Source organism: Pyxicephalus adspersus, chromosome 12, assembly GCF_032062135.1.
Source record: "Pyxicephalus adspersus chromosome 12, UCB_Pads_2.0, whole genome shotgun sequence".
Classification (NCBI taxonomy): Eukaryota; Metazoa; Chordata; class Amphibia; order Anura; family Pyxicephalidae; genus Pyxicephalus; species Pyxicephalus adspersus.
Window position 1 is genome coordinate 28,495,634 of NC_092869.1, and position 58,630 is coordinate 28,554,263.

Below are 58,630 nucleotides of genomic sequence, written 5' to 3' on the forward strand. Positions count from 1 at the left end.
AGAAAGCTTTTCACAACTTTTAGAATCACAAAGTTAAACCTGGATTTTGCATTTACCTGCCTTCAACTTCTATTGCCTGAGTATGGACACATTACACTATCAGCATTTCCCATCTGCTATGGTATCATCAAAGGTGTTGCTCATTTTAGATTTAAACTTTATGCAACAATACAGTGTCAGTATGTTCGCATCTAATTCATATGGCCCTCAGTAAATATCCCTACATTATAAAAATATATAAAAATACTATTTTGTCAAAAATATAAAAAATCTTGTGATTGAGGCCTATTTTCAGTGTGGAGCTTCTTACATTTACGGACAAACATTTAAAGCTGCCATGTGTCTGTCCTGCAAACCTTTTTGAAACTTCTCTTCCTGCACAGACTAATCTTGGAGTCAGCTCTTCACTGGCATGGGGCATTGACAATTTTTGGATCCAGCCCAGCCATTTAATTTTTAGATATCCCCTTCCTACATCACAAATCATTCTTTGATACTTCAGCCAGACACGTGTTCTGTCTGATCTCGTTCCCATTCTTGGAAATGTGCAGCGCTATCAATCAATTCTAGATAATATATCCACAAACAGAACGTACAAAGGGGAGCTAAAAACCAGAACTATTTAGGTACCAAAAAAAGGAGAAAAAAAAAGGAAAAAAAGCATATTTTTACATAGAATTGTCATTTCTGTTATTACAAAAAGGAATCAAAAAATATATCTCACATAAATGAGTGAATGAGTCTGATGTTCATGCAGCAAATGCATGTGACAATGAGCTTGGGGTGCTGTGCAACCCCCTTATATAAGGGCAGTTGGGCTCAGCATTGCCATGACATCAAAGAGCAGGTAAGAATTTGATCAGCTGTTTAACAATGGGATATTTGTTGGATCCCTCCACCAAAACTGTTATTTGTAAATGTATAGGTGTATAATGCTGTCTGGAATTGTCTATTGATTTCTCTTAGGGATCAGGAACACTTTCCATCAGAGTTTCCAGTTGTTTTCTGTTTCGTGAAGTCTTATTGCATCTGCTGCAGAAGAATTAGTACTCGTGCTATATTCCACTTAATGTTGCATTAAAAGAAAAATCAGCAAAGGGAGTGAGAGCCCCTCATAATAAATGCAACAAGTGGGCAGAGCTGGGTACAGCGATCTTACTATAGGCAAAAATAAAAGCCACTGTCCTACGGCAAACGTTAACTTTTCTTTGTTCACATATTTATATTTGTTTCTTCCCTTTAGTGATAAACGAGATATGCATAGCTAAATCTCAAATTTGTTTCACAGATTTAAAACCACATATTATTCTTATGGATGGGGCCTGCCACATCAAAATAGCGGATCACGGCTTGGCAGCAACAAATGTCGGTGTCTGAACACCAACGGATTGTGGGTTGTGTGGGAACCCCATCATACATGGCACCAGAGGTAAGAAACGTGCTCTCTGCATAAAATAAGGGACAATGAGGATGTATAAGGACAGATGACTCTGCTATGCCTTATTGAGACAGACAAATTAGTTTAAAGCTTCAGGGACTACTCAACTGTGTAATCCTCCTTCACTTTAATGTAGTGAGTGCTTGTGAACATTGAACAATTTAGGTCAGATATACGTTCTCTGACTCCTTTAACCCCCCTGGGGTTCTAATTCTGTTTGTATTTTTATGCAAAAATTTTTACATTGTTTTGCATAGAAATTTATTTTACAGTGTAGGCCTATGGTTCTTAGGCATAAATCACCGAAATACATGTATGCCCAATAAATTTATTAATAAACTTTAAATAATAAATACAAAATTCTATTAAAATAAGATTGCATAAAAATACAGAAACCTGTAATATAACTGTACAGTAGCAAATATATAATGAAGTTATATATATTTTATATAAAGATTTCTTTTGTATTGGACTCAATACAGCTATTTTGTATTGAATCCAATACAAAATTATTTGAATTTCCCGCCACGCCTCCCGCACAAACCGCCGCATGCACTGACGTCAGCGGGAAACCCCTAAGAACGTCTCTCTGCAGTCGCCGGGTGAAGATCAGAAGAATAGAACGCCCGCCCAGGACCTGCAAGGACGAGCAGGACGCCAGGGGATATCGATGGGACAAGGTGAGTTTTTTTTAATGTTTTTAGCTACCCCGAGTGTGGCTCGGGTTACCGCTTTTTGCATGTTTTTTTTACCCCAAGCTACACTTGCCAACACCGCTCAGGGGGTTAAGGGGAGATATCTTTATTTGTACCGGTAACTACTGTTAAAGAAATCAAAGTTTTAGAACAGTAGATGAGAGTAAAAAACTTCCAATAGGGACACGCTTGAGCTGTCATCAGGGTTTACCTTTCCTCACCCAATCACAGAGCACTAGAGGTGTTGAATAGGGAGACTTGTCCTCTTTTAACCTCTAGTGCCCGAGAAACCCACACTGACAGGAGGATTTACATGGCTGTGCTCATGAATGAATGCAGCCAAGAGAATCATCCTGTCACAGGGGAGCCCCCACCCCCCGTCAAAACAACTCCAGGCCTTTCATCTGCCTAATTGATAATGACATAATGAAGGAATTGCCCACACCAGCCCATGAAATAGCCTTTAAGTCAATTGTCCAATTACATTTGAGCCCCTGAAATGAAGTGATTGTGTTAAAAAAGGCTTTTGTTCCTCACATGTTTATGCAATCTTTTTGTTCAACCCACTGAATTAAACCCGCTGAAAGTCTGCAGTTCAACTGCATCTGAGTTGTTTCATTTAAAATTAATTGTGGTAATGTACAGAACCAAAATTAAAAAAATGTCTCTGTCCAAATATTTATGGACCTACCTATATATTAGGCAAAAAGGGAGTCCTCAATCACTAATAAATCAAGACTACCTTGTCTTAATGTGAGACCAATTACAGCAGACAGTCACCAGTTTAGATTCTCACCTTGCAGAGGTGATGGCAACAAACCTGAAGAGGGAGAATAGAAAGACGAATGTCTTTTTTGTTTTGGAGCATTTTTTTTAGGAGAAAGAGAGATTCAGATAACTTGGAGTCACAGAGCAGATGCATATGTCATGTCTTGAGAGTATGGGATGTTAAAATTCGGTCCAAGCCTCAGTTGATCCACATTGGGGTACCGTTGTACACGTGTCAGATTTTCTCCCAAGATCAACATGACCAAACTTCTTGGGTAACCATTAATGTAATTAATTTGTCAGTGCATACAGATTTTATTGTATCAACACTGACATATGCATCAAGCAAAGTTACCATTATAAAATACAATGCTTAATAATATACATAAACATTATTTTTAGTAAATGTCCATTAAAATTACTGTCAGTGGTGTTTTTGAGGGGACATAGCAAATCTCAAACAGCAATATTTTAAATTAAACCGAATAATTTCTTCAAGCAACTGCTTCAGTTTTGCACCAAACGTTACAAGTGCTTTGTATTACTACTGTGCGATAAGGCAGCCCAATTATTGAATGGACATAAGACTTCAATATGAAGTGGGCATAATATCCTTTCCATCAATCACTGAAACATGTTCTGCAATAGATTTAGTACAGTGCTTAATAAGATCTGAAATCATATGAAAGTGTTTCATGTTTATCCAGGTTTTACCAACAAAATATATAATACACAAACATCAACTTTTTGACAATGAGCTTGTCATTGTTTAATTTAGCACCAAACAGATTTGCATCTAGAAAAAAATGACCATTTTTGAATGGCAGTTGATTATTTTATATTCTTTATCAATGTATAACACAGTAACAATGTATTTGCAATTTGTGTCAGATCTACATTGAGAACAAACAATACATGGTCTGGGTCCAGTTCTATGATCACAAAACAGAGTGTATAATTATTGCTTTGCAGGAGGAGGTATTATTGGGTTATTCGGTCTTGTTCTGCAACATTATTTCTATTAGTTGGCAGCTCTTTTTTACGTCCGCGTGACATCTTACATGATTACTTTGTTCCCACAAAATAAAAAACCCTGGGATAATGACAATGCTGTAAGTTTTTCACACAGATCTACAAGTGAAGCCATAACTAACACATTTTAGAAGTTGCATGTTCTTAAGGTGGGATCTTCAACCTCCAGCTTCACAACCTTTCAGCTCACTAACCCAGCATAAAAAAAATCATCAAGTTAGGTAAAAAAAAAGCTATCTAGGTACTACAAGGATATGAAACTGGGACATGAAATCCAAAGGACTTATATCTAGGCAAATGAAATCCAAGATTGCCCTACCTTGATATAAGAAGAGGATAGAAGGTCTTTCCACCAACTCTCTATATGCATTCCAGGTTAATCAAAACAAAAAGGTTTTTTTTTTAAAGAAGCCACCAACTGAGTAAGAAAAGTCTGTCTTAAGCAACTATGGTGCAGAATAGGACTCTTGCTTTAAGTGGAGCTCTCTGCAGAGGTATAACACTTCCTATTGAGTCACAGCTAGCACTCTCCAATTGGTAGGGAACATGAGTAATGCTGCCTGCAGAACTACAGCTCCTACTTAGCAGGGAGAGATCCTGACTAATGCAAAGAGATCTCTGTTTCCATACAAAGATTAGTACTAACACTCTGCAGAAAAATGGTAGGGAAAAGGCTGTACTTTCTTCCTAAAGAAAACAAATTAAAAGTCTTTGCACACTTCTTGATTTGAAGTACCAATAATGTATTTAGATTAGATTCATTTAAATTTAAACTATATGTTCAGGTAGGAGTTAAACTAATTTTAACAATGATATGCTCTACAGGTCTGAGCTATGCGTTCACATTTATATTCCCCATACGTCAGTGCTAAGATATAACCAGTGAAGACCTGAGGTTTTTGCTGCTGATCCCCGACACAAACAAGCTGATAGGCCATTCCACCAGATTTAAAACAAATCTAAACATTAGTTTGGGGAAGTACTGCCTTCTTTACCCCAAATATACCTCAAATAAAAAAAAAAGTTTACCTGTAACACTTCCACAGGAATTACAAGGATATAAGCAGTAGCCATTTGACGCTAATCAAATTCAATTCATTTATTATCATTAGCAAATGTTTGACAGTATTCTGGTCTGGACCATTCAGGTGTATGTTAACAAAATGCCAGGGAGGACATTTATCAGCAATGATCTTATAAAAGCAATTTTGCTGTTCCAAACAATTCCATCATTCTACCTTGAGAAATATTATTCAGTGGAAATTATTCAAGATGGTTGCCAATCCCAGGAATCCTAGCAAAATTTCACCCCAGGGTCAAATCATATATTGCTCAGATAGATTAAAAAAACTCAGGAGCTACATCTCAGACTCTAAAGCCCTCAGCATGTTAAATGTTTAGGCTCATGACAGTAAAATTAGAAAATGACCAAACAAGTATAGTCTGGGTTTCCAGGTGAAGGTAGAATCTGATGTGTGCTGTTTTATACCTGATAGTAGATAGTTAATTAGTTTTAGAACCTGCTATGGACCAGAGAGATTTTTTCTTTGTTTTGATACATTACGTTTACACATATGGCGTACTTCGTTTTCTTATGACTGTACAACATGAATCTTCTGTCATGAATCTGGTATTGAAACAAAGATATGAACCAATGAATGGAGTAGAGACCAGGCTAAGAAGCAGTTAAGACAACCTAGAAATAAAAGTAAATCAATGATGGATATGCAAAGCACAAACAGGCCCCATACCTGGCTTGGTAGGAGATGGTGCTGCTGCAGAGATGGTATGAGGAACAGCAGACAAAGTGATGGGAACACTGCTATTACCGATTATACCCTTCAGGTGTATTGTGCCTGGAAGCTGAATCACCACAGAAGCCATTCCTACACAAACACATCCAAACAGATATGTAAATAGTAAACTATATCAAACAAAAAAATAATTATAAGAAGTTAATGTAAAAGGAGTCCAATATTATAAAATAAAATGTATCAAAGCACCTTTGTAAAATGTTACTGTCAAGCACGTATTCAATCATCCCAACATCTGCCATACACTTTGCAATCTTTTAAAACCATAGGCTGAGAAGTAATTTTGTAATAAAAAAAAACAAAAAAAAAAAACACATCAACTCCTACGAAGGTCCCTTAAAACAGGGACTTCACCAAAATTCATAATGTAAAGATTGCTCAATGAAACATGAGCACACCATACGATACACACTTAGTATCTACAGTAATACAGTAAATCAGTTAACAAATGTATCACATTCTACATGTGTGTACAAAAAAATTTGGTGTACAAAATTTTTTTTTCCAAAAAAAAAAAAAAATTATATAAATATATATACAATTTTACATGTTTAGTTTGAGAACAGAAATGATTGCTTGGCAGGCAAGCAGCAATGAACTTACTGTCCAGTAATTGGGGTAGGAGAGTGTTCAAGTGACAGTTAACACTGTTTCTAACAAAAGGTAAACTGTAGTAATTTGTCTTGTAAAGTGCAGATAAAAAGGTGACTGAGCTGTAGAGAATAGGGATGGAGGCACCTATGGTTTACTTGGTGTAAATTGTTCCAGAAGACAAATCTCATTTGGAATGTTTTACATTGTCCGTCTACTGGAGAATAACATCCCAAGTCGCTGCTTAGCTAAAGCATATATACAAATCAACAAAAATAATTAAAGTGCACCTGTCTTTTTGTAGCAGGAAACATGCTGAAAATATGCAGGCAACGAGGAATTTGAATGCTGATCCTTTTTACCACCAGATAGGGTTTTGTGTGTAATGAAAATGCGATCCCTATGCTCTTCATTTCAAAAATTATTCAGTCAAAACAAAATGAACAAAGGTTTAGCTGTATGCTTCAAGTAGCCAGAACATCTAACCATAAATGATCAAATCATATCTAATCCATAGGTTTTGGGGGACTTAATCGAACTGTAGCTGAAGCCAAGGATGGCATAGATTTGTTCCCCAAAGGCTTTTGATCGCTCTGTATACCAGAGCTTTTTAGTCCAAGAGGAGCCAATTTAGGCATAGGTCTCCAAAACACATTAGAGTCAGAGAGTACTCCTGGTTTATCAGCGGCCTGAAAAATTGCCATATTAGCAGAAGGCTGCAGATCATTCTCCACTTTAGTCAATGCTTCTTTTTTAGCTACATCTTCATATATAACAATACCTGGCTCTTCACTATGCTTAACACTTTCCTGAATCTCTCCTTCATCTAACTGTAGAAAGAGAGGACTAAGTGAAATGTCCTTTTCCTTTGGTTCTGACAATTCTTTAAACCCTCCAAAATAGAAAGGAGAGCCATCACCATCTGCAGATTTGCCAACACTTCCTCGAGATGGAGTGTCTGACTCTGAGAAGTCACAGCCCAAGTCACTATGGTCATTGTTTAATTGTTGATTTAAAAAAGCAATCTCATTCAAGAGAGATGTGAGAGTTTCATCTGAGTCCTCATGAACACCCATAACATCTGATAACTCGCTTGGCTCCAACTCTGCTTCATCTATTGCAGATGAAAGTTTCTTTAGTTCCAGCTCGAGTTCAGAGTCTCGGACATCCCCTGAGATGTTAGTCAAAGATGATGCATCCACAGGAGCCTTTTCACTGTTTGAAGATGCCTCAGCATTATCATTACTGATGTTAGTTAGGGGGAGAATCTCCGGAAGACTGGAGATAGACCCTTGGGTTATATTCATACCGGAGAAATGTATTTCCTGTACAGTTTCCACTGAATGGGATGTAGATGGTACATATTCTGGGGAAGGTGGTTCCCTCCTCACTGGCAAAGGATCAATAATAGCAGTGTTTATTGTTGTGTCTGCTTTAATCACTGGAGTATGGACTCCTAATTCCTGACTCAGGTCTGAAGAAGTTTCCTCTGCTAAGGACGTAACGTTGACAATCCTGGGCATCATGGACAGGTCATCATTTTCTAAAAAACAAAAAAACAACTAATCAATAAAAAAAAAAAAAACTATATTCTCTCCTATATCAAGTTTAACATACAACTGTGAAAATGTGCACAGTTTGATTAGTATTTTCTTTTTGTAAAAGGTCATGGACTGTTAAAATAAAAGCAAATGTAGAAGCTTGGCCCAAACTAAGGATCAGCAGTCAGTTGCTATGTTTGGAGTTTTTGCCTACATAATAAATGACTTAAAATTACATAAATGAGTAACTGAGGATTAAGAAGACTTGGGTGAAAACTGATGACAATTTCACCAAGGCACACCTTTCATCTGTAGCAGATTTCTTTGGCATTTATGACTACTGTCATGGTGACTGTTCCAAGATCTTAAATGCACATGTCCAGTTGTGCTAACTTATTATGTAACAAAGAACAACTCCAAAACATACATCCTAAAAATTGGTTAGCAATAAATAGGCAGCTTCTGTATATTTCTGTCATAAAGGTAAAAACAGAATATAGCACCGGAGCTCCCATGAAGAAAAGGAAACTAATACTGTGAAAGTCAGCCAGATTTAGGAGATGCTGAACAATTGCTTCATTAGAAAAGGTTCTATCAAAGACTTTTCAGACTGAGGTATTAGTTCAGCCACAGATGCCCTTTTCAGTATACAGTCATACAGTCATACATTTAAGTATTGTTTAGGACCATATTTATTAGGGGAACTTGTACCAAGAAAAATCAGGACACCGTTTTCTGCTTCTGAAAACCGGCGGTTGCCTGACTACTTCAGCTAAGACACTGCTTCAGAAGCAAGTCATCTTTGTCAAAATGAAGTGAAACTGCTTAAAATGTATGGCTTTTCCGAGTCAGAAAGCTACAGAGTCAAAGTTGTGGAGTGGGATGCTATTACTGGGTTCCTGAAATCTGCAAAAATAGAATCTGACATTTATACAAAATTTTATTTTATTCCTAGACTTAAGTACATTACAAGAAGTGTTTTTTGTTTTCTTTTTTATATTCAATTTAAAAATGTCATTGATTAAGCATGGAAAAACAACCAATAAATGTCCAATAAAATTTCCAACAATTGTTTGCTAAAGATTAAATGAAAAAGTAGAAAAAGGTGGACTAAAGAAGCAGCCACCCCCGATTATTGAATTCCAGGGTTTTGCGTATCAGGACATAAAAAAATCATCTGGTGTTTAGCAGGAGTTAAAATTAGGCAAGTACAACCTAAAATTAAAACTACACTTGACATATTTACAGCTGTGTGATTGTGGAAAAAAAAAAGTTTACCTGTAACACTTCCACAGGAATTACAAGGATATAAGCAGTAGCCATTTGACGCTAATCAAATTCAATTCATTTATTATCATTAGCAAATGTTTGACAGTATTCTGGTCTGGACCATTCAGGTGTATGTTAACAAAATGCCAGGGAGGACATTTATCAGCAATGATCTTATAAAAGCAATTTTGCTGTTCCAAACAATTCCATCATTCTACCTTGAGAAATATTATTCAGTGGAAATTATTCAAGATGGTTGCCAATCCCAGGAATCCTAGCAAAATTTCACCCCAGGGTCAAATCATATATTGCTCAGATAGATTAAAAAAACTCAGGAGCTACATCTCAGACTCTAAAGCCCTCAGCATGTTAAATGTTTAGGCTCATGACAGTAAAATTAGAAAATGACCAAACAAGTATAGTCTGGGTTTCCAGGTGAAGGTAGAATCTGATGTGTGCTGTTTTATACCTGATAGTAGATAGTTAATTAGTTTTAGAACCTGCTATGGACCAGAGAGATTTTTTCTTTGTTTTGATACATTACGTTTACACATATGGCGTACTTCGTTTTCTTATGACTGTACAACATGAATCTTCTGTCATGAATCTGGTATTGAAACAAAGATATGAACCAATGAATGGAGTAGAGACCAGGCTAAGAAGCAGTTAAGACAACCTAGAAATAAAAGTAAATCAATGATGGATATGCAAAGCACAAACAGGCCCCATACCTGGCTTGGTAGGAGATGGTGCTGCTGCAGAGATGGTATGAGGAACAGCAGACAAAGTGATGGGAACACTGCTATTACCGATTATACCCTTCAGGTGTATTGTGCCTGGAAGCTGAATCACCACAGAAGCCATTCCTACACAAACACATCCAAACAGATATGTAAATAGTAAACTATATCAAACAAAAAAATAATTATAAGAAGTTAATGTAAAAGGAGTCCAATATTATAAAATAAAATGTATCAAAGCACCTTTGTAAAATGTTACTGTCAAGCACGTATTCAATCATCCCAACATCTGCCATACACTTTGCAATCTTTTAAAACCATAGGCTGAGAAGTAATTTTGTAATAAAAAAAAAAAAAAAAAACCTACCTGCAAAAATTGTGACAAAGCTTATTTCATTTTAAAGTTTTGTAAAACTATTTAGGATATCTAGGTCCACCACATTTTCCCATCCTGACTTTGTAGGTAACATTTATTTAAAAATATTTAAAACTGTGAAGCACTGCTACATATTTGTTACCTGCTGGCATCTGTGCGGGCCTCATGTCAGCCTGCATAAGTGTTGGTGGAATGCCAGTGACCTGTCTGACCTTGGGTTTCGTCACTGCTGCCACTTGTCCTGTAGATGTCATCAGTAAATTGGGTGTAGTTATGACAGCTGCTTGTTGTGCTGTAAAACAAAACCACAAATGATTAGGTCTTGCTTAATACAATATACAGTGGTTATAAATAGGAAAACAACTGCTTCAAGTATTCATGCTTTGTTGCTTTGCGGCCTGAAATGTAAAGACATGCACACAAATATTTCTCTTGTTGTATTTATTCAATGGAACTTTTAAGATCCAAGTGAATGATATAATAGCAAAAGTTCAGAAAAATATTGAAAAAAAATAAATAAATAAAAACCTGCTGACCTGACCTGACCTCCCCTTCTGCATCAGTACATTGTAGAACCACCTTCTGTGTTAAATACAGCCTTGTGTTTTGGGATAGTACTCTACCAACTTTGCACATCTAAACTGTGCAGTATTTTCCCCAAGCTGTTCAAGCTCAGTCAAATTAGATGCTGGCCATTGGTGGACTGAAAGTTTTACCATAGATTTTCAATAGGGTTTAAGTCTGACTAGGTCTTAGTCTCTGACTAGGCCCTGCAAAGACATGCACTTTTCAATTTGCTGTATGCTTCACATCATTGTCATGTTAAAAGGTGAACCTACGTCCCACTGGCAATTCTCTGGTGGAGGACGGAAGTTTTCCTCAAGAATTTGATGGTACTTATCCCCATTCACGTTGATCCTGACAGGTGTCCCAGAATGTACTGGGTGTCTCTAAGATGTATTTTTAGGTGTTGATGCCAAATAGATTTTTCCCCTTGACTGCAAAATCAAGCAGTGTTTTGGAAGAGATCAAAAAAGATGCGCACACATGTCTGATAATTCTTGCTGAAGGTCCTCCACAGCTGATAAACTAACAACTCCTAGAAAACAACTACTGCTATGAATGTCAATGAAGGAAAGCAGGGCGCTGCTCGCTCAAAACTCCCCTCTCCAAAGGACAGAACAGGAGCTGTGTGTACAGCACTCATTCATTCATCCAGACGTTTCAAACAACAAAAATCCTACATGGGTACATAGACTTAATGTGGCCTTTCCTATTTCCTGCATCTATCTCGCACAAGCCACATTAATGAAGTACTTGTGATATTAATATCATAGCCACAAAATGTTCATTTCTTTCCATAAATGCTTGTAACTGCTTTAAAGTTGTCATAAACCTCTTTATAGCCTCTCTGCCATGTTTTCTTTTAGCTTTTCAAATTTGAAAGGACGACCTGATCTGGCCCTAGAAGTACCAAACACATTCCACTTCCTAATTTACAAAACCCTCACAGTGCTCCTACTATTGTGGGATCAATAAAGCTATTTTTAGTATTCCATCCTTGACATGTGCCTGTACACAACTACAGTGCTCAACCCAGAAATTTTTTTAAGCTGGGTGGCAAGAAATTGTAGGCGGGTGGTGGCCCCTGCATTGTGATGCAACTCTTCAGTAACCACCCAAAAACAGCCGGGTGGGTACTGGAAATTGCCGGGTGGTGCACCCAGCTAAAAGGGGCTGGGGAGAACACTGAACTATATCCTTGAGATTTTCTGACACTGCCTTGTCACCCATTGTTTGCCTTCAGTTGCACTACCAGCCACTAAAATGTTCCAGAAATACCTTTTTTATGCCAAACTAATGAAAATTGTTACAACTGATCACAGAAACCAATTATGAATCTTAGTGTGCAATGAAGAAGGGGATTGTGTTACATCCTAATAGGTATTTTGTATAGGAGGGGGGGTTCCTTATCCATCTCCATAGTTCTAGGTTTTTATTTTTACATTTTTTCTGAACTGTTGCTATTGTATCTTTCACTTCCATTTCGTTTATTGAATCGAGTGAACAAAGTTAGAAAACTATTTTTTGTGTGTGTGCGTGAGTGCACCTGTATTCGCTAGGCTGCAAAGCAACAAAGAATAAATATTTTGAAGAGCGTGATTCTCCATATCTCATATTTGATTTTGTTTCACTTTCAGCTGAGTTTTGTACTTTTGGTATCATTTCTGAAACCTCCATAAAATGTCCCTTTCTAAGGTACCCTTACAATGTAGTCTATCTACTTGAATTTAACATTATCTTGCAAGTACCTTGCTAAACATAAACAAGTCAGACCCTCCACTATTATCCAACGGATAAATGCACAGATGTTGTTATGTTTTCTATCTGTGTTTAGCCAGTGTTGGGATTCTGATATTTTGGAACATATAGCCAAGAATATCACTCTAAAAGTTCCAGGATCTACTACTTTCCAACGGTATAGATGTGGTGATCCACTGCCCATTAAAACTATTAAAGGTGGAGAGGTTAAACAGAAAACAATATTGCTTAACCAGGAAAAATGTTTGAAACTTGATTGCATCTACAGTGTAGGATAACTGTGTAATTAACTAGACTAGCCTAGATACAGAGATACAGAATGACAAATTCTTAGGCAGGTAAATCACAAACAAATGAACTTCCTTTGTACATGTAATAGTTTTCTTGACATTCTGTTTCTAGCCTTTGAGATGTAACCCCCCTAGCATTAATCCCGAGTGTGATTCGGGGTGGATTTTACTTGCAAAAAGTGGTAATCCCGAGTCACACTTGGGTTAAGAGAAGAAGCCCCCCTTACCTTTGCCCAGCGATCAAGCGGTGATCTAATAGTGATGCTGAGACATTTCTGAATTAGGGGGTGTGGCCGGGCGGAAAATTTAAAAGCAAGTTACTGAGTAATCTGCTTTTAAATACCACCCGGGGGCCCAGCCACGCCGCTGCTCGCATCAGCAGTTAGATGCAAAGCACAATGCAGGACTTCTGCATTGTGCATCACATCTAACTGCTGATGCGAGCAGCAATAGTAATTCCGGGGGTGGTGCCAGCGGGAAATCACCACTGGCACCACCCCCGGAATTTACTATTGCTCCTCGCATCACCCGGAAGATGTGATGCACAATGCAGAAGGTCTGCATTGTGCTTTGCATCTCCCTGGAGATGCGAGCAGCAGCAGCGTCCGTGGATGCGGGGGGTGAGGCAGGGCGGGAGACACAACACAAGTTGTGATGTATTCGGGGGGTGTGATTGGGCGGGAAATTTAAAAGCAGATTACAATGTAATCTGCTTTTAAATGGTTATTACAGGAAAAAAGACCACACGACATATAATAAAAATAAAAGTACACATTTTAGTGCACCAAACATCATTGCCCAGTGCCCTGATTTACATTTTGCCCACTATTATCCCTGACCTTTTGACATTTTTTGATAAATTAGTTTTTTTTTTTTTTGGATAAATTACATTGTTGTGGACTAATATTTCATTATTTTTTATATTTAATATTTATAATTATTTATTATATTATAATTTATGATTATAATATAATAAATAAATATAATTATCATAACCGGGAGTTAATCCTAAGAATTAGGATTATATAAACAAAAATTAGGATCACTTTTTGCTTTAAAAAACTGACAGAATTAGAACGCTAGGGGGTTAAAACATGCACATAATTTATGCCAGCAGTCGCCAACCGGTGGTCAGTGGTCCACGGGGAAAATTTTAGTGGTCCCCAGCTCTGGCCAGGAGAAGGACCCCGCTGGCGGGTTGCACTGGCCAGAACAACGAAACATGTCCCCCGTACAAGTTCCAGGCTCAGGGAAGTGGGTGGGCTGTGTTTCTGGACACAACCCGCCCACTCTCCCATCGCAGGCTCAGATCTGCTGCGATGGGAGAGTGGGCAGGGTTATGCCATCATGATGTCACTATGGGGGAGGTTTTTTCCCTTTGAGTGACACCCAGCTCTCCGCACATGTACGGAGCCGGTATTTTTAGTGGTCCGTGGGACCGAAAAGGTTGGTGACCACTGACCTATGTCAAATAATATACAACCCAAACCAATGTTTCTGATAAAGAAAACAGCTCTTTAACCAACTTTGCAGTCTTTAAAGCTCTGCTCAGTGTTCCTCAGAATAATTCAGTTACGGAAAGTAATTTGTACTTACTACCAGCGGAAAGCAGTGCATGCTTTCCTGAAATTATGATTGGCTTAGCTTTGCTACTTGAAGATTCATTAGCTTCATTCTTCAGTCTCAGAGGTTGAAAGGCTGGAAGAGGATTGTTTACAGATGATATGAGAGCATAATCCTCCTCTAAGGTATTCTTCTTCTTCTCAGCCTCTAAAGCATTTTGCTTTGCATATAAGTATTCCAATTTCTTCAGCACAACCTCCTTTGGTTTCCCTGTGAATTTGGAAATGAATGGAGCGTTAGAGAATGACTTATGGTTCATAGCAAGATCTGCTGTTTTAATACTTCTGCCCGTTTATTACATTCCACTAACCTGAGAGGTATGACACTTTCTTTATCAACTGAGACTGTGTCTGAGACACCAATGTCTTCTGTTTTATAAGACTATCTGCTGCGTCTGTTAACCCTTCGATTTCTTCTACTGCCTGAAAGAATGACAAAACATAAACAAAGCTTTACAGATACATCATGCTGCTAAATTACTTTAAGTTGAAATGGATATTGGAAGCTTTCATTTCTGATCTCCACTTTTTAGAGTGCTAGTTTATTGGCTTTGCTTTTGTCTTAGCTTTGGTATATAGTATTCTGACACCATATACAGCAGGCTTGTTCTGGTTTTGTAACTCAAACAAAAAGACACAGCCAGGCATCTAGCATTTCTTTAAAGGAAACAAGAAATGAGTGCTCATATACTCCTCTTAATAGAAGTGTCACTTCAACAAACATAGTTAGGACAAACCTTTTTAAGAATATAGCTCTTTGAAACTTTTGGAAGATTGTGAAGGCCAAGAGCATTCTTCAGCTCCTCAAAGAGGTCCCTCATCTCATGTCTTCTTTTTCGCTCATTTTCTGTGTGGTTCTGACGATGTACAGTATATTCTCCATCTACTTGTGAGAATATATCATCTCCATTCACCTACATTTAAATGGACAAACAACTTGTTATAATCCGATTTTGAACTTTGCCAACTTGAAAGATTAGCTCAGCAGATGACCCTGTGATGTTTCTACATAATGTCAGAAAAAGGTAAGCATTAATAGGACACAAAGAACTTTAAAGAGCCCAAGCGCTACATTTGTATCCATGTGCCACATGTTACATGGAGTAGCACATACATTAATAAAACCAGGAAAATGCATGCATATATCAGGAACAACAACTATGGCAGCAAAAGGGTATCTGGAATGCAGTGTTTGGCCCGCACCCAATGACAACGTTGGGTAAAATACTCCCTATTTATTGGTGTCCTTGTCTGCAATAGAAATCTCTCCTTTTTGCAGCCTGATTGAAGGGTTAATTGCTGTAAGACTATGTTTTCTTTTTAACTCTTTATTTTAGGGTCACTGACCTGGAACCAGCAGAATACAGACTAAATGTGCAATTTGTAAGTCAGTAAAAAGTGACACAATGGTATGTGCAGCACACCTTCCTTCCTGCAGTTTAATGTAATCTATGTTTATAATAGTGCAGGTAATCAGGGAGCTCTTGCAATGCACGTGACAGTGTCAGTACTCATCGTTAGGCTTAGGTCAGGGAGGAATGGGTACATACAATGACAATTTTTTTTATTTTATTTAAACACTGTTGACCATTTACTACTTGAAAAAAGAAATGGCCATCATCAATATTGCCCAAAGCTAACCAATGAGGGCATCTCATGAAGTATTTGTATGCCTTTTTGGTGTACAAGGCAAGGGAAGCAATCTGCAACAAGATCTACATTCCTTTCAGCCTCACCTTAGAGCCTTTCTTCCGTCCTTTTGAACATTTTACAATGGATGTACATCTAAAAAAAATGAAAGGAAAGACAAGTTTAGCATATTACAGGAAAATGACCCAAAAAAATTACGCAACAGGGCAGTCTGTTTACCAATAGGAAGATTTGTTTTCACTTTCAATTTTGTAGACACAACAGGAACTGAAAGAATATCTCTACAAAGTGAGGTAAAAACATTTTTAGACAGCAACAAGGTTAAAATATAGTCAGGTTTTAAAGACTGTATCTATCTGTTGGGAGATTCTTCTTTTCTGTTTGTCCTGGGGAATATTATTACCTAGATAAAGGATGGAAAATTCCAAATTTGAGGTGTTGCCAGGAATAAAGGAAAACTTTTTTTCAACTGGGACATAAACTCATAGTTCTCCCCAGAGGTTTTTAGCCGGTTGCTCCGCCCGGCTGATTTGAATACCCCGCCCAGCTCTCGGCAGCTCTCATCCTCGGATGCACGGATCTCAGGCTGCTGTGTGTCATCCGTTCAGAGGATTGCTGCTGCTGGAGAGCTGAGTACGCAGCTAAGCCTACATGTGGAAGAGACACAGGCAGCCCCGCCCCCATCTCATAGCACAGAGCTCGGATTACTGTTTAAAAAAAAAATGAAATGTATCCAGTGTGTATAAAGTGTGCATGTCATTCTGCATCCTCACAGCTCTGTATACAAACCTCCATATCTCCTAATATGTATGTCACAATGACCTGTAATGTTCAGGGTGTACAGGGGACCCTCATAGATACTACTTACTACAATTGCAGCCCCCCAGGTACAAAGAATTTCAAGATATGGGGGTCACAAATGGGTTGTGAAGTTTGGGGTTGCTATTTCAGGGGAAAGTACAACTAGGAGTCCTAAATTGAAAGTGGGGACCCCAAGTGCAAATTGGGGACCCCAGAGCCACAAACATAGCAAGGAACATTGGGGAGGGGCCCCTTAATATATACCTACCTGTCACAAATCTATACCTATGAAACTACTGTCTGCTCTTCTTTCTACACCAATTTCTCTGAGGGTGGGGGTACGCAACTGAAAATATAGGTGCAAGTGTTGGGCACATTCTCCCCTTACAATCTCATTACTACAGCATCATTAGAACATAAAACACTCTACCCATTAATATATGCCTCCCTGCCCTGTTACACATTCCTGTCCTCTTATCTAACATTCTGAACTTAAATTCATGTGGAGACGTAAGAAACCAAAAATATAGGTACAAGTGGGGAACATCTGTGACTAACATCCCCTAAAACTTCATCACTATGGCATCATTAGAAAATTAACTCGGCCCACTAAACTTTATTGAGGTTGAGGTGTCGGAAGGTTACAGTCATGTGTAACAAGGAAGTTTTTTTAATGTTGTAATGATGCCATGGTGATGAAAGGTGATCGCCACTCGTGTCTCCCACTTCCACCTATATTTGATTCCCTGCACCTCTTACTTCTGGAGAAATTGGGGTTTGAGGTAAGATGCAGACAGATATGTGTAACAGAGCAGCAAACTTTGCTAGGTAGAGATTTATGTTCTCATAGTGCCATAGTAATAACATTTTAAATGTTTAGCCACAAGTGTCCCCCAGTTGCTGAAACAATAAGAGGTTACTGGATACCCATGGCATAAACAACTGGGAGCACTAAATTTGCCGTGTTTTGCCACACCCCCTTTTTTTACCACCCGCCTACAGCTTCCTACCACCCGGCTGAAAAAAATTTCTGGGGAGAACACTGTAAACTTCCAAGTGACCAAGAGGGCAAGCTCTTTTTGGAGAGATGTCCTTCAAGTTCATCTTGTATCTACAGAAAGTAAAAGAACCCCCCCCCCCCCCCCCCGCTGATGATGCAGCAGAAGGTGAGGTTACTGAAATTATTCAACAGTACACAGATGACAAAGATGACATTGATAAATTGAAACGTATTTGTAATGGGTAAGACAACTTTTTTATATCAGGCATTTTTGACTTTTACATATATTTCAACTTTTTCAATAAAATTTCAATAAAACAAAAAAAAAAATTACCATCCACGTATACAGAAAACTTAAAAAAAAAAAATATATATATATATATATATATATATATATATACACATACACAGAGATGTTTTACAGCTGTTTACAATGTAAGCGAGCACTTACGTGTCATTTTGTGGGGTCACAGAAGTAGCTGTAGCCTTTAGATGTGCAATGCTAGTTTTCTCAGACAGTTCTTCCACTGTTTCAATGTCCACAGACTCATCAGCTTCACTCTAAAGATTGAAAAACACATGCAATAATGATGTAGTATCTATATGTCCTGGCACTTGTAAGATCTTTGGACTTGAGTTCACAAGTCTGCATAAATGCTCCGGTCATGATCATAGATCCCTCTTTCCATGATTGAATGTTTAGGAGAACATGCCTAAAATGGAAAGGGGGAGAGAAAAAAATGGAAAGCAGAGAAGATCTCCTAAATTTTTGTAACATAGAGATTAGCTGGTTTCCCCTGTCACACTCCACCTATAAGTAAAAAGAATTATTGATCCTTTACCCATTAAAAAGTTTTAGTATAAAAATTTTTGATGTCCACTGTTCTGTGCCTTGCATTTAAATGATTTAGGATATCTTATTGCAGTAGTAGCACTAAGTCAGGAATTTAAATTTACACAGCACATGATTAAAACATTTTTTTGTAAAGAAAATAAAAGCACTTACTTCATCCTCACTGTGGGAATTGTGTTCGCTTTCTTGTGTGCTACTATTGTAACCAGGATCCAAGGGAAGGGTTTCATTTTGCTCGTTCACAGTAGTAAAATTAGTGACTAGATCACCTTTCTTGCCGTTCTCTTCTTCCTTCTGTTCAGAATTACTTGGAGCTTGTGGATTAACCTCTGATTCGGATACTGGCTGTACCTGCACAGTCCTATATATCGATTCAATTGCACATACCCTGTCTTGTTCTAAAGTTATGCTTTCAGCCTTTGGTCTTTTAGGATTCTGGACATTTTTAGTAGCTGGATTTTGAGGATACTGGTCACTTACAGCAGGTGAAATTGTAGAATCCTGCACACTTTCATCCCCTGGATTTTCAATATCTTGATCACTTATAGAAGCAAATTTTTCAGGATAATGGGCACTTTCTGCTGCTGGAGCTTCCAAATCATAATCAATTTTAACAATTTGATTATCATCATTCTGGTATTTTTTATCTGCATGATTTATAGGGATTGTTTGTGAAGAGGTTTGAACTTCCATATCTGTGCACTGCTTAATGCTATTTTCTAATATCGTCCCGTGTAAAATATCTGACTTTTCAGATTCATTTATTTTAACCTTTATCCTAGAGGAGACTGTGCTTATTTCAGCTTCTCCCATTTTTTCTACTGATGGAGTAAAAACCTCCTGATCTGTAGCTGTAACAGATTCTTTAGGACCACTTTGTTCATCCACCATATTAGCAGTGTTATCTGTTTCCATGCTGGATAAACCTTTGAATCCGCTAGTATTTTCCTGGTCTACATTTTTCTCACTTGATGCAAATTTTAACAATGAAATGTCTATTAATTTTTTTGAATCTATTACAATTGTAGGTTTATTAGGTATTATTATAATTCTGGAGTTAGCAGCAGAATCCTGTGGGCTGGAGCTCAGGGCAGTAGTTTTTGAGCACTTAAATACCGGCAAACCACCTGACTGAATGGCAGAATTTGGGGATGTAATGACTCCACAACTACTAGCAGAATAAGCTGCAACTTTGGGAGCAGATGGAGAGGTCTCAGTGCTAACTTTAGGTGGTGTACCCAATCTTAGTGTAGCAGCTGGAGATGGACTTGTTGGAATTACTGTAATCCCAGATTTAACAGGGCTCATCCTAGAAAAAGTTTGAAGAGCAGGTGCTGGAGGAACAGATGATGACCCAGTGGCAGCAACAACAGAACTGTCAGTCTTAGTTTTAGTTGGTCGTTGAATAGCCAGTGGAGGACCTTAGGATGGAGAAGAAAAATAAATTGGTCAATTTAAAAAGTTTCAAACATTTTGAAGTGCAAATAGGACAATAATGTGGTAATAAAATCACTACATTCATCAGATAATCATCCATAAGAATATTTATCAACTATGTTCCTTTTCTTTTCAAAGTTAGTGAGTAATGTATAACTATTGATACCACCATCATAATCATAAGCACAATATGTCTGATTTATTAAAGCTATCCAAGGCTGGGGAGAATACACTTTCCTCAGGGAAGCTGGGTGATCCAGCAAACCTGAAATGGATTTCTTCAGTCATTTGCTTACAAAAGTTTTGAATCCTCCTAGATTTTAAACTCTTCGGGGAATGGTCCTCTCCTCCTTCTGTGTCACTGTCTGTATCTGTCTGTCACTTGGATCCCCTATTTTTTGTACAGCACTGGGTAACTGGGTGCACATTAAAGCTGAAAATGTTCATCCTTACACATTAGGAAAAACTCAAGCATGCTGCTAGCAGGGGTTATTCCTTGAGATGCCTATAGTTTTCTTGTTTGATCCCAATACTCCTATAAATGGTAAAATAACCCAAAATTTTAAAAGATCAGAAATTTAAGGATAAATACTGCAGAATCAACAAGAGGAGCTTTGCAATTCCACCCCTTTCCTTATCCATAGAATACTCAACTTTATCACACTGAATGGTTTATTTTCATGTACCTGTGCGGATAAGAAATCGCTGATTTTGCTGAACGTTGGGAGACTGGACTTGTTGCAATGGCACGAGCTGAATAATTTGCCCGTTTGGGTGCCTGAATAAGTTCATTCCATTAGGACACTTAATGGGTTGTAAAACCATTTTCTTGCCAGGACTTGTTGGCACACACTGTACTGGGCGAACAGGGGCAGATCCATTGGCTACGGGTATGAGGAGAAGTCGAGGGCCCAATCGTTTATCCTGAGGTCCTGGGGTCAAGGTAACCCTTGATGATGCAGCAGAAGGTGAGGTTACTGAAATTATAAACAGAAAAACTTTAGCTGCAAAATGGGAAAGATACCTGAAAGCATTATCAATTTTTTTTTAATTTTAAGATAATTGTAATTAACACAGAAAACGCTATAAAATAAGAAGATGTATACAATTAAATATGATATTAGGCCAGGTGGCTTCAGGCAATTAGAAATGCCTACGGACATTACATAATCTATTTGTTAACGGTTGTGGCTGGACTAACAAATACCGAAAAGTCATCTTTTTTTGCTTAGTTTTCTGGCACCCAGGTTAAAAGTATACAAAAAGAAAAAGTATATATACATGAAAGTATATAAAACACAAAACTTTTTTTTAATTCTAAATAGGGTTGAGAATGATTGAAACTTTGGAAAGGTTTTTCGCAATCTGTGTCTCATTCCATAAAATTGCCATCACTTTCTATACTATGGACTATAGAAACAGAATGAAGGGCTTCTAAAATAAGGGAGGTCATCCTACTCCGAAACGTCTTAAAGTAGAACTATGCTGAGAAATTTTGAAAGCCACTTTTGCTGAACTCATTTTGAAAGAATAGAGAATGCTATATTGTCTGGATGCAAAGCATATTTGTTTTAGTTCCAGTTGTTTGATTCCAGGCAAACATGCATGCCCTAAACAAAATCTATGATTTGAGGAATACTAAAGGGAATCTGGGTGCCAGCTCAAGAAAATAGCATGTTTTGGAAGCAGATCAACAAAAGCAACATACTATCATTATTGAACATGGGTGATCCAGCAAACCTGAAATGTATCTGGTCCAGGATTGAAAATATTTGCCAGAAATTAGCCAATGATTTTGAGAAATCCATCTCAGACTGGCTGGATTACCCATGAGTCTATCTTCTCAAGTCTTGGAGAGAGTTGATAAATCACGCCCAATATCTCATTTCATTAGATAAATACGTAAGCATTTGAGGACCCTTCCACAATGTAGTCAAGAATAAAGATGACTATGAACCCAGAATGTCACATGACCCCTGATTCAGGTAAAAAAAAAAATCTAGGCTTTTTTCTTAACGTTGCCTAATGATTAATTAGAATTGAGCGAAGAGGGTATTAATGTGTAGTGAAGAAAATGATTTTTGTCTACAGATAATTTTAAAAAGGTACTTTTGAAATAAATCCAAAAATATTTATTCTGATCAATATTCTGATTGAATTACATTGATAAGTTCTGGAAAAAAATATCTGAATCTGACAGCTTTATTTCTGGTATTTTTAACACTGAAATTATAGTGTTTACCACACAGCTATCCGAGTCTAAATATATGCAGCACTTGCACATTACAAATATCCTACCTGTTCTTGTCACTGCAGGTCTTCCAGTTGGGGAGCCAACCAGCCCAATGGTTGGCACATTGGCTGAAGCAACCAAACTTGATGCCAATGAAGCAGCAAGAGTTTTATTAGTACCAGGATAGGCTGGAGAATTGACAGATGAAGAAGTCACAGGTGGACAAGGAGCTCTGATTAAAGCTGGAGGTGGTATTGACACACTCTTAGGAGAGGAACCCAATGGTGAAGTAACCATGTTGGTGCTACCATTTGATAATGTTGGAGTTACAGGGAGAGAAGAGTCTATTGTTAACAATTTAGGTGCACCTACAACAGGTGAAGGTAAAGAGGCAGCTTGGTTTTTACTGGGTGAAACAACACCAGACAACAATGGAGTAGCTGATGCCACGTTCCCAGAAGAAGATGAGACAGATGTAACCCCACTGCTTGATGATACTTGAGTTGATGCAAGCAAAAGTGGAGAAGAATTTTTATGCATCTTTGGCAACCCCACAACAATGGATTCGGGTGATCTGATTTCAGAACTTTTCTGTTTTAGGCTTCTGTCACCCTTGACTTTCTGGGTCAAGACACCACTGGGTGTAGATGGTAAAACTGTAAAGTAAAACATGTTGATTAGCACCTCCCAAGTGCAACAGCTGCATGAATGTGACAGCCTAAACTGTCCTAAAAAGGACTAAGAAAATTTTCTTCACTTCTCGGGGGTCTATTCTTTTCCACCACTGCCATCTTCTTCTGTTTTAATTCTAGTTCCGACGAGTACTTGCTTTGGCCATTGTTCATGTAACAGCTACACACACACACACACACACACAAGCTATAATAACCTAGCACAATTCTCAGCATCTTACAGATGTCAAGAATACACCAGGGCCTCTGCACTGCACATGCCAGTGTGCTATTACTAATTTTTCCTTGCAGACAAGTAAGAGTTTATTGGCTTATACCTTACGATAAATCACTATCAGGAAGAAAAAAAAACTCTACCAACGAGCACATGTGAATATGTTTTGTTTAAAGTTCATTTAAAGACAACATTTTTGTTTTGTTTTAGACAGTGAAGAAGGATTCAAACTTGTCACCATGCACAGAAATTGATGGGAAATTTCTCAAGACATCTCAACAGACAAGTAAAATTATAAGTTTTGGATATCATTTTTATATCTATTCTTAAGAATATATAAATACAAACACAGTATATATTGTGTGTTAATTAATTATATTATGGGTTTCCAAAAGAAGAATGTAATAATATTTATTTAAACAAACATTTTAACTAATGGTTATTATTTCTTTTAAACTTTATGTATAGACGTTTTTGTTTCCCTATTAATATTTATTTTGCATCAAATATTTGTGAAAGCATCATGGGTTACCCAAAGATACAGCTCAGTAGGAGCTGCCTATCTCAGGCTCCCTTTGTGTAACATATAATCTTGGACTTAGGTTCTTGGCTAATTTATAAGGTCACTGCTTAGACTCAATTGTGCAAGTATGAGTTGAAACTTGGGCTATCGAGCTGTGTAGATAGATGTTTTACAACAAAACACTAAGATGACTAAAAGGACCACCTGCTGGCAGAATAGAATACTAGATAAAAAGGAGAAAATACATAAACAATTATTTGTATCCCATAAAAAAGTCAAAAAGGAAGGCAATACATAAAACTGAATTATTCAATTACAAAAACTGTAAGAAGTTCTAATTCTAGTTCTAATTTTGTTTTGTACATACCTGTCTTACTTTGTGGTAAAGTAACTTCAGCTTTCAATCCATCTGTGGTAACTTTTGATTTTCTATTTGTTGAAGAAGATTTTGGCTCAGCCATAATAGGAGCCTCTTTGGCACTGGCTTCATTAGTTTTAGACATACAAAGCAGACTTGGCCGTAATCCATCTATAAAATGAGCTGGAAATGTATTTTCTGAATGCAGTGCTCCCATCTGGCCCAATATAAATTTAGCCTGTGGAAAACCCTTTCCATAGACCTGTAAAACATTAAACATAGTTTTAGAATAAAGGGCAAAGAATAGATGTCTTGTAGAATTAGGCTACGTACACACTTCCAATGGTTCTCAGGGACGATATCGGACAAGAATCTGAAGTGTGTACGGAGCGCGGCGTTCATTGTCTGAACGACTGCCCTGACGGATCCACGGACGATGAACAACGAATGATCGTATTGCAAGAGAAGGGGGGAGAGCGTGCAGCAGGATGCCGCTCCGACACTCTCCCCCTCCCCTCTGCATAGAGCAGAATGGTGCTTTATGTACACCACTCGTTCATGCATCCTGGAGTGCTTAGTCATTGGAAAGGATCTTAAAAGATTCTTTCCAACGACTATAAATGCAAGTGTGTATGCGGCTTTAGGAATGGTGAACAGGTGATGGCTAAGTTAAAGTTTGTTTGCAGATATAATAATACCCGTCATCATATCAAACTTACAATCACTAGACATACTAGCTACCTCTATTGGACAATCAGTACCACAGACAATAGCCTCCAGCTGAATATTTATTGATTACTGATTTATCACACCGTGTACTCCACGGTGTCCCTCTGTTGAAAACACCATATTGACAAGAGGCAGGACTTTGCTTTCTCCTTTCTCCAACAGGGATAACAGAAAAGGGTACATTGGTGAATTCACCAAATTTTATTTTACATTTTGTGAGACTATGGCTATGTACAGATAATCAGAGAATTATAGGAAAATCCGAAGTGTACAAAAGTCTCTTGGATTGTAAGCACTTTCAGACAGGGTCCTCCCCTCCTGTGACAATATCTGAGTTGGTCCCCCAACTCTGTTCGTCAATATGCCACAACAGAGCCATATATGACGATTAGGAATGACCTCCAAGCAAATCAATGGAGGAGAGCAATGTAGGGTGCTTCCTGCTTGTCCTCTCATGCTCTCCATAAAACAGAATGGGCACTTTGTGTACGGCATTGTGTCACTGAAACAATCATAAAAGATAACTTCCAGCCACGAAACCTTGCTTGTGTATTTCAGCCTTACAGTCACAGGTAAAGTGCCTGAATCTATGACTGCAGGGCACCTCCAAATCTAAATAAGCTAAAGCTAGCCTTTGCAAAAAATCTGACTATATCACTTATGGAAAGTTTGCTAGTTTGCCAAAATATACAACTTTTTGAAATGTTCTAAACAAAACAAAACTAGCCTTTTATTCTATATACTACTGCAATTGTATGGAATAGACATTTTTTTTAGATGACATTTTGTAGAACCATACCAGTATTAGGACTTTTAAAAATTAGTATTCACTGATGGAACTAATATACATTTATTATATATTAATATATATTAAAAAAAAAATCAGAAATATAAACAAACAAAAATGTTCACATCTTTTAATTCTAAGGTTTTACGTACTGGAAAATTTTTAAAAACTAAATCACCTGGTCCTTAGCAGGTCCTGAAAAAAGTTAAAGCAGAATTTCTATAAAGAAAATTTACTTACCTTTACCAGTGAAAAGCCCTCAGTCCCTCCATAAACCGAGGCCACAGCTGTCTCAGCTTATGGCGTTGGAGGGAACATCTAGTGTGGACATCTTTATTCTTCTTCACATAATCTGAACTCACACTGCACTGGCGTGGGCGCGGGTGACATTTCTTTCTGCAAATGTTTCTTTCCAACACTATTTTTTTTTTTTTTAAAGTAAAGCAAGTCCCTAATGCCTCACCTCGGGCATGCATACTAAAAGCAGACCACAGTTTCCTGGCATATGTGACGCAAATATCTCAGGAGGCCAGCAGTTTTTACTGCCGTGGTGGTAAAAACAAAATGGGAGGGGACCCAACTTAAAAAAAAAAATTCCCAATGCTGTGGCAGGACCCTAAGAAAACTGTCTTGATGTTTGATATATCAAACCTTAAAATTGAAAGGTGGTGTTCTTTTTCTCCTGACTGTATATCTCAGCTGCAGTTGTGGCTATAATCCATCAGATCTCCTTTTAAAACAATACATTGAATAAAAGAGCACTATTAGTACAGCTGAGAGGAACCACTCAGAAATAATCAGAGAACTAAGCCCACTAATAACTTATTTAAAATGCTATAATAATTGTATGTAGGCATGCGTACAAATCTTTTCTTACCTGAATGAGCTCAGATTGGTTGAGCGTAGAGTTTTTTAATCGAGCAACCAACTTTCCAGCTGGATTGACCTTGGTGTAGAATGGAAGACCTTTTCCTCCATGAGACTTTGTGTCTTTTTCAGCATTGGTCTCCAAAGCTATTTGCTCAGGAAGTTTTATGCTTTCAGTCTTCTTTACAGGAGGAGGCTTTGCAGTGACCTGATCTGTTTTCTGGTCTTGAATCACTGATATCTTCACACAGGAAGTGCCAGAAGCTTTGGGTGTATCTCCATCCCTTGTACGTGATGTCAGCTCAATATTTAGGTTGCCTACTCGGAAGGATTGTGTTTCTTTGTTATCAGTATCCTGTGGGACAATATTAAGAATTGTTTGGGGATCCTGTTCCCAATTGCACTCAGAGACAATCTTCAGTAGCTTTGTGGGGCTGCTGCTCTCTGTTTTCTTGTGTCTTTTTTCAGCAACCTCTGCTATAAACAAAAGAAAAAGTCAAGAAAAAATATAAATAAAACAACAAAACTAACAACACACATCAAATTACGCTTCCATACCACTGTCTCCTGCATTTTCTTTTTCCTGTTCTCTGTACTTGCTTGGTTTATGGCTGTTTTCCTGAAACAGAATAACATATTTAAAGGTTGTTGCAAAGTCAAGCTAGCTCAAGAAATACAAATAAAATTACCCTGACACTGGGTTTAGGAAATTACACATAGGCCCTGATTTATTAAAGTTCTCCAGCTTGAGAGAATATACTTTCATCAGCTGAGTAATTGAGCAAACCTGCAATGGATTTCCTAAAATCAAGCTATTTGTTAGCAAATGTTTTCAATCCTGGGCCATATCCATTCCAGGTTTGCTGGATCACCCAGCTTCACTGATGAAACTGTATTCTCTCCAGCCTTGGAGAACTTTAAATAAATTAGGGTCATAGTCCTAGTCCCACTGCCTTTATCACAGATTTCACATCTGACACACTTCTAAAATTAGGTGCTTGGTCCCTTCTTGCATTATGTGGTTCATTTTGCTAGTTCCTATGTAGGGACCATACATATATAATATATACAAGGGGGCCCATTATTACCTTATTTGTATTATATATATATAATACAATATATATATATTTAGGATGTGAGGTGGGTTCTAACCTTTCTAACCCTAGAAAGTTTTTTTTCCCTCAACTAGTAGATGATGCTTCAAATAGAGCAGAGCTAGTTCTGGGCTTTCCTAATATTACGCAAAGCACACGCTAAGCCAGGAGGAAAATATTTGTCATAAGAGTTGTACACAGACAAAAAAAAAAAAATCAGTTTATAAACATATGTAAAATTATACAGGTGTTTTCTAACAGAAATATTATCTTAGACGTTGTTTAGAACTGAAGAAAGAGCTTAAAGAAACAGAAAGATACCTTTCCAGGGCTCTCAGAGTGGGTACATAAGATGTGGTCCTTCTTGGCCTTGTCCTCTGGTGCCTTACAGTTGTAGACCCTTGCACGTGCACATGTCATACTATTTAAGTTATGCACATCTTCCACATCCACATTCTCTGAAAGAACCTGTAAAGTGGTAAAACTATTTAGAAACTTTAAAATACCATGTCAGATGTTAGAAATATTTGGATCTGTCATTTTAGAATTCTACTATAGAAATGCCACTAAACCTAGAGCCTTAAAATTATTATCTGGGCATTCGCTAAAACATCCAGTCCAGCAGGGTGTGATTGCAACTTCAAAAGCCATGCTAAAGATGGCTATGCCATATAGCTGCTTCTGAAAAGATCAGCAATATAGAAGTCTTAAAAAAAAAGCTAAAGTAAAACCATCCTTGTAGGTTGCACAAATATTCAAAGCATGCTGGTAGTAAAGGTTATTCTGCCGGACCTAAAGAGTTTTTTTTTTTTCCCATCAGTGCTTATTCACCTGTAGAAGGCTGTGTAACACAAAAGACTTCTAGCGTCACTCTATATAAGAAAAATAATGTAATTTAATAAAAAAAATATTACAAAACCAGTTATGTACATAGACTACTTACTGCAGGTCTAGGAGGGAAGAGATGGGGCGATTTACTTGCAGGTGACTTGACAATCTCTGTTTGTTCTTTTTGGCATAAGGTTTTACTTTCATTTACTTCACCTTTTTCAGGAATAAATACGGGTTCTGGATCGTTATCCACATCAGATCTATCCCAAATGGGAAAACGTTTTGGTGACCAGAGCTTAAAACAGCTGTCAGCTAAATAAGGTAAAAGAAGAAAACAGAGTGATTCCATTAAAAAAGTAATACTGTTGTAATTGGTTCGCAGTGTGAAAAAAAGGTTAGGAGTCCACGTTTATTTGCAGTTTTTAAAAAAACAGACAGAGGTAATAAAATCTATTTTAGTCTAAAACTAAACACATTGGTTTGAAGTTGCATTTTAAAAAAACTATATCAACGGCATATATTTTTCATTTTAATTTATCCCATGAATGAATTGTTGTTTGAACACTCACCTGAAGTTCTTCTAATTGTTTTATTGTCTCCAATGTTTGTTTCATCTCTTGATAATCCTTGCAGAGATATACAAGGCTTTGCCATCTCTTTTTGGGATTTTTTTGCCTCCTTTGTCAGATCTATGTACTTTGCTGATTGTTGACCTTGTGTTGTGACATCAGGCTTCTCTTCAGTAGAGGAACTCATGTGCTCATCACCATTCTGTCCAAGACTTGATGTATTTTGATGCAATTTGCTTTCTGCACAGTCACACCTAAACATACAGGCTTCTCGTCGACAGTGAACAGGTTTGCGCTTTGAACGACTCAAGCTTGAACATATACAGCCTAGAGGGCAAAATTCATTTTTGCATGGTGATTTTCTATTGATGACCGTTTTGTTAGATGGTTTGCTTTTTACACAATCCTTTAATTGAAAAAAAAACACTTCAGATTACTTTTGTGCCCTGAGAAATTTGACAATAAAGGTCCTGTGCTACAAAAAAATATATAAATTGAAAAAACTCTTTTGCTTCAGATCATTAAAGCAGAAATAAATCTGCCCGGCTCATCCTGTCCGCGTTCCAGCCCTATTGTCCCTCTCTTCTTTCTCTTATGGAGGATCTTTGGCCATGCCAGAATGATGCACGTTCATTCATCCTGGGAGTTCATGCATCCCAGGGCACGCAAGAGAATCCAGGATCGATAGGTTTCCCTGGCAGCCAACACTGCACATGTGAGGCCCAACTTTACTTTCACTTTAGGGCACACAGTAGACCTCACATGTGAATCTCAAGAAATATTCTTCTCCCATACTTTCCAATGTCTGCCTGACTGTGATTCAGCAAACCTGAATTGGATCTGGTCAAGGATTCAAAACCTAGCAAATTACTTTGAAGAATTCCATTCCAGGTTTGCTGGATCACCCAGCTTCACTGATGAAAGTGTATCCTTTCCAGCCTTGAAGAGCTGTAATAAATCAGGCCCTGTTCTATAAGTGTGGAAGTCCAGCCAGGAGACTTCTGCAGCAATTGAACTGCTCCCAGAAAGCCACAGGCAGAGGAAAAGGAACAAAGACGTTTAAAGGATGAGTACTATAAACATAAAGCTTCATAGATCTATGCTCCACTTGGCTCATTAGTAAACCCAAATACTAAATAATCTTTATGAGAGTTGTAGCCAGAAGAAGACCTGGCAGGCAGCGTTATAGCACTCACCTCATTTAGAATTGCCACGCACTGTATAAAGCTAGGAGCGGATAAATGATGTAGACAGACGTATCCTTTATAACTTGAAAGTGGGAACAATATTATGTCTGTTCCACAATTCCCCATATCTAATAATAACAACACCTACAACTGATTTCGGAGAAGCAAGCCCATTATTCTTAAACTGCCAGAAAAAAGTCACAAATATAAGAGGTATATAAATTCAGAAAATTGTTTTCAAGATTAATATCATTTTTTTCTGCTAATTTCATTAGCTATAGTAGTTTTGGGTTTCCTCACAATAAATGGGAGCATAGTAAGGAACATTGCAAAAAACTGATGACTGCTAGAAACCAGTGTACCCAAGCTAGTTGAAAGCAAATTAGGTGGGTTGCTCATGGCATTTTGCTCATGTGCAGAGGTAAATATTCATAAATGGAGATAACAGCAGCCAGTACTGAATACAGGCAGTCATAACTAACATAAGAGGATTTTTCCTCAAGTTTCAGTTAGCTGGAAAAGCAAATAAAAAAAAAAGTAATCAAAGAAAGATCTTTTTAAAAATATTTTAAATAACATATACTTAATATAATTTTGTTTAACAGCCTAAATTTCAATTGTAAGACCTCTGCAGTACAGGAAGCTACAGTACACATAAAAGGTCAAATAGTTCTACTTAAAGCAGAAGTTAACCAAAAAAAAAAAGACCACCTTTACCTTCGCAGGTCCGTCGTTCCCTCCGGAGGTTTCCTGAAATGGGTCCCACGTCATCCTGGAATCCACTTTCATCTTGGTGTGGAAAAAGCACCGGGCATTGCCATCTTCTTTGCGCAGTGTGAGATCAGGCGATCAAGACAGTAGGGGGAGAGTTTAAAAAAAAAAAAAAGAAAGGATTTACCCCCCCCCAAAAAAAAAAAAAAAAAAAAAAATTTTGACCCTATATAATAGGGTTGTCTACTTTTTTTTTTAAAGTAAATATTTGAGTTTAAGTCCGCTTTAATGAATGGAGTAATATTGTCTCTATGCATACTGACTAAGGTTCTGCAAAGTTTCTTCGTTCATGTTCATCATTCAACCTTTGATGCCTTGATGTAAACATGTAAATATTTTATGATAATGAGGAATATATACATATAAATAATATGTCTCATGACGTAAACAAAATCTTTTTTTGCCATGTATTAAAACAAATATTCTGCAGCTCCTAGTCTAGTTCAAAAGGCTTTTGTCTATTAGTATTTGCTTTAGAGAGATCAAAAAAAAAAAAAAAAACCAAGACCTTGCATTTTATCAGCTGTGGAAGAATTTTTCAATTGCTTCTGAACCACCGTCTAAACCAATTGTATTATAGATCTACTAAACAAGGTTTCAAGGTTATGCTCTGGTTATGACTTTAATAATTATCTTCATATGTAACAGATAACAGTAATCTATTGCTCATTTAATTCTGAATATGTAAAAAGTTTATTACTTTATTTTATATTTCATGAATCACATTCCTGCATATCATTATCTTTCTGTGTACAGTCAAGTAACGCGGCGTGTGCATCTGTACACATGGAAGCAGGGGAACAGGTCTGATCGACAAGTAGACAGCAGCATATGGTGTCAGGAAGTGAAAAAAAGGGCCTATAAAATTCTGCAATATGTCAAAAACAAGGGACGGGTAGGGGAGGACTATAAAGTTTACTGGTTGTTTACACCAATACCTTTAAAAATGACCAGTTGTAGACATACGTTTTTTTTTCCCCGCCAAATGATACAGATCACAGTTCAAAGTAAATGGAAAAAAACAAAATAATTGCTAATGTGCTTTGATTCAGAATATTATTGTCATATAATCATATAAGGGGAGTTCTTTTTAGATCAATGAAGAGCAACAACCCTGTGGCCTTTTTAGGTTTCTAAAAAGCTAGGGGCATTTACCATAAAGAGAAATCCCCAAACACAAATATGTCACAGAAAATTATCTTTCTAACAAATCATGAAAACAATAGATTATCTTACCTGGACAGTAAGGAGAGTGGAAAGGGCTATCTCGGCACGCTCTTCAGTGATGTAGGTGCGTGGCTTTCCTTGACGTATAGCAAACTCTTCAAGTTCCTGCAGTTTCATTTGTATTTTAGAAAAACCAGTAGATTTGTATGTAAAATGTGAATACTGAAAAGGAGAATTGTGTAATCTTGGCCACATACTGTTCTGCCCAAATGGCTGAACACTAGGCTGGACTGTCACATCATTTGGAGACAAAGGTAGTTTCTCTGAAGGTTGAGCTGCAGCAGGACTTTTCGCACGTGGAGATGATGTAAGTTTGGGTTTCTTTGGACTTTTCGGCTTATGTGGAGAATGGGACTTGACTGGTTTCTCCTGCGCAACTGGAGAAGAAGGTAGAGTTGGCTTTGTTTTTGATTTCATCTTTGGAGTTGCTGTTCGGCGCGTATATTTGCGCTTTTTGACAGGCAAGGGAGGAGGCTTTGAAACATTACTTGAATTTGATGCTGCTTGAAGAGCTTGCTTTTTCAACACGCTGTCGAGTGTCCTCACATAACTTGCACTTTTAGTGGGAAACTGAAAGTTAACTGTTGTTACAACAGTCTCATTTAAAGAAGTACTTTTAATGTCCTCCATTAACTTTGCTTCATTTTCTAGATATTCATCAAGTTCATCACTGCAGAAGGCCGAACGATTCTTCAAAGTTGTCTCTGAGCTACCAGCTGCATATAGAATATATGGTGGAAACTATTAGTAAATATTCATAAGTAATACAAATCTGAATACACTATATAGTCAATCAACAGTTTGTGGATATCTGACCATCACACCAATTTGTCAGACATAGTTTGCCAGATTTGGTGTGGAGGATTATATAGGACTAACCTAAACCCTATGTAAAGCCTACCTATACCCACAAAATCAACTTAGGCTTATGGATAACAGAAGCCCAAGTTATAATCATCTGAATACTTTTCTTTTTTTTTTCCAGCTTGCTTTAACTTTTAAACATGAAAAATGAGTTCTAGCCACACCCCCAGGTCTCTCCCCTAGGCAGTGAACTGCAATCTGGGAAATGCCATCCTTGGTGGGAGTGCTTCTAATCCACTCCCACCGTCCTAATTATGCAGATTTTTTTTTTTTCTTGCCTGGGACTCTCATGTCACTCGAATGTGACTGCTCAGTTTGCAGCTGCTTCCTGCTTCTTTTCAGCTAGTGAGCTCTCCGTGCAGATATTTACTGAGCTCCAAGCTAGTGAGGGAGGGGGAGGGAGTGGAGAAGAAGGTCAGGCGAGGAAGAAAAAGTAAACTTGCCAGTCCCAAGCTGGCCACTTCTAAACACTTCATAAATCATTATATTTTTCATTTATACAAGCTGACATTTTAGTGCAAGTAAGTAAAAATAGATTAATAATTGAAAGACTAGTTTTTGAATTTAGTTACTTTTTAATGCCGTTGGGGGTTTCAGTAATTGCAAGCTTATTCTTCTCATTAGAGTGGAGTCAGTTACAGTCCCAAAGGGCAGAAAAGTCCACATTGATACACATAGGTGTTAGACATGAGTCCACAAACTTTTGGCCATAAAGTGTATTTCTATAAAAAACATCACCGCTGATTAGCTGTTTGGCAAAGCTTGCTCTAAGGCTTATGAAAGCATATATAATAAGAGCAAAATATAAGATTTTGCAGCTTACCAGTGCTTGGTTCTGGTAGCACACATTGTTTTTTTCAAGGCATGAACAGAAAATCCCTTTTTTTTTAAATGCTTGGTGGTCCCTCAAATAAAGGGAGCAGCCTGGGTGACAACACTACTCCCTCCATATAGTGTAATGAGCAAGTATTGCCACCCTAATGCAGCCAAACACATCTAAGGACTGGTAATCTACAATACATACCTATTTTCTAGAGCATGGGGGGGTGTTCTAGGAGAAAACGTTTTGTACTTTGTCTTGAGGGGGGGGGGGGGGACAGACTAGGGAAATTTGTCTAATATGATTTTACGAAGCTATAGAAAATATCAATTGATCAGCTTTGGTACTGAAAGAAGCAGTTAACAGATTGGCACAACCATTACAACAGCCCTTAATACCTGTAGTATGAATGGTTATATGACTAGGAAACTACAGTTCCTATTTACCATTCTCCCCTTTCTAACATATATTTTTCTCTCCCACCCATGAAACAGAATAGAAAAGGTTGTGCACATCTAAAATTCAGCATGGTAGTCTCACCTTCAATTTTCAATGGTGGGTTTGTAGAGAATTTATCACGCCAACCTTTAATCTTTGTATAGTCTGTTGTCTTTCCTGTCCTAGACACAAATGGAAGTCCTGAAGGAAACAATAAAACATTATTTTGGATTTTAAGACAATGCACTTGAGGATGGTTAGGTAAACTTGAAACTATTTTTTTTTTACCTAAGCAGTAAGTACTGGCTACAAATAAATGTAAAAGGGGACTGGAGGAAATCTGAACCATACCAGGGAGACATTTGTAAAAGCTGACTTTCAACAAGGAGTATACAAAGGAAACTGGGAAACATTAACACTAGTGTGTTAATAAATTTGTCATTTTTTTCCTATTGTATGGTTTCCTATTGTGTATGGTTTGCAACATGAATTCTTAAAAGTACGTGTGAGTTTAAGAAGTATTTGATAGCAAAGTCACATTTAATGTGATGTAAAAAATCTTTTTTTTAATGATCATTTTATTATGATTTGGTCATAATACCCTGGTGTTATTTAGGGAGTTGGACATGTTTTAACAGAATTAAAAAAACATTGACCCAGTATGTGGAGTTTTTTTTTACAATATCCCAGAATCCTCTGTACTTTTACATACTTGTTATATGTTCAAAATATTTTTATTATCTACAGATTTGAAAACTGTCCCTTGGGGTACAGAAAAACTGCTTACATTAGAGGGGGAACCACATCAAGCTTACAGTTTGTCGTGAAGTACTACAACATAGGAACCATACATTATATATTTTTATAATAAAAGGCTATATGAAGCCATATTACTGACCTTCTGAGCTTATTCCAAAATTTTCCAACTTGGAGTCACTGGTGATGAAAGGAAGAGGAAGCTCAACTCCTAGATACCTTAGATCAATGCTCATTGCATGGTCTACAATGTTTAGCCTTAATCCCACTATGTGTAAAAACATTAAAAAAAAGAAAGAAAGTGATTTATAAGACCATAACAGAAGAAAATAAATACTCCACAATGACACAGAAGGTAATGTTACCTTGCTGGAGGGCAGGGTGAATGACCTGTCTGTGTCGCATTGTCTTAAGCTGAACCAGGAGCTGTTTTTCCAAATTTACAATTTTCTTTTGTTCTTCTAAAATAAAAAAAAAAGAAAACACAAAACAGATATTAATGGAAAAATATTATGATTCTGATATATCGTTCTGGCCTCTACTCTGCTACAGTATACCATATTTAAAAGCTGAACTCTTTCAATAAAAACTTTGAAACAAAAAAGCTGAACTCTTGGATAATACAGAAAGCCTTCCTGAATGAGGTAACATATTAATCCAGAAGTCATTGGAGTGCTTCCCCCTTTCCTTGGATCTCTGGTAATAAAGCCTTAGTTCAAGTCTACTGTGCTAGACAGCTTTGAAATCCACCAAGAGCCGAAACATCCATGTTTCAAAAGAGCATTTGGAACACTGTATCTTCACCCAGGTGTCACAGGAGTGCACTGGGGTCAATATATGAGAAATGGACTGTCATGTCAAGTACAGAGTCTAAGTACACCTATTAGATTTGTACCGGAGCAACCTGCACATTCAGGTACAGAAATGAAAGAATGCCAGGTTGCTCGGGAGGCGGTTCGTCAGTAGAGTAAAAATGAATTGTTTATGCACTGAGCCATGTGGTGCTGAATTTTAATACATTTAGGTTGTTCACCTAGCAAAGCCAACTAAAGGGAAAATTCACCTAAAGTGGACCTAAAGTAAAATTTTTACTTTACATAAAAGGGTAGATAACAAAAATTTTATTTTTTTTTCCCTGCAACACCGTTTTTTCTTTTTTTTAAAGGGTAAAGCCCCTCCCCTTTGGTCTTGATCGCTGTGGTGGAGAGTCAAGTATCCCAGGAAGCTCCTGGGGCAAAAAGGGACATTTTATTAAATTGACAGGAAAAAGATGCTGATCTCACGCATACACATACGCCTACACAGTGCAGGATCGGGCGACATAGCCAGGTGGAAGAAGGCGGCTGAAGATAGCGGCACCCGGCGCCTCCTCTTACTGACTTTTGTATTATTAGTTTAGTTCTTCTTTAACTTAGTAAATGGGATCATATTCTGCTGATTTTACCCATCCAATTATGCACAAGCAAAAATAGTTTTTTTCAACTTCTCCATTCAGTTATCTATCCATTACATGGAGGCAAATTTCTTTAATACATCTGCTACTGGAGACACATTGCTAGAATCACCCAGAAGGCCACTTCTCTTATCTCTATGGAAATTCCGATTTGTTGGATAAAAATTATGCTCAATCTCCCGTTAGCAAGGGAGCACCATCTGCTAGCAAAGTAAGCACTCTCTCAGTAAGCAATCCTGCCACTGGTGACAGAATCACTCATGTGACATGAGCCTAAGAGGTATCTAGGCTCTGGCTACAAATCCTTACATGCCTTATTTCATATATTCAAGGGGTAGTAAAGAATTATTAGGTTAAATCTTGGTTTTACCTGTCAATTCAACATGAACTGGTGGATCTGGAGGAGCTGATGGTACATCAGCTTTAGGCTTTCCTACTGTATGAACATCCAGTGCTTCCTGGGAAAACATACATTAATATTATTTAAAAAAAAATTATATAGCACCAAAACATTCTTTAGCGTTGTACATTCAATACATTTATAACGTTTATTATCCAGACCTATAAATCCATTCTTATTACCACAGCATAACATAAACCCAAATGGATACAAAACAATTTGTTGCTTAGTAGTTTTTCTTAACAGAATAAAGCAGACAACATGGTATTCACACATTTACTGTTAATAAATATGTACATGTATATAGTAAACTATTTCAATGTATCAAATTTGTATGTATGCAATTTAGTTGGAACATAGCCTTGGACTTTTTATGCTGCTGATGAGAATGTAATACAAAGGCAGAAACTTATATGTTGCTATGTAAGCTACTGGTTGCAAAGCTCAGCTCTAGCTCTGTCTTACCAGGGCGGCATATATGACCTAAGCAGAGGGACTGCTGCTTCTATGTGGGAATCATGGATTGTTTTAAACAGAATGCATGGCAGAGGGCAGGCTTTGTGGCTGCTTCAAAAAATGAACTGTAATGCACACGTTGGGCTTTAAACTAAAACATATTGAATGAAAAGCCTCGTGCTAGTGATGTGACTGGGGTACATAGAAGAGGAGAAAGATTGTTAGGCACCAACCAGTTGCCTGGTATATTTATGGATCATACCAGAAAAAAAAAACCTTTTCTTAACAGCCTCAAAAAACTTATTAGCCAAGACAACAAAGCTGCACACTGATTCACAGTAAAGAATTTACCCCATACTTTGGGAAGACAAACTAAATGCTGTATTTTTTTTCTTACCCTTGAGGAAAAAGCGACAAATAGGACTCCGTCCACATCTTCCAGGTCTGGCTTGAAATCTGGTACCTTTGTTGCTTCTATTAGCGGTTTCTTCTTCGGAGGGCGTCCTACCTTACCACCTTTGTTTTTAGGAGGTCTTCCTCTTCTTTTCACTACAGGTGCCACGCCACTCTCATTTCCTGGAGTCACAGTTGCTTTAGACTTGGTTGTAACAGAAGAGACCTTCTTTTTGCGGCCACGGTTGGATCGCACAGTGACTGGAACTGCATAGTCAGCATAAATTTTTCTTTTAATAGGTCTTTTCCTATCAATCCTGGTAATTTCCTCTCTTTTACATAAAATATTGCTCGGGGAAATGTTGCTATCCTCTTCTTGTTTAATATTCCGCACTCTTTTGTGAGACAATGCAAGTTCTTGTGAATTTGTAACATTCTCAGCAATCTTATTAGATGAACATGACTCTAGATACACCATTGGCATTTTTCCATCATCAAGTTTCAGCAACTTTGCTTTTGCCACCCCAGATGGGCTTCTTACAGAGTGCTTCCTATCTAAACGACGTTTTGCACTAAATTGTGCAAAATGCCTTTCTAATATTGGATAGTCATCATCGCTGTTTGAATATTCATCTGTTACGTCATCATCAGATTCCTCTTGTTTCACTTGTATTCCCATGATGCTCTTATCATAATCATAGTTGTCCTCAGGTTCCTCTTTGATTTTAATTGTAGGCTGCTCTGTTGGTAGAGATGCAGTTGTCACAGCACTTGTGTCACCAAAGCTGAGAATGAAGGAAAATAGAAAAAAACAAACATTTAAGTTAGTCCAGTTATTAAAATGTGCAAAATGAATACAAATTGGTATAAGTCCAATGTAAAATACAACATTCTAGAACTATGGGCCTTGTCTACAAAAAGTGTTCTTATCACCAGTATCAGCCAGTCAGTTTCAACTCCTGCTTCCTCAGAGCAGCTTTTAACATGAAAGGAAAACCAGTGATTAGTGGTTTGTGGTCAAATTGACATTAATTTTTTTCTGTTCACAAGAATTAAAAAAGTATAGGCCCTGAGCTGATTATCGGGCGAGAACTGTTGGGACGTTTGTACGTAGCTTTAGCAAAAGATAGTATGATAGTCCAAAATTATGTTTGTTTTTTTGGAAACCACCTACGGTCCTTGACTGAAGATGAAGACCACAACTCAGTGTGAAAACAGCATTCTCTCTGCAGCAAACTCAGAGCTCATATGAAACTCTCCATTACTTCCCTTTGCTCCTCCCTGGCTGCTACATAAGAGGGAGGGAAGTGGAAGATTGGAAAAGCTGCAAAAAAAGACAGTATTTAGACACTCCTTGAAGATTAGAAAGCTATTATGTTCAAGGAGGGGGGGCTTTGCTAGTGCAAATTTAAAGGCATGTAAATTATATTAAACATTATCTATGCATAACTAAATCCCTGCAAGTAAGCATTTAAAATACTTCCTCTAACTGGGCTTCTACCTGCAAGTTGGTGACAGTCTCCTTAAAATTGTCCGACACTGATAAAATTTTGCTATTACAGAACATAGAACACATTTTTATTTTACCTGTCAAGCCTATTTAGTTTTTGGAGTACATTTTCGAGGAGTGTGGTCTGAGAATCCAAGAGACTCGGTAATTCTGGCTTGGTATTAAAAGATTCATTTTCATTGTCAGCATCAGACTGCTCAGACATTGAAATAAACTCCTTTAGTTTACCAATGATTTCTGGATCATCATGTTCTAAGTTTTTGCCGCCCAGTGAATCATTTTCTTGTGCTAAATTCTTAGGTTTGACTTCTTTAAGAGGACGTCCCACCACAGTCCCTTCTCGAAAGCCTTTGGCAAAAGGATTGCAGTCAATCTTTAGCTGGGTGATCTGAAGATTCTGATATGCTGTTACTGCAAAAAATTCAGTCTGGGGAAAGGTGAAGGTGTGAACATCAGGTCCGTTGAGCTGTATTACCTCAATGGCCTTGTCAGCGGGTATCACGTGTAGCCTTGGCAAGTATCTGTGCATAGAGTGAAGGATGATGTGACCTTCTTGATCCAAAATATTATTAGTCAGCTTTAGTTTATAGAAAGAAACAGGCTGGTGCATCCAATATTGGCCTGTTGACGGAGACTCAGGATGAATGAACACCCTTCCAAGAACATGTGGCTCTGCTTTTCCACCAGGTTCCCACCATTTGCCATTCCACTTGTACTTGTGAGTGTCCAATGGAGTGATGTCCATAGCAAGGATGTACTTCTGGAAAGGGTCCATCCCTGTTACCCAGTAGCGACAGTAAGGAAACATCCTTCTTCCTTGTTTTGTTAATACCATCTCTGTGCTACAGCGGTAAAACTCATTCCACATATTGTTGTTATCCAGGGTGACAGTAATTCCTCCAGAAACACAATCTGCTGACAGAAAGGTATTAGATTTTGATTCATGAGTTCCAGTTTGGACAACTGGAGCAACAGCAGATGCATCCCGATTGGCTACTAGGATCCTTTCTTCTTTTTTATCACCCTGCGCCTGGTGTACAATTACGAAGTAGGCAGGGGTTGATGATGGAGGTTTACTCCCACTTTCTGGAGGTGCTTCTAGCATCCTATTTTGCTCCATGGCGGCAATAAAGCTTTAAAACCTAATCAGCAGGCTGCAAACACCATTGGAAACTCATTTTCCTAAAAACAATATATGAAATATTGAATGTATGGTTATACTTTTAGACAGGTTATTCATTTGCTAAACAGAAATATCATTATTTACAGTAGGGACATTATTTTCCAAACAATAAAAAAGCTGGTAGAGATCATCATGTTCTCAGTATAAAAAAAAATATGTAAGTAAGTCAGCCAAGGTCCAAAGGGAACTGCGTAAATTTTAATACATTAAATATATAATATAAAAAAGGAAAAACACGGGTTACCTTTAGTGAAAACCACATGAGCAAATGATCCAGGCAGCCAAAGTATTATACCTTTTTTTTGGAGTTGAACTTTGTCCTGGCCCCATCATGGCTCCCTATGTAAAAGATGTTCATTCACTAAACAGGAGCTGGACTAAGCTTAACCATTTAGATTTGAAATAAAACATCAGTTGTTTTTACCTCCAGATTCATTGCTTGATTTACCCATACGGTCTTCACTGACAGTAAACTCACTTTGAGTTGTCAAAGTTTGTGACAAAATGAGAATTTAGTCTCAATAATGTTACTGACCCACCAATCATCAAATCAAAAATGTCAACTACATAGCACTGTGGTCAATACAGTGTTCTCCCACCCAGCTGTTTTTTGGTGGTTATTGAAGAGTTGGGTTACAATACAGGGGCCGCCACCCACCTACAGCTTCTTCCCACCCACCTTAAAAATATTTCTGGCAATGGGTACAATGCTCCTTACACTGCTGGAAAGTAGGTAGAATGTCACCCTTATAGATTTCATTGGAATCATTTAAACTGACCTGAGAGACACAAATTGCTCAAAGAGTCCCTAGTAACCTCTGGAGGAACCCTGATTGAGAAACACTGCCTTACACCTTTTATTGCTAATATATTTCAAGAACACAACCTAAAATACTGTCATATACTTGACTTGGTGGCTTAAAAAATATAGCCAGCCCAGGGAGCCAAATACTCAGTGCACACATGTGATCAGTTTAAGCAGGAGTTCCTGACATCTGAATATTATTTCAAAGGTTCCTCCTGGGTAACATCTTTTTCAAACTTGAGCAGCTGACTAAAAAAAAAAGCAAATCTTCAATTTGTCAAACTATTTTCCGGCTGTGTGCAGGTGGCAAGTTAAATCTCTAGGAAAGCAACCAGTCATAGCCATAAATACCCAGCAGCAGGGTAGGTGGCTGTAACACCAAATCTACATCTTTATCTCTCAGAATCCTACAAGCTGATAACTAACTTCTTGTCACAGTAGGAGCTCTATTTATAAAACAGGGAATATTACATTTCCTCCTTGTGGGAATCTTCCAGGTCCATGTGTTTTAATGGCAGTATTTGTTTCCCACCAGGGAATGAAGGGAACATCATGCTTTATAAATAGAGCCATTAGTGTCAATTAGCATTGTTTTAGGCTGGACTGCAAATACCTCAACACTATAGCTTGCAGGTGAGACACTGAGGATGGGGTGACAACGCTGGTCCTCTACATATACAATGAACATGTTGAGGGTTGTCACCCTAGTAAATGTTGTGTTACTGGAAGAATTGCCTGAAACACCTAATGCAAACACATCTATAGACTGCAATGTATTAGAATGCTGGGATGGGTAGCACAGGGAGGACTTTTCTTTAAATTTACAGGAGTTACTCTTTAATGACAAGCCATGGGGTTGCTGCTGATTGCAGCTGGCACAGTCCCCCATCCTGAGCAGTGATCGCCCTCTTTGTGCTCTCTATGGCTCCCATATTATCAGTCCCTCCCTAACACTTCTACACCCAGCACACAATGCGGCCATCATACCCCCCCGATCCTCGTCACCCACACCTGCCCGCACCCCCCTTTCTTCATCAGAAGCCGTGCAGCACATTCACCCGGGATCACCGCTAAGTTGTGCCACTTACACCGCTCGCTGCAGGCTGTGCATTGCTGACCTTTCCCTCCAAACACGACCGACAAACCCTGAATGCATAGGAGAGGACGCCTCGTCACACCCGACCGGAATGTTAGCCGCTTTACTCAACACGTGTCCGCGATTTTTTGTTTTTTTTTTTTTATTTAATACATAAAAAATCTCCCTGCAGTTCTTTCAACCACACGGTAGACGCTGATCGCGCAGCCGCAGAGAAGGCGGGTGACGTCACATACCTGGCATCGCCAGCAGGAAGCGCGCGAGGCTCCAGTCACGTGCTGCTCACAAGTCTAGAAGGAGGAGGGGCGGAGCTTGCGGTGCCATCAATGCACAAACCTCGGTCCTAAATTGTATTTATTTCCTATATAGGACAGCACTGTCACTGCTGGCTTATATGCATATTATTAGTAAATGTAATATACTTGTAAAAAAAAAAAAAGGTGTAATTTTTCATACTTTAAAATAACTGACACAAAGCATAGCTAAATGATGTGCCATGTTGTCTGGACACTGCTTTTGGCTACACCTAATACATGCAGGGGCAGAACCGATTTAACCCCTCCCCCCTAGTATTACTGCCCAATTTACTTGGAGTCCCTGTTGGCTGAGGAGGGTCTGGGGCCCTTTGCATCTTCTTATGTCCGCCCTCTGTCCAAGCATTAGGGCAAGGACAAATCCACTGCAGGCTGAAGCTGACTTTCCTCTGTATTTCATATTACAAAGATATGCAAAGGCATGTGTGCATACATATCCTTAGGTACAGGCTCTGGTTAAAATGGTGTCAATGCTAGGAATGGCACACCAAAACATCTTTTTATTGTACATGCGTTGACCTGTGCTGCCCATGTGGTAATCTATTGTCAAATCCGCCTTGGTGTCAACACTCTGCACTTACTTTTACCCACAGCACCTAGGCAAGGGTGAAGTCACTTGGGAGGAAAGTCACATCATCCCTGTAACATGGAAGGTGGGTATAAGACAAGAGCCAAGTCGCTCCTTACTTTAATGCATTTTGAAAAGGAAGCTCCTTAATAAGCAGACACACAACCAAAGTTTTATTACTTACTAGGAACCTCCTCCCTATCTCAAACACACTAGAGAAAAACATCATATACAGGTAGTCCCCATGTTACATATGAGATAGGGACTGTAGGTTTATTCCTAAATTGATTTTGTATGTAAGTTGTAACAGGTACATTATTTTAATAAATGCAATTAGGACAGATGTTTGTCTCAAAATAATAGGCAGCGTGGTGTCAGTTACTGTATAAAAATTCTCACTGTGAGCTAATCACAAAGCAAAAAAAAAAAAAAAAAAACTTTTCTGAGCCTAGACATTCAATAACTTCTGGAGCAAGCTGTGCTTTGATATGCAAAAAGAAAAAAAACTGCAGAGTTCATCTTGGTCATTAAACAGCTACAAGATGTTGCAGAAAAGCTCAGTCCTTAAGATCACCCACAACCTCAGCTGTGTTTAGCACAAGATTTCTTCTGCAAGTCATACAAACCGCCCCCCATCAAGCCTCCATCCTGCACAGGAGCGAGCAGGGAAGCCCTGTTCATATCTAGAAGCCGTCCGGGGACTACCTGTATACAATAATTTTGCAATTATCATCCATTACATTTAAATGTCTGGTATCCTATCCATAAGATCCAAGGAGGAGGGCTGGCTGTAAAGGTGATGCAGCATGTGACATTGGGATGAGATCTGTGCAATGCCATATGTCGTCCAGTGAAGTGAAAAGAAAAGTTTGGATATCACAAGGAGGTTTTATTTTCATTGCACAGTGAACCCCATGAGCACCAGAAGCCACACAATGACTGCCATAGAATCAGTGGTGATAATTCTAACAGAGCCTCACCCTCTGCCTGCCATATAATCACACTGTGGTGCAAGCTGGCACAATCTAATAAGGGTGACTTTGAATTTCAGAGCAGTGCACCAACATTGCATGGCTGCCACCAGGAAGGACAAGAGGTACTTTTGTACCAGGCCCTGTTTAAGGCTTGGTCTACACGGACATTTTCCCCAGCATTTAACCTGAGGCTTTAAAAACCCATGTTTGAAATTCCCATGCATTCCAATGGGCTAATCCACACCAGAACCTTACCTTGGGGCACGTCTATGAGCGTTATCTATAGCATTGCTTGCAACGTTTAAAAAATTAAAACACGGGGTTAACGCGGGAAAACGCTTCAGCTGATTTCAATGGAGGTGTTTTCCCACATTTATAAGCTCTTGAAACGTAAACACAAAAACACACGTAAAAACGCGGGAAAACCTGGCATAGACTTTTTCCAGCATTTTAAAGACAAGTTTTAAAATGCTAATAAAAGTGCAAAAATGCATATAAACGTGGTAAGAACATTTACATGAACAGCCTAAGTGAGGTGTGTTTTGCAATGCTGGAACTATTAGACACATGGAACCCGGGATATTTTCTTAGTATGGGGCCCAGAAATTTCTGATGGGGGTTCTGTAGCATTTCCATCTAATCACAGGAAGCAGAATGCTGTGAACTTGCAGGATCAAGAGATATTTGTAAGATTTTTTTTTTTGGAGGGAAAACGGTGAGTGTGGATGCCTTAACAATAAATACTGCACCATTTACAAAATAACTAGGGGCAAACCTCACTATAGATGAATGAAAAGGTGGGTAGGCAAGGGTGTGGCATGGCATTGCTAGGTGATATCACCTGACTCAGCTACTGATTACTGCAAATAGGCAACAAAGGATCGCAAGTCCGACAAATGTTGTTGATCAATCGCTTCTGTGTGCCATGGCCCCCAATGAGTAGCTGTGTAATGGCCCCCAATGTGTAGCTGTGCCATGGCCCCCAATGAATAGCTGTGTAATGGCCCCCAATGCATAGCTGTGCCATGGCCCCCAATGCGTAGCTGTGCCATGGTCCCCAATGCGTAGCTGTGCCATGGCCCCCAATGAATAGCTGTGCCATGGCCCCCAATGCGTAGCTGTGCTATGGTCCCCAATGCGTAGCTGTGCCATGGCCCCCAAAGAATAGCTGTGCCATGGCCCCCAATGAGTAGCTGTGTAATGGCCCCCAGTGCGTAGCTGTGCTGTGCCATGGCCCCCAATGAGTAGCTGGGCAATCAAAGGCAGCGATCACAATATCTCCAGCTATAAGCTGGGTGCTATGTACTGAATAGCAGTCCCTGGAAACCAACATTAGAAATCATTTCCAGGGACATTATGGTGAATCTGCACTCTTCTACAAAGTAGAACCACCGCCGCTTCCTCCCCATGCGTGTTAGCGATCCGGTCTGCCGGTCATTGGGGAGCAACTAAACTACAGCTCGATCTTCCCCCCACCCCCATCTCCTAGGCAACGCAAACCTTTCATCTGTATGGCAACAAGAATGGCCGACACTCGGGGGAATAATTTTTGTCTATTTGTAATCAAATCCAAAGCAAGCATGCTCCGTTATTCTCCTCACTATACAGCAGTGTTTATCATGCACGCTTCTTTAAACAATCAGCAATTTGTGCCTCTGAGCATTTTTATATACATTTGCATACTGTGCTCCAAATGTAATAAAATCTGGAGATTATTTTAATACCGGACATATTAAAAAAGCCCGGGGACTACAATAATACAGAACCCGTAATAACATCTCTGCCAGGTTTCCATTTACACCTCGCTGAAGGAAATCTCTGCCTCGAAGCGCCGCACACCCTGAGCTCGCGCCTGCGTGTCACGTGGTGTCCGTCACGTGGTCCCCTCTCCACCCTGCCGCTGTCAATTGAACACGCTCTCCCATCCGCCATTTCTCGCTGGCTGACACGTAGACATTCTATCTCTAGCTAAGCCCGCTGTCTTAAGTGGAGGGCAGGAAAGGCTAGTAGCGTCGGCAAATATTTATTACACTTAAACGATATTGCCTTTAATGAGATAAGAACATCCAAATCACTAAAGCCAATCGGACATAGAACATACGGCGCCAAAAACACAATGTTAGAACGGCGGTGATTGGCTAACAGGGTCACGTGTCTCACACACCTTCACTCTCGCTTTTTTTTCTGCGATAATAACAGCCCTGAACTAATTATATTAATGACGCTTCCAGAGGTCACACACCACAGACCGGTAACCTCTGACATGCATTATAGTAAGTCATAAGCTTACTGACGTATGTGGGAGGATAAAGTGTAGGATACACCGTACCTTTCCCAAAGGGGGTTGGTTTTCCCGCTCCCCTCAGAAGCTGGAGGTGCACGACACCCTCTCCGCGCCCCCAATAATATCACGTGACAGCTATAAAGACCTCGCGTGGAGGAAGGCACGAAGCCCCGCATTGGCTGGGACCGGGGTCACGTGTTGGCTAAGCGGGCTCCGCCCATGGTGATGTGGGAGCTTTGAGGTAAAAAAAAAAATATGAACGTTTGGGCGCTTGTGATGGGGGACTGGGCTCTTTGCTGCATGTTGCTTCAAGAAATCACAATATAAGGCAGCAAACAATTAAAGAAAGCATTTTACTGGAAGGATATCATAAGCCTATCTCTCTCTATATATATATAAAGAGATGTGGGAAAAGTGAACCTGTCACAGGTTAAGGCCATAATTTATTAATAAACAGGATTTATGTAGCGTCAACATATTATGCAGCGCTGTACATTAGATAGAAATATTACTTGTGTACCTGGTAATTTCCTGTCAGCATAATGTATTAGGCATGGGACACGCCCGTCTGCCATGTCCAAAGCCACACAGACCATACAGCAATGATGGAATAACTCATTTTGACTTTGAAAAGCTAAAGAGTTTTATTAGGCAAAAAGACAGGGACAGCTTTCCCTTTGTTTTACATTGCCATGAATGGAGCCAGGGACAATGAACACCTATGTGCATGAGTTACATTGTCAGTCACCATCCAACAGCTGCAAAAGATGGCCCGGGGATCAGGAGGAAGTTGGATGGATGATAGCAACATCACCTGGAACCTAGGAGTGCTAGCAGAATGGAATGGATTTACACTTTTTTTTTTATCCCCTAGGTCAGGTAGCTTGTGCTGCCCCCTTCCGCTCACCCAACTCTGTACACCCCCTAAGACCTAATACCCTATGGTCACATGGCCTTTGCCCCCCTTCACTCTTTCCCATCCACGTATGTTTAACCTGACAAGGGCAGAGTCATCAGTGGTCATGTGACACAGATCCCAGACAGCTTCTGCCAAACATCTCTGAGTTGTCCGGGGAGTCCAGGCTCTTACCCGGCGTACAGAGAACAGTACAGAGGAGGGATAAGCTGTATGGCAAGCTCAGGATCCCAGACAAGTCAGGTACAGCAGAGAAGACATCTGGAAATGTTGAAAGCAGCTCAAATGCCACCCGTGGTGTCCATGAATTCCTAGGCCACCTCCGGTAAGAATGCTCTGCTCACCTTCACGTTACAAGTAGCCCACGGGTTACATACAAGATAGGGACTGTAGATTTGTTCTTAAGTTGAATTCGCATGTAAGTTGGAACAGGTACATTATTTTATTAAATGCAATTAGGACGGATGTTTGTCTCAATATATTATTAGGCAGATCGGTGTCAGTTACTGTATAAAATCCTCACTGTGAGTTAATTACAAACAAAGCAAAAACATTCATTATTTTCATTATTTGATATGCAAAAAGAAACAACTGCATAGTTTGTCTTAGTCATTAAAGAGTTACAAGATGTTGCAGAAGAACCCAGTCCTTAAGATCACCCACAACCTCAGCTGTCATTAGCAAAAGATTTCTTCTGCAATTAATGCAAACCGCCCCGCACCAGAGCGAGCAGGGAGGCCTCATTTGTATCTAGGAGTCGTCTGTATGGTGGATGTCCTTAACTTGGTGACTACGTGTATTGTGAAAACTCGTCCCAGCATAGTGGAGGTAATTGGGTAAACCTACAAGTTTCGTCACACCTTTTCCTTTACACTTTAAAATAAGGATTTGGTTGGTGTAAAAACACATCAGAAAAATCTGTGAATCAAGAGATACCAACAGCTGAAATTGTGTTCCGTCTTGGAGTTTTCCTGCAGGTATTGATGTTAGCTGTGCCCCCTTGCCTGCTTATCATTACAATAAGCTCTGTCACCCAATGACTTAAGACATAAGTACATATTTAGTCTTAAAAAATCTTCTGGCCTCCTCTAAACTTTTTAGAGTAAAAATTCTAAGGCACCATGGTACACTGCCCAGATTTTGGGTTTCCATAGAAACTCAAGTGATAGATCTCCTCTTCAGTTTGGCACAACCTCTCTGTAGCCCCATTGGCTTTAATTGATTCCCATGTAGTTGTAATTTGACAGAAAGGAAAGTAATCACTTACACCCTATGGGGCTGCAGGATGCATATGCCAAACAGGAGAAGGACATCTCCGTGCTCATCAGTGATCTAGGGAAACTTTAATCTCTGATTTGGGGGAAAGTGTGCAGCAGCTTCTGTTGCTAAGGTTTGTTTAACACAAACAAGATGACCAGGAGTGAACGTATTTATTGTTATGTCTGTCCTCCTATTTCCTAAATAAAAATGAAAGGGGTGTTCGGGAGCTAGAGGTGAGGTGAGGTCGTGCCTGGCTATTTTAGGATGACAGTATTAGCATACAACCTAAACTGGTAATAAAATAGAATCCACTGATTTGCTGATACAATATTTTCATCCTATGTTTAGTTTGAATTTGTTTTAGTTCAATTCAGTTTTGTAACATATAAAATGTAAATTTAAAAAATGCTATTTTAATAAATTGCTTTTCTGTTACAGAAATATTAAGCCCGCCATTCATCTGGATAAACGATATGGTTATATTTGTGTCATGTGGTCTTAAAGGCTCTTCATCACAACTTCCTCATGCATACCCACTGCAAAAGTTGGTGCAGTGGTTCCTCCTGCTTCCTCTTACATTACGAAAGGACTTAGGACCCAGGAAGTGTTCTCTGTGCACCACCTGGCTCTTTTCAGTAGCCACCCGGCTGTTTTTGGGAGGTTACTGAAAAGTTGGGTTGCAATTCAGGGGCATAGGACAGTTGGGGCATAACAAAAAGACAATGGAAAAATGGGGCATATTAAGAGGGAGGGAATTAGAAAGTATAAGTGGGCGATGGAAAGCTGACAGAACTATAGGGGTTCCTAGATTTCTATGGCACAAACAACTGGGAACACAAAATTTGTCATGTTTTTCCCCGCCCACTTTTTGGCCACCTGCCCACAGCTTTTTTCCCACCCAGCTAAAAACAGAAATCCTGGGGAGAACACTGAAGAGGAACAATGGTGTGAGGCAGAAGTAGCAGGTATTCGACCCATTTAAAGCATTTAATACCTTCAGCCAGGGAGCAGGATTGTAGCTTTCAACCAGAAATGTACATTGCTCTCTTTTTTATATGCTTTTCAATGGTCCTGATTCTCCAAGACTGGACTTTCATCAAGCTGAGTGATCCAGCAAACCTGGAATGTATTTCTTCAAAGTCATTTGTTAGCTTTGAATCCTGGACCAGATCCATTCCAGGGTTGCTGGATCACCCAGCTACTCTGATGAATGAGTATCTTCTGCAGCCTTGGAGAGCTTTAATAGATCAGGCCCAGTGTGTAGGCAGAGCCCTATGGTGACAAAGTAATTTTAAAGGCATGTATGTTATCAAGTTGTCCATTTCAAGTTATAACATAGATTGATATGTTCAGAGAAACAAGACTTTACCGGCATATATAAAACAATTAAAATTAATATTTATTTTAATATATATTAAATAGTAAATAGTTTAATATATGTTAAAAAGTAAAGTAGGAGAGCCCAGAATGGGAACCATTGTGTCCCTATATTACAATATACAGACATACATCCACTTCTTCATAAAAGTATCAACATAAATGCATGGAGGGTTGCTTCTAACAGAGCAGAACCCACAGGACATCTTATGGAGGATTGTCTCATCTATCCCAGGCAGACTTGAACTTTTCTTGGCTTCTGGTCTTACCATTTTGTTGCTGCTACCTGTTTATTGGCACTCATCCCTCTTCTGTGCTCCTTTCCTGTGTGAACCTGCTTTGGCACTTGGAAAGTGATACTAGAATTTGGTTTTATGCTGTATTAATATGTTTACTAGTCTCATTAGGTCCCATTAGGTAAGTGGTGGTACACCATGAAACGCGTCGATGATACACTGGCACTTCTTGCTATAATGTTTCAACCATGTATTTATGTTGATACTTTTATGAAGTGGATGTATGTCAGTATATTGTAATATAGGGACACAGTGGTTCCCAATCTGGGCCACTGCAAAAATGAATGTCCCCTACTTTACTTTTTAATATGATGTACCAATAAAATGTTTTAAGATTTTTTTTTATATGCTGGTAAAGTCCCGTTTCTGTGCACACATCAATTTAGTCTACATTTGGGATGTGGAATGTGGGCATTAAATGCAAAATATTGAATGTTCGCCAACCAGTGAACCTTTTATTGATATGTTCAAGTTATAACATATTAAACTGATCAGCAGTACTTAAAAAAAACAAAGTTATTGCAATGATATTCTGTCCAGATGAACACCATAGCCCTATGTGATGTATTTTTGGATAGTACTATGGGTTAGTATGGTTACTATGTTTATAGGAGAGTATGGAACAATCACAAGTTATAGTGACACTTGAAACGTACTCTTTGCAATTAAAATAGTTATAATTTTTTTGCAGAGGCTTAGTTTAATCAAATTGAATAGATCTTTGGAGTGGATGACCAACGCTGTATTCCTTTAATGAATATTTTATTGTACCTTAGGAACATGATGGTTGCACAGATTATAAGTTAAATGATTTGTTTCATTGACTTGCTTGGATCTGGCACCCCAACAATGCCAAGTATGGTGAACCACTTTAATGCCAAGAATAGTGAATTGCTTTAAACAGTGGCATGAAACACATATAAAGATCAGGAAAGTCAGTGACTCAAAACAATAAAGTAAGAGAATCAGCAAAACAACCTGAACATTTCACAATTAGACAACACCAATGGCAGCCTTCATGTTTTGTTTCTTTAAAGAAGAACTCCATTGTTAACAAATGCTTATCTCTAGTTCTCTGCTGTGAGGCGCCATAGTTTCTATGAACATTGTTTTTTGCAATGAAGTTTGTTATTTGGTGAGTTTAGATAGGAAACAATACTTATCAGACTTCTTCTTTTAATTAATAGTTAGGCAGCAATCAGACTTGGTAGCGCAATCGTTACTTACAGCATCTGATAATGGCGTCAGCTGGCATACAGCATAAGCTACGCAAGATTCTAAATGTTTAAAACATTACCCTATGGTGTCTGAGCGTAGTTGTGAAGCATTGTGTTTACTAGTATTGTGGAGGAGCACACAGCAGGGTTATGTTAGGAAGCTAGGTCTTTTAGATGATGCTGAATCATATTCTTATCGTGTGTATGTTGTTTTTTCCATTAGAACTTTTTTTTCATGGGTTTTCACAGATGAAACAGAATCAAGTGAAAATCTTGGGCAAGAATTTAAAAAATGTAAACAATATAGTAGAATGAAAAAGAAAAAATATGACTGGAACACAAAACTGATAACAAAAATCCAGCTTTATGAGTTTTATTTGTTTGTACATGAAGCAGGAAATGCTGATTGGTTCAGCACTAAAATTCTGCACATTTAACGTTCTTAAAATTCAAGAATATATATGTAGTAAACAACAAACTATTGACCTCTGACCACCATCGACCAGAATTCCAAGTTAAATGATGAAGTGCTCATTTTTTGCGTGCTTGTATAAACTTTAGTGCAGCAGTCGCCAGCCTTTTGGACCTCACAGACCACTATTCATAGTTTTAAATCTTGCGGACAAAAAACCTCCCGAGCGGTTCATTTCTTTCCAGTTTTATATGTCTAAAAGCGGTACATTGTTTTTCATGAAAATTTATTTTACAGTGTAATATAATAGTATGTGTATAATAAAGTTTGAAACACAAAATCGTTTAAAAACAATAAATTGAATAAATTAAAAAATGTATATATTTAAAAAAAAAAAATAATTTAAAAAAAAAAAAAAATACACATTATACTCATACTATTATATATACTGTAAAATGTTCTTGAAAACAATGTACTGCTTTTACTCATAAAAATCCAATGTATTGCATTCAATACAGTTATTTTGTATTGAATGCAATACAAATGGATTTTGAATTTCCCCCAGACGGGACGTACACACGCACCAACGTCACCGGGAACTGCCCGGGTGACTCATCGGATGCAGAAGCTGGAAGAAGAAAGAAGACGGAGATTGCGGCACTGGACGGCGCGGGACCCTGGCGGATCAGGTAAGCTCTCTATTTACTAACCTTCCATAGGTGTTCCAACCCCGAGTGTGACTCGGGGTTACCACTTTTAGCAACTTTTTTCTACCCCGAGTCACACTCGGGTTACCGCTAGGGAGGTTAATATGAATTTTGTAAAAAGATAAATAGATTTGTAAAATAATGATCTTCCTAATGGTGCCTGACAAGGGCTGTGCAGGCTCTGATTTATTGATCAGCTCATGGTTAAGTGAAGTATTACTATTGTTACTAGTATCATTAGTTGCATTATCTTCGGTATTACTAAAGAGATGCTAAATATTTCTTTACTGTTTCTCACTCATTATGAGTTTAATAAATATAACAGTTAAATAAAATACAGAGATAAGGTCATTCTTACCTAAAAGAACATCTGAGAAATAAACAAATAAAATAAAACAATTGGATGAGAATTGGTAATGGCGGAGCCGGGTGACTGTTGTAATGGTGGAAACAATACTGAAGCGTACAACTCATACAACTTAAGACTACACTGACATCACACTGCGCCTCTCTTGTTTTTGCATCTCTAGTAAAGATCGCAAATTTAGTGCAATATAAAGACAAAAATTTTCATTCAGAATATAAGAATTTATTAGAATAATACTTTTGTTTTATTAAAACATAAAAATTGCAAAAAAGTCCACTGGTTGGCGACTGCTGCTTTAGAGTGCATTGCAAAGCTAGAACAGTGTTCTCCCCAGCTCTTGTAGCCGGGTGCACCACCCGGAACTTTTTCATAACTACCCAGCTGTTTTTGGGTGGTTACTGAAAAGTTGGGCCACAATACAGGGGCACCAGCTGCCTACAGCTTATTCCCACCAAACCCAAAAAAATTTCTGAAGAGAACGCTATAGAGGGTTTTTTCTGCGAGAGTGACTTGTCAAAGTCATGCAAATTCTTTCCTTTTCCTTTCCTTATTGAATAAGGACTTCCCTTTATTCAGAGTCATCAATCAAGCAAAGGCAATTGGCAAAGTACACAGCTATAAGCTGCCTTATGGCCATGGTTAGTGCATGTTTAATAACTGGGCGTTTATATTAAAAAATACTTCTGTATAGAATAGGTAGTGTGAGCATCTGTAAGTGAAGAGGGCTGCAGCTGTCTTCAAGTCCACAACCCAACTACAGATACATTTGGGTTGGTCTTTAATATTAATATTGATAAACAGGATTTATATAGCGCCAACATATTACGCAGCGCTGTACATTAAAAAGGGCCTGTAAATAGCAGATACAGATAGTGACAGAGGTGGAGGAGAGGACCCTAGCCTGAAGAGCTTACAATCTAGGATGGTCTTGTGGGCAAAGCACTGACATTTGGGCTTGCTTGTTTCCCAGTGCCTCCTTAACATCTTTTTTTTGTATTATTTTATCTTTCTGCATTTACAATAAATAAGAAAATATCAAATATCAAATAATATTTAAAAAATACCACTGGCAAAATGAAAAATAAAATAAAAAGAGAAATGAACTAGTGTAGTCCTAATTGATTATATTTATCTTTATCATTCTTTTATCAGTCTATTTACCCTCTAATCATTTAGACCATATATAAAAAAATATTATTATTCCCTCCTGCCTTGAACATAATCCTTTCATATCTAACTAATGTGGTAATTCCCTCTCCCACTCCTCCACCAGAAGTGGTTTTACCATCCACTTTCTTATCAATACTCTTCTTGCAACTTAAGCTGCGTACACACGTCAGATTTTTATCCCCCGATATCTGGCCGATTATCGGGCGATAAAAATCTTACGTGTGTACAGTCGGCGTCGTCCATCGTACGAACGACCGTCCTGGCGGATCCACGGACGATGAACGACGACCGATTCTAATGAAAGGGAAGGGGGGGGGGCGCGCAGCAGGGTGCCGCTCCGTCGTTCTCCCCCTCCCCTCTCCATAGAGCAGAACGGTGCTGTATGTACAGCACCGTTCATGCATCGTGAAGTCCTTTGTCGTTGGAAAGGATCGTGAAAGATCCTTTCCAACGACAAAAATTGCAAGTGTGTTCGCAGCTTAACAGTGCAAGTGTAATTGTCAAATTTTCTAGACCCCCCCTAGCTCCCAGTAGCAGTGCTTTCAATGGCCTAGATGTCAGATTTGGTTGAATTTACATTTTATTATGGAGTGTTTTGTTTTTACTACCTTCCATAATACTTTTTGTGGGGTAGGTACCTTTGGTCTATTAACACCAGGATGTGCACCAACTCTATATTGGTAGATAACATTGTATAATATAATGATTTTGGTGTGATTGCATGTCATTTCGGTAAACCATAAAACAATTTACTTTATGTACAGAAAAAAAGGGATTTTTTTAGCACAAACTATTTAGGCAAATGGCAATACAACACCAAGTGTTTTTACTGTATGATAAGATGTTGTGTGATTGTCAAGGAAAACAAAAAAAGAAAAACAGCTTTAAAAGGAAACCAATGCAGCAACCATATCTAAAATCTTCTATGTAATTTAAACCAAAAGCAGAGTGCAGACATCCCAAGTCATCAGCCAAATTCATAATTTACATAATCATACTCCACCAAGATTTCATTCACACTACAGTGTGTGACAGCAATTTGCAAGCTGCAGATAGAATATGTTTCTAATTTTTGATATATGTTTGTTGGAAATCCAAGGTGTTGTGTTAAAAATTCTTTTTGTGGAAGATCATGAAGTACTGCAGACAAATGTACGTTGAGGTTATTTCCTTTATACCTTGGAATGCAAGAGTAAAATAAATGACCTGGTTTGACCTGATGTATCGTTGGAAACAACAAAAATGTAGGACACCACAAAGTATAAAGTACTTTAAGGTGTATCTGCGTAAAAAGCACATAGAAAACATGTTGGTAAAGTGCCCAAGTGTGATAAGAAATCTGTTTTCATGTAATATTTTTTTTATAAAGCTCTATCATTAAAAATAGGGTTATGGGCTCTATTTATAAAACTGTGAATCAGACATTCCCTCGTGGGAATCTTCCAATTACTGTTTCAATGTCAATAATCATTTCCCACCAGGGAATGTCAGAGTCCCTGTTTTATAAATAGAACCCCTTGAGTTAAATGACTTTACTTAGGTTTAGGAATCTTTAGGCAGGAAGAAGAACTTCCTCAGTCTTCTTCTAAATTATTTTTTTTAGTACTAGACACCATTACAATACTGTCATACACATACAGTACAGTTGTGTTCAGAATAATAGCAGTCCAATATCACTAACCTAAACAATCACTGTTTTTGGTAGAAATTATATTTCAACAGACAGAAGCAGTGAAAGAGTGACCCCAGTAGAATTAACTAAAGAACAAAAAGGTGCTCTATTTTGTTCTAAATCTGAAGACAATACCACTAAAGGTGATATTTTATCTTTTTGATTTTTTATACTGTGGTGCACTAAAAGAGACTAGCTACAACACTATGGGGTCACATCACTCTTACCTGCACAAAATCTGTGAAGCCTATTGGTGAAACGTGTTAAGGACTGTAAATGTTATTGTGTATGTATACAAAATCATGTAATAACTGAAATGGTCATTATTTGCATTTATCCTTTTGTGATACGCTTTTATAATATTGTATAATATATTGCAACAAATTGTTTTTTTTTTAACATATATTGTGTAGTGTTAATATTTGGCACCATTAAAACCCATGCAAATTTTCCCTGTTGGGGAAAGATAACCCTTTGGTATCTGTGAGTATTAGGGTGTGGTGCAATGTAAACAATTCTCTCAGAGTATCCATTTAAAACAGGAATTACATTTCTACATGGCAAATAATTTACTAGTAGGTGTAGTAGAGTAATAGAAAACAAGACAGACCCAACAGTCATGACTTGCATGCTGCTGATGATGTAATTTTTGAATTTCAAATAATTATTGAAAGGGCTTATTCAAAATAATAGCAGTGTGGAGTTCAATTAGTGAGGTCATTCAATCTGTGAAAATATAGGTGTTCGTTACGGCTCTTATTTTGGGAAGGAAGGCAACAGATCTTGTACAAGCTGGTTTTAGTGCATTTCTCGTGGAGTAAAAATGGGTCATTACAGGCATTGTTCAGTAGAACTGCAAACTTTTAGTTTAAAGTAGATAAAAAAGTTAGAGGGGAAGACATATAAAGGTGCTCGGGCTATTTATTGCATACCAGGGATCCTGTATCAGTTTGAATACATCAAAATACTTGTAGAGGTCATGTTGTCTTATGCCGAAGAAGAATTTCCCCTGAAATGGATGTTTCAACAAGACAACGACCCCAAACACACAAGTAAATGAGAACGTCTTGGTTTCAGACCAACAATATGGATATTATGGAGTGGCCATCCCCATCCATAGACCTTACTTCAATAGAAAACTTGTAGCTGGAACCTGGGCTGGAATACAGGTTCAGAGGTGCCAGAAGTTGGTTGACTCAATACAACACAGATGTGCAGCAGTTCTCAGTAACACTGGTTATACAGCTAAATATTAGGTCAGCGATATAAAGAAAAGCAAAATCTTGAAAGTAAGTATGTAAAGAAGAATGCTGATATTGCTATTTTGAACAGCCTAGTACTCTCTTTTCTTTAGTTTCTGTAAAGGAATAACACAAACATTTTTCCTCATGCTTTGACTTGATATGTAGTGTGCAGTGTTCCCAATGTAAGGAAATAAACGCTATTATAGGAATTTTGAACTTTATTCACTTTTTAAACACACTGCTAATATTCTGGAATGATTAGTTTAATCCCTGTACCCAATTGTTTATAAAAAATTATTCCATTTCTTACCAATATTTTTCGTGATGAGAATGTATTTATTACAATACTATGTACAATATTTTAAAATAAATGACTGAAAACGTACTTTTTATTATAGGAATGATTGGAAAATATATCAGTAGCCAGGTGACAGAAGTAGCCAAGTCCAGATGCAGTATGTAGCAATTTATAAAATAATATAATAATTTTAGATTTCTCAACCCTCGCTTTGTAAAATTCATATGAAATATTTTTTTTAGGTTAACATTGATGTCATGAATATAAATTGGATTATTCCATAATGCATACATAGTTTACAGGCCACACATCCAACTGAGCAAAAAGAATATAATACAAGATTTGCAACTGAAATCAGTCTAGTGAATAAGAGGATGTATATCTTATTGTTCACAAGACGGATTCCAGTATATCTCTAGGTATTGTAGCCTTATGCAGCCAATGATCTTGAAGCTATTACGAATGTAAATAACAAGTAATACGTCATGGTAAAATGGCTAATTTTACCCATTTTTTCCCAGCTTCAAACAACTCCATGGCAGTTCTATAGTCAACTTTTTGTAGACAACTGATGCAGTACTGAATCCATTTCAGTGATGCTCAATTTATATTCTCTTGGGGCCTTTTATTGCAGCCCCTGCCATCACCAAAATGCCAGAGAATTATATTAATAAAATATTAATTGTATGTGTTGCTATGGAAGACTATGGAGATGCTACAGGAGCGGCTGGAGACTGAATGCAAGCATGCTAGAGGAGATGATCAAAGACTGTAAATATGCTGGAGGAGATAGTCAGAGACAGGGTACAGGAAATGATCAGAGAATGCCAGAATACTACAGGGGATGTCAAATACTGTAAGCATGCTACAAAAAGACATGTATAGATTGCTGGAGTGTAGGCAAAAACATGGTAAACTGTATGTGTAATGCAGTATACAGCCTGGCTGTCAGAGTAACACTGCCACAAATAGGACCAACTACCGGGCACAATGTAACTACAACATCAGTGGCTGTGTAATGGCCGAAGAATAGCAACATGGATTCAGAAGAGATGGTTG

At 38.3% G+C, this 58,630-nt stretch overlaps 1 protein-coding gene across 7 annotated transcripts; it reads right to left on the minus strand.

The window, feature by feature from the left end:
- Positions 1–5,925: 5,925 nt before the first annotated feature.
- MGA (MAX dimerization protein MGA) lies at positions 5,926–46,785 on the minus strand. 7 transcript variants are annotated; one of them, XM_072428685.1, is made up of 26 exons: positions 42,488–43,954; positions 40,839–40,933; positions 39,489–40,593; positions 37,906–38,686; positions 37,023–37,110; positions 35,565–35,660; positions 35,342–35,467; positions 34,546–34,644; positions 32,331–33,037; positions 29,137–29,542; positions 28,680–28,879; positions 28,058–28,204; positions 27,201–27,261; positions 26,653–27,119; positions 24,269–24,521; positions 22,538–23,128; positions 20,926–21,216; positions 18,956–20,223; positions 18,401–18,510; positions 16,235–16,283; positions 15,236–15,412; positions 14,810–14,921; positions 14,473–14,709; positions 10,407–10,556; positions 9,880–10,014; positions 5,926–7,881 (listed from the first exon to the last, which is right to left on the minus strand). In XM_072428685.1, the coding sequence occupies exons 3-26, from the start codon at positions 40,529–40,531 to the stop codon at positions 6,845–6,847; spliced, it is 8,631 nt and encodes a 2,876-aa protein (XP_072284786.1). In that variant the 5' UTR covers positions 40,532–40,593; positions 40,839–40,933; positions 42,488–43,954; the 3' UTR covers positions 5,926–6,844. The 7 variants fall into 7 exon arrangements, with proteins under 7 accessions (XP_072284786.1, XP_072284787.1, XP_072284788.1 ...); XM_072428686.1 differs by lacking the exon at positions 42,488–43,954 and adding an exon at positions 41,019–42,299; XM_072428687.1 differs by lacking the exons at positions 40,839–40,933; positions 42,488–43,954 and adding an exon at positions 46,681–46,785.
- Between the last annotated feature and the right edge of the window lie 11,845 nt (positions 46,786–58,630).

Bases quoted from the DNA above. Each gene is read 5' to 3' on its own strand.
- MGA (XM_072428687.1), bottom strand. From the start codon at position 40,531: ATGGAGCAAAATAGGATGCTAGAAGCACCTCCAGAAAGTGGGAGTAAA. The intron at 35,661-37,022 runs GTAAAACCAAGA...TTTTTATTTTAG, and splicing joins AGTTCATGTTGAATTGACAG to AAGAACAAAAGAAAATTGTA. The intron at 27,120-27,200 runs GTATGGAAGCGT...TTTTGTTTATAG, and splicing joins AGAAAATGCAGGAGACAGTG to CAGAGGTTGCTGAAAAAAGA.